Source organism: Theropithecus gelada, chromosome 2 (genome assembly GCF_003255815.1).
Source record: "Theropithecus gelada isolate Dixy chromosome 2, Tgel_1.0, whole genome shotgun sequence".
Taxonomy (NCBI): domain Eukaryota; kingdom Metazoa; phylum Chordata; class Mammalia; order Primates; family Cercopithecidae; genus Theropithecus; species Theropithecus gelada.
In genome coordinates, this window is record NC_037669.1 from 149,318,099 (window position 1) to 149,390,187 (window position 72,089).

Sequence of the window (72,089 nt, forward strand, 5' to 3'; positions counted from 1 at the left end):
TGAATGGGAGTTTTTTTGGTTTTGTTTTGTTTTTTTTTGGAGACATGTGCCTTTATTGGCTCAGCAGGAGGAGTGAGTGGCCGTGATGCCCAGCCAGCTCTACTTCACTGGCTTGTAGGTGATGGAGAGCTTGCTCAGGTAGTGGCGGATCATCCTGGGCTTGATCTCCACCACCTGATTGAAGGTCTTGGGCAGGATGATCATGTCCCACAGGTGCATCTTGATCTTATGATACAATATAGATCATGCATATGAGGTAGATGAACACTTACCTCAGCACTGGTAGACTGGCGCTTCTAAAACAATTGCTGGTTTTGTTTATGCTTTTAATCACTTCTCTGTAAACAGAGAAGCTCAGCACAATTGCCTGGAGGAACCGGTATCCTTGTGTGTGTTACTTTGCACATAGAAGTTAAATTTATATATGTCTATATTTAATTTAGAACCTCTCATTGAGATTGTAAATACGCTTTGCACAGTTGTTGATGAGTGTCAGTATATCATCCTTTGTGAAGTGCAAGGAGATTCCTGTTAGGTTACAGAGGCTAATTTGTACTTACCACAGATGTTATTCCTCAGCTGTAACTTAATTCAGTACATGCATTCAAGGACAACTGTGGAAATCAGGATATTTGCACATGCAAATTTATTTCTATGTGATTGTTTTTTCTAGAGCTCCAAAGAACATTGATTTGGAAGCTAGAGAAACAGGTTGAAGCGTATTATGTACTTTCTTTGTAAAATGGAACCTCAATTTCAAAAGGAGCTTTCAGGAGGAAGACTTCTAGAAAGGATTGGCCGGGTGCGGTGGCTCAAGCCTGTAATCCCAGCACTTTGGGAGGCCAAGGCGGGCGGATCACGAGGTCAGGAGATCGAGACCATCCTGGCTAACACGGTGAAACCCCGTCTCTACTAAAAATACAAAAAGAAATTAGCTGGGCGTGGTGGCGGGCGCCTGTAGTCCCAGCTACTCTGGAGGCTGAGGCAGGAGAATGGCGTGAACCCGGGAGGCGGAGCTTGCAGTGAGCCGAGATCGCGCCACTGCACTCCAGCCTGGGCGACAGTGCCAGACTCCGTCTCAAAAAAAAAAAAAAGAAAGGATTAATGAGTTCGAGAACAATAACTAAAACGCCAAATTTGTCATTTTAATTTTTCGTTGTTCTTCCAGGTCCACAGACAGAATTCTCTTCTTGTCCTGTGTCTTTGACCTTAAGCGAGGCCACTTAAGGATAAAATTATACCCATATCATTTTTCAGGTGATTATGCTGCATGAGTACAGTGAGATGACACACTTTTTGCCATGCAGGTTTCAGCACCCACTATGTCCCAGAGAGAATGAGGACTCACTTTCTTCTTCCCTTTGCCTTTTCCTTCGTCCACTTGTCTTTCCCATTCCATGTTAGATTTTGTCGACCACATATAATAATGACAAGAGGACATTCTAGTAGAAAACTGGTTTGGCTTCACTTCATGTTTGCAAATAGGTACCATATACACTAGTCAAAGCCAGGGATGATTTGTTAAACTATACATTTATTTGCTAAATTTATCAAATTTCTTGATGTTTTAGAAGCAAATGTTTACTTTGAATCTCCCCATTTGCATGGAACTATCCAGGTTTATTACATATTTCAAGGTAATGCAGCAATCAGAATAATATATATTTTAAAATATTTTTCACACTTTCCATTTTGCCACATTAAAATTCAGTTTTACTTTATTGTGTTCAGCTGTTTGAAATGTAGGACAAATTATAAATAAGAATTCACTCCATTATCTATGTACAACCTATTTTGGCAGTAGAATTTTGAGGCATATTATGTAATATGTTTCATTTTTACTTGTTAGTCATGATCTGGATGACATCTCAAAGAGCAGCCATAGAGTCATGCCTGGAAAATGAAGGTGTTTGACTTCAGTGCCTGTCACCCTGTGGGTTGGTCTCTGGGGCTGACTCAGACTGACTTAGTTGGCTAATGGGGTTCCTTTCTTCCCTGCCCTTCTTGCAGCTCAGGTGAAGAGGATGACCTTCCGAGAGAGAGGAAGTGAGTTCTTCGGTCATGTCATGACTGGCTTGTAAAAATAAATGTGAACTTTTCCACTAGCCATACACTTTCTATAAATAGTCCAGGGAGAAAGTATGGGGCTACAGAGCTGGACAGAGTGGCCTTCACATATTTCCATTCATAAATCCAGCTTGTAAGTGCTTGCAGTCAAAAAACCATTTAGCCTAATTTATAGTGATACTTTGTAGGAATCATTTCTAAGAATGCAAAATTTTGGGACAGAGGTGATTTTTATCGTTTTTTCCTGATTTGGTGCCAACTCTGAGGACTAATAGCAATAATAAACAGGGATTTTTATCTTTAAATCTCTTCGTAACTTTAATTAGTTAATCTGCACAAAGCTATAATAGGAGACAGGGTATGGTGGGAGTTATCTCCATTTTGTCTTCTGGTGGAACAGAGAAGCCCCAGAAAGTCTCTCTGGCCAGGAACCAAACTCTGACCTTGGCTGTAGGCAGAATGCTGTAAGTCCCTGAGTTTGGGTCTCTTTTTTTGTTAGCATAAGTGCAATCCATAGAATCTTATTTCTATTCACATGCTGACTTCCTCAGCAATCATTTCTTTCTTTTTTCTTTTTCTGTCTGCTCCCAGGCCTATTGTTAAAAATAACTTGAAAATGTAATGTACAATCCAGGTGAGGGGATAGTCGGCATATGTACAGAATTGAAAAACTTATCACTATTATTATGAAAACACTAATAACAATAACTATTGGAAGATTGGTAGTATTCATACTATCATGAAGAGTGGATCATCCAAAGTGCCTAAATTGTGATGTCTTCAAGTGTCTGAATTTTATAGTGTAATAAAACCAACCAACCAACCACACACATAAGAAGGTAAATGCTTAGATCTCCAAAATTAACTGAGATTAACTAATGCTCTTTAGCCTTTTTCCTCTTTTAGGGTCTTTGTGTTGTAACTTATGAAATATGTCTTAGAAAACATTAATCTGGAGGAAATCATTAAAAAGTGTCAGATGTAAAAAAAAAAAAAAAAAAAAAAGGAAGAACGCACGGGAAGAGGAGAACAAAGAGGCTTAGAGTCAAACAGTCAGAATGGGGCAGCAAGTTCAACTGTGCAGTTAGCCTGAGTTTTAAATTTTGTCCTTAGAAAAGCATGTGAACTCCCAGGGTGTTAGTGTTCAAGTAGACAGGCAAGGAATTCTGTTTGTCAGCTTAACCACATCTTGCAGCATTTGACCTGAGCACGAGTGTCCAGGTATATTTTGAGTGGTACATTTATCTCCTGGCTTAATGTCCTTAATTTGTTTCCATAAAATTAGGACAGAGGCAAAAAGGCATTACAGGATAGCACCAGCCAATTGTAAATCACCTTTTGAATCATTTTCTTGAAGGATTGCCAATATTCTCTGACATATATCACCTGACAAAAAGCGAACAAGCCTAGACAAACTGAAAAAGGAAGCATTCAGTGGTTGAAAGTGAGCGCTACTGTATTCTTTTATGAGAGGCCACACGTTTTCTTATTGAAGATTTGGCTTCTTCAATATTGTGAATAATTATTTCTTAATTGTGAAAATGGGTATCAGTTCTTCTTAATCACTCTTCCAAAAGCGAATACAAATTTCTGTTGTCATTTAAAAAAGGATAACTGTATTGCATTTCTGGTTTGCAGATTTCTAATCAGTTTGTAGGCATTTTTGTTCTAGAATGGCTTCTTAAGAATCTGTGAGCAAGTTGCAGAATTAGAGTGTTTATAGGTCAGGGGCCAAGAATGCTCATTTAGCTGTTAATTATGGCAGGATGTGACTTTTGAAAGCTCTGAACATATACCTATATGCAACAGTATACACACTTATTTACTATTTAGCTCAATGGAAAAACAGCCTGTTCTTTGAGCTTTTGAGAATGTTTCCCAATGTATTGTGCTTCTAAATGTAATGCACTCACTTTAATGCTTTTGTTCTCAATCAATCTCTGGAAGCTATTCCAAACATGGCATTTCTCAAGGAAAATTTCTTGAATGTGCAAAATTATTCTCGAATGTGTAGAAGTGACAGGCCACCTTTCCATCATGCCTTATACCTCCACCCAAAATACACAATAAGCACTCAAGGCAGAATGGGAGGTCTTCAGGTGGTCATTTGGCCATGCTGTAAAGATGGCCCTGCTTCTCCCAGTTCACCATGATGTTGAAGAAGGACACCGTGTAAATAAACCCTTATTTCTAGATAAAGCGTGGGAACACAATGTCATTTCTTCTTAGTTCCATCTCTAGTTGGAAAGCATAATCTGTTTTTACCATGCTGGATGCAAAAAATAAAATTCATGGGAAAATTTTTTAAAGAAGTATTTTAATTTTATATTTGTAAAGTTTCTAATAGACATTTTTTGTAAAAACAGGCCTTAGCACATAGGTGAGAACCAGAGCTTTTTGGAAAGACTCATCTTTATCCGGGGAGTTTAATCACCTTGAGCTCTTACCCAAATGATAAAGACCTAGTAGGTCTTTAAAAATGTAAATAATGTATAGTCTAAAGAAGGATACAAATCATTTTTTAAAAAAGAAGAAAATACGTGAGATAGGTTTGAGGTGTGTCTCATGGCTAAATTTAAAAGTCTTTTTAAAAATGCTGGTTAGAAACTTTATTAAATTCCCTCTCCCAGCAAAACCTAGCACAGAAGGTCTACTTTTTGAACAGGCTAGTTTTCTTTTCTGGAGGCGATGAACAAAATTATTCTAACCAATCAGCTGAGTACCAAGGCAATAAAGAGATGAGGCACCTTTCACTTTGATGAGTTTATAAGCATGGTGAGTAACACAGCCAGTAAAATGTACAACCCTGGAACTCTGTCCCTTGTTTCTTCAGAGTAGAAAGAAGAATAAGCCCCATGCCATCACTATATGGACCAGGAAAAGGCTTTCTGTGTTTCAGGGCTGGGGGAGGATTCTGTGGCTGCCTTTTTTTTTTTAATCTGTATAGAGCATGTGGTTGCTCTGAACTCTCTTCATTTCAGCCATCTTCCAGGCCATTTTCACTACCCTTGAAGCCTTCACTTTCCACATATCCAGCTTGAAGAGAAAAGATTTCTAAAAGGATTCCATGTGTATTTAGGCCTTCTCTAACCATCTGCTTTATGGGGTTCATCCATTTCCAAACTAAGGTTTTAAATACGGTGACTGTCCTTGGATTTGCAAGAATGTACAACCAAGCAAGTCCCCTTTTGCAGTAAAGGGCATTATACTTGAAGGGCCATACTCGTTTTTTCCTCAGGTCAGAGGCAGAGGGAAGAGTTAACAGTGATCAAATAGAGACCTTCATGTGTCTGTTTTTTGTTTTTGTTTTTAAGTTCATTTAAGGCTGATGATGGAGAAAGAAGGGAGTAAAACTGATGCATGCATAAAGAAATTTTTCCTATTGCTTGCCAGATTCATTCTTTTTAGGCTACCCTTACTCCAGTCCTTACCTACATGCTGAAGAACTGTATTTAGCTAGCAAGAGAGGCATTCTCAGGATATGTGAGCTTCCAGGCATGGATTACCATGTGGTTTCAAATCAATAGTATATTCTAACAGAAAAGCATTACTTAATCGTAATTCTCCATTATGTGATAAAATAATCTATAGAAATAGGTATCACTTTGGCCAGTTCTGTGCATGTAGCTAAAACATAATGTGACACATTTCTGTTGTATGATTTGCTATGATTTTGGTTTCCTGAGACATTTGTTCACTACAGTCTTGAATATGAAATTCTGTGTAAATAATATAACTATGCATTTTTGCTGAAAAACAAATGTATGAAATAAGAATAAATTATTTGTAAGCACAGTGTTTAGGATCGTACGCATCTGTGCATGTCCAACAGTTATCTTTCTGCAACAAAGTATTCCTAAATTAACAGTAAAATATTAATAACACTAATAAACAAGAGAAGAAAAAACATTACCCTTTTCATAAAATTCAGCAGGCAGAAGGCAAGAGTATTAGTTTACCCTGAAGAAGCACCCTTAGTATATTACTTTTTTATAATATTAGATAAATTAAGAAGAGAATTCATGTGTTACTTTGAAACCATATCTTCTAAGAAAATACTTACATAACCCAGGTTACGAAATGTTTTCTTGCACCTTTCTGTTTTTCAAAAGCATATAGGGTCCATGGGCTTCTGTGCAACACAACCTTGTCCCAGAACCTTGGTGATATGTGTGAACTTACAGTATCTCTGTCCTAAATAACCCCAGCAAGGGAGATCCAATTTCAACTCTTAAGCTCTGTGGTGATGGCTAAGTCTTTAAATGATGTTGATTATTGTTTCAGAAGTTTTTGGTTATCGGGAACAGAAAACTCTCATGAAGGAAGAAAAGGTTTATAGGAGGAACACTGGGGGGCGCACATAGCTGACCACCCAGGCCTCAGGAAGGAAGGGAGCAGGGCAGTGCTAGAGATTCCGGTGAGTAAATCTTGCCGCTCCAGGGCTCTGCCACCAGATGAACTAGCTTCAGGGTACTGCCACCAGATGAGCCATCGTCAGCTTTTTCCTGGCCCTGTTGTGTCTGTCCCTGATTCAAATTCCCGGAAAAGAGTATCAGATTGGCCTACCTGAGGTCACATGGACTCCTCTAGAGACAAGGTATGGGTGCCTGTGATTTGAGCCCTTTCCGGAACCACATGGAGGTTGGAGGTCAGTTCCCACAGGAAGGAATGATAGGCAGACAAAAGCAACAGCTGTCCGATTCATCCAACCCATTGGCGGTCTGGTCCACAGGCATTCCACTATAATCCCCACTCCTAAGGAGTGTGTGGACAAAGATTATGGGAGACTGACGGTTTGGGCCATGTACACTGTATAAAGTGCTTTCCAAGCCAGGTGTCTTACCAGTGTGGGGTCCCTGTTAAAGCTCTGGAGCATCTGGAGAAGGAGGGAAGAAAACCATGCTAACAGCCCAAAACAATAGCAACCACAGCCCAGCCCCTAGCTGGCTAGCACACACTTTCCTTTTTTATATGTGCTTTCCTTAATGTAACACAACTTGTATTTGTACCATCTAAGCGCTCTTGCCCCCTTTCCCAAAGACAACCCAAAGCTGCCTTCACTTAGAACAGCAGCAAACTTCCAGCACTCAGGTTCTCCATGTGATGGGAATTCCCTTCATTCAGGTCAGGATGTGGCTAAATAAAACATTCAGCCACCCCCAACTCACTGTAGAAAGGCAGAGAATTGGCTAGCTAAGAGGCATACCATTTCTAGTGGCACACTGTGCCACCAATACACAGCAGCCATCATCTCCTGTGGCCTAAGATGGACAAGGCCTCCACAAGCTGATAGTGGTATGAGTTCTTCAGGTTCTGTGTGCTGGGAGAATCTCTGTCTACCTTGCTCCAGGGCCACTCCTAAGAGGGCCACTCCATTTGGGCTGTTTATTATCTCTTGAGCCTGTGCCAAATATCTGCTTGTTTGCTTTTAGATTCAAGTTCCCATACTTCCCTTCGTCTGCTCTGTATTGAAACTGATTCTCAGCTCTCTCGCCCTCTGGCTTTTTATTAGGTCCTGCCAAGGGGACAAATGGTGGAAGATTGCATTGAAACAAAAAGTAGCAGAAGGCAGGTATTTTTTCCTGTCCCTCCCCACCCTTCTTGTTTTTTCCTGGAATCCTCAGCCCTGGCTGCTACTAGCAGTCACAGTGTAATCCTGAGGGAAGACAAGATAAGAAGAAAGCCAGAACATAGAGTGGCGCCAAACAAAGTAACTCACAAAGGAAGCCTTGATCAAACTGTGCTTGAAGCCCACACACCTTTGGACTTTTCCATGTGAGCCAATACATTTCCTTCATCTTACAATTGAGTTTAAGTTATATTTACATCTTGTAATCAGAAGTATCTTAACAGTTCCATAAAATTTGCTCACTTCTCAGCCATATATAACGGGATTTGCACAGCTCCCATCCCACCATGACTGAGCCAGTCTCACATTTTAGAATCTACCTGTTAGATATTTGTGATACTTCATTTTTTAAGTACAGATATGCTGTATTAGGACTCAAAGGTACCCAGTGACCCTGATGTGATGCCTGAACTGCTCTCTCCCATTCTTTATTGCAGATATTTCAAATATCTGACCCTACCACTCCCACCCTCTCCTCAACTCTCTGATCTTACCACTTCCCACCTTTTCAAGAACCATACTCTATCCATTACACATTGTTCTCCTCTATGTTCATCAACTACTTCTACTCAATAGGATTCCTCCTACAAGAATTTAAAAATGTACTACTAGTCTCTCCCACCTTCTAAAATGAGAAAATCACCCTCTCCCCACTATGTCACACTCTAACAACACCCCCCTCTCTTTTTCACAGCCAGGCTTTTTTGAAAGAGTGGTGCACACCGCCTTTGTTTTTGTATCTCCCACACACTCCTTTACCCACTGCATTCTGGCTTCATTAAGTTCACTCGAATGATTCTTCTAAGATTTCCATCGGCCTCCTTGTTGATGGATAGACATTTCTGAGATCCTCTTTCCCATTCTGTTCTCTTTGAAGCACTCTTCCTTTGGCCTCTGTGACGCTTGTACTACTCTTTTACAATCTCCTCTACTGTCTTTCATGCCTGACATCAATCTTCTCAAAGAGTGAACACAGAGCATCTATACTGGTATAGTTAAAGGACTTTTGTCAGTGGCTTCCTGGTTCTGCCACTTTCTGTCAGCTTTCCTGCTCAATTTAGAGACATTCTAATTCTTGTTCAGAAAACCCAACCTTGAGTCTACTCCTGTAATAATTCTAGTGAGTTTGTAAGCCAACAAATGCCTACTAATAAATCCCCTTTAGCACCAACTAGCTTGAGTAGATTCTGTTGTCTGCAATTGACCCCAAACTGATACATCAGGTAAGCAGAAAAGGATGGTGATCAGGAACGCTGTTTTTCCCCAAATCCATCATTGGCAAGTAGTCTACTGGGATTTTTTATCTTTAATTTTCCTTGGCAAAACAAAGCAGGTTCTGAATCAGACAGCTACTTCAGAGAGTTTGATTCTATTTAAAAGCAAAAAAAGAAACACTAGGAAAATAATTACCTAGGAATTTTTTTCCATAATGTTTGCTTAAAATGGGTAAAGGGAGACACAATATGGATATTTAGAATATATGTCAAGTGAAAAAAATCTAAAATAAATCCAGGCTGGGTTTGGTGGTTCATGCCTGTAATCCCAGCACTTTGGGAGGCCGAGCAGAAGGGTCACTTGAGGCTAGGAGTTTGACACCAGCCTGGGCAATACAGCAAGACCCCATCTTTACAAAAAATTAAAAAATAAAAATAAATAAAATAAATCCTATGAACAATAAATGGTATTCTCATGTATCAATGTCATCTATACAATGTTCATGTAAAAATTCAACCCCTAATAACCAAAAATTCACTAAATATAAATAATATTCAGAAGTCTAACATTGGGTGAGAATCCTGTAAGTCTTTGATTTAAAAAATTAACCGTGGTCCTCCATCCCAGTGGAGAATGGCCAGAGTGAGTCAGGATCTCAGCAGTTGCTTGATTTCCTCTTTCCCTGGACAAAGTTGCATCCCTCTGCTTCTGCTAGCAGTGCCCTGAATTTCCTTTGAGGAATAATCCCTCCTACTGAAGCTTGGTGGGACTGCAATCCAAGGCAGCCCTGCAACCCCAGAGTTTCTCTCAATTCTTTATTCTCCATGACTTGCCTGCACAGGTCTTCATGTAATTCTCTGGGCTACCCCATAGCCTTTCAATAAATTATTTCTTTATTTTTTATTCCTTTTTCCCACCTTAAGTTCATCAGAAGTTTCCCATTTCCTGTAATGAAAAAATATTGACTGAGGACTTAGAGTTTCCAGTATGGGACATAAGGAGCTTGGAAGTTGTCACTCCATCCTAACAAGTAAAAAGCTGAACAGAAAAATCAACAATTCTCCTCAGAGACATGAAGTCACAGAGCAAACTGCTGCCCCCAAAATTGGAGAGACAAACAGGTAGATACAGAGAATCACAATTTAACAAAGTAGGAATCCACAAGAAGAAATTTCAGCAAGAACCAGTACCAAGTTCTTTTGTTCCCTATACATCATGACTAGTTTCCAACAAAAAATTACAAGGTTTACCAAAAGGCAAAAAACACAGTTTGAAGAAACAGAGCAAGCATGAGAACAGTCTCAGATATGACAGGGATGTTGGAATTATCAGGTTGGGAATTTAAAATAATTATGCTAAAGGTTCTAATGGAAAAATAAACAACATGCAAGAACCAACAGATAATGTACAAAGAGATGAAAGTTCTGAGAAAGAATCAAGCATAAATGCTAGAAATCAAGAACATTGTGACAGACATGAAGAATGCTTTGATGGACTCATTACTAGGCTAGACACTGCTGAGTAAAGAATCAGTGAGCTTGAGGCTATGTCACTAGAAACTTCTAAAACTGAAAAACAAAGAAAAAAAGACTAGAAAAAAATCAGAAGAGAATATTCAAGAACCGTGGTGCAATTACAAAACGTGTAACCTACACTTAATGGGAATACAAAAAGAAGAAACGGAGAGGGGAACAGAAGGATATTAACAAATAAACACCCACTCAAACACTGCAGCTTGAAAGGAAATGACATTCCACATAGAGACAAGACTTTTGAATTACTTATAATTTCTTTCTCTCTTCTCTTTCTCAGAAGTCCACTATCAGTTTCTGACCTCCAAAAACTTTTTTCTTAAGAGCTGAAAAATTCCTAAAAGAAATGGAAGATTTAAGGAAACTGATTAGCTTTGCAATTTATAAATAAATTTTAAGCCATAGGATTAATAAAAGGTTTCACATCCTGCCTGCTCCCATAATTTCCATTCTCCCTATCTTGATCCTCTGCAGTTGTAAAAATATATGTGGAAAACTGAAAGGTGGGCAGAAGTGAACATTTATTAGTACAAAATGTAATTCTCTAAGAGCTACTTTAGTACCTCACGATGACCTGAGTGAAACTAATGGCCTAGTTTTTACTCCAGCTCTTATTAATTCAGTGGTTGACTGCATTAGTTCATCCCTACCTCACTATCTGTTTTGAGGGTAGGATCTATAAATATCAGTTTAGCGTTCTCTCAAATTCTTTAGTTACACAGAAATGTCATAAAGTACAAAAGGAAACAGGTTTAAGGAAATAAATAATTCTACAGATACATGTAATAAGTCAAAAAAAGAAGATGGTGTCCCAGTTCTCTCCTGTTGTTATCTTTATTTTGGTTTGATTTTTTTCTTTTGATTTGATTTTTTACTTTTGATTTTAGTGTTTTCTTTTTGCCAAGCTCCTAGAGAAAGCATCAAATATAAAAGCTAGCAGATATGAAATCCTATCAGAAGCCCCTCACTTTGATTTCTGGTGTTACCTATGTCTTGCCAAATGTAAAGCTTATTATACGGGTGCCAATTTGTCACATAAACACGTAAGGGGATCCAGGGTCAGTGGTGTAAATCACGGTGCCTTGCCATGAAACCTGGCTACAATGAACTTAAAGAGAACAGCTTAAAAGGAAAAGCTGGGGGGTAGGGGGGTCTTGGCATCAGGTGGCGACTCTACCACCTTCTCTCCATTCAACTGTTTGACAAAGTCATTTTAGTCCCCAGGCCATCATTTGCACTATTGTGGCAGGGGAGCTGTCCTAGAAGTGAGAAGCGACAACATGCTAGCAGCCTGCGGGACTGGCGGGCAGCTCCGCCTGCAGCACCAGTGCGGGATCCACTAAGTGAAGCCAGCTGGGCTCCTGAGTCTAGTGGGGACTTGGAGAACCTTTATGTCTAGCTAAGGGATTGTAAATACACCAATCAGCACCCTGTGTCTAGCTCAAGGTTTGTAAATACACCAATCAGTACTCTGTATCTAGCTAACCTAGTGGTGACTGGGATAACTTTTCTGTCTGGCTCTCTATGTCTAGCCAAAGGATTGTAAACACACCAATCAGTACTCTGTGTTTAGCTCAAGGATTGTAAATGCACCAATCAGCACTCTGTGTCTAGCTCAGGGTTTGTAAACGCACCAATCAGTGCTCTGTGTCTGGTTAATCTGGTGAGGACTTGGAGAACTTTTATGTCTAGCTAGAGGATTGTAAATGCACCAATCAGCATCCTGTCAAAATGGACCAGTCAGCTCTCTGTAAAATGGACCAATGAGCTCTCTGTAAAATAGACTAATCAGCTCTCTGTAAAATGGACTAATCAGCAGGATGTGGGTGGGATCAGATAAGCGAATAAAAGGAGGCTGCTGGAACCAGCAGTGGCAACCTGCTTGGGTCCCCTTCACAATGTAAAAGCTTTGTTCTTTCACTTTTTGCAATAAATCTTGCTGCTGCTCACTCTTTGGGTCCAGGCTACCTTTATGAGCTGTAATATTCACCGTGAAGGTCTGCAGCTTCACTCCTGAAGCCAGGGAGACCACGAACCCACCAGAAGAAAGAAGCTCCAGACACATTTGAACATCTGAAGGAGCAAACTCTGGACACATCATCTTTAAGACCTGTAACACTCACCGCGACGGTCTGCAGCTTCATTCTTGAAGTCAGCAAGACCAAGAACCTACCAATTCCAGACACAGAAGGATAAGTCACAGCCATACTGAGTCAGACTCAAGTAAGGTGAAGATGAGGTTCTCCCCTTGCTCTTGGGCATAACAAAACGGGGCTTGTCATATGAATACCAGAGCACCTTTTTAAAAAAGAAAACCTTTTTCTCCTGGTCCTCGCTGTCCAGTCTGGTAAAGGGTTTTTTGTTTGTTTGTTTTGTTTGTTTGTTTGTTTTGAGACGGAGTCTCGCTCTGTCGCCCAGGCTGGAGTGTAGTGGCCGGATCTCAGCTCACTGCAAGCTCCGCCTCCCGGGTTTACGCCATTCTCCTGCCTCAGCCTCCCAAGTAGCTGGGACTACAGGCGCCCGCCACCTCGCCCAGCTGGGTTTTTTTGTATTTTTTAGTAGAGACGGGGTTTCACCGTGTTAGCCAGGATGGTCTCCATATCCTGACCTCGTGATCCACCCGTCTCGGCCTCCCAAAGTGCTGGAATTACAGGCTTGAGCCACCGCGCCCGGCCCGGTAAATGGTTTTGACAGACATCTGCCAAGCTTCAGTGTCACTGGGCTCCCACTAAAAGCGCTGGTGATTATTCACAACCTCCCTTAAGAAATCTCTAACAGGAAATAAGTGCAATCCTGAAAAATGGGAGGGTGTATCTGGAACAGCTCCCCAGGTGTTCAGAGCATCTTAGGGTCCAACCTGGTCCTTGTGTCTTGGTGCACTGTCTCCACCATCCTTGCAGCAGACACGGAGTTGGATGACTGCCCAGGCAAGCAACCTTGTGGAGGGGCAGTGTGAAGTTCCTTACAGCAGGGAGGAAAAAGCGGGACCTCCAAGGTGGGGATGGGGGATTCTGACACTCCAGTGGTCACACACACACACACACCTCAGAAACACCCTGGTCACTGTGAGACAATCTCCAAGCTGTAAAGTTCCCAGAAAGGACCCTTTGATGAACCATGAGAGAGCAGAGGAGAACTGGGCACGGGCTGTCAGGAGTCGGGGCAGGCAGGAAAATGGCTCTGCCCGATTCCCGCTGGCTGGCCGATGCTGGCTCAGATATGCAGCCTGCCGGATGTGGTGCTTTCCAGGCACGGGAGGCGTGGCAGGAGTGGGCGAGGCTGCATCTCCTGCGGCAGTCCCTGAGCTCCTGGGTCGCAGGCAGGTAGATCCCACACAGGTGGGCGCAGACGGCGGGGTCAGCCTGGGGGTTGGCTTGGGTCTCAGGGAGAGGGGTGGGAGGGGGGAGGCCGGCCTGGCAGGGCGCTGTGGCCTCGGAGGGGCAGCCTGGCAGGCGCTGAGAGGACACGAACTCGAGGCCTCCAGCGGCGCAGAGGAAGAGTGGGGTAGGCACCCCGCTGGGCACGCCAAAGTGCTCTAAACTCCCGCGTGCCCCTTCTTCCTCCTGTGGCTTCTGGTGTCTTGCATGGGCGGATGTGTACTGGGTTCGACTTCTCGCGCTCTTAGTTCATCCTCCTATCACCTCAGGCAACCTACTCTGCCCCTCGGCCTCCCACTTCCTCATCTGTAAAATAGGGCGGGAATTATTTCTTACTTCATAATAGTATTGTCAGAGGCGTTTGAACCAGAGCAACTCCATCTTGAATAGAGGAGGCTGAGTGAAATGAGGCTGAGACCCACCGGGCTGCATTCCCAGGAGGTTAGCCATTCTAAGTCACAGGATACAGGTCATAAAGACCTTGCTGATAAAACAGGTTGCAGTAAAGAAGCCAGCTAAAGCCCACTAAAAACAAGGTGGCAATGGGAGTGACCTCCGGTCGTCCTCCCTGCTACACTCCCACCAGTGCCATGACAGTTTACAAATGCCATGGCAACGTCAGGAAATTACTCTATATGGTCTAAAAAGGGGAGGCATGAATAATCCCCCCCCTTGTTTAGCATATAATCAATAAATAACCATAAAAATGGGCAATCAGCAGCCCTTAGGGCTGCTCTGCCTATGGAGTAGCCATTCTTTTATTCCTCTACTTTCTTAATAAACTTGCTTTCACTTCATTGTATAGACTTGGCCTGAATTCTTTCTTGTATGAGATTCAAGAACCCTCTCTTGGGGTCTGGATAGGGACCCCTTTCTGGTAACAGTATGAGGATACAATGAATTGATGTAAAGCAATTTTACCCCACACCTGGCACACCATAACTGTTCAGCACATTGTAGCTAGTGTTTTTATTAGCTCAAACTCTTTAATTTTTGTAGAAACGGGAATCTCACTTTGTTACCCAGACTGGTCTCAAACTACTGGTCAAACTGATAACACACCCAATCCATGAGGATCCAAGGGATCTGTGTGCGAGAACTGGATAAAGATTTTCTCTCTAGACCAGTGATGTCCAAAGAAATATAATGTAAACCATAGATGTATTTCTTTAATTTTCTAAAACCACATTAAAAGTGTAAAAACAATCGGATGAATTGAATTAGTGGAATTATAGGTGTTAACCGTGTTGATTTGTTGCAAGCGTGAGATAGTGACAGGGTTGTGGTGCTTATACTTAGATTGAGTGCTAAAAATGTTGGTAATGAGGAATCCAGCAAAGATACTGCCAATTGTTAGGCATTTAATTGATTTTAGTAATATGTTTTCTTTAAACAACTATATCCAAAATATCACTTCAACATGTGACACTAGCCACATTTAAAGAGCTTCAATTTCCCCTGTGCTAGACAGCACAGCTGTAGATACTTCTTCCCTAAGATCTCTGTGATATGGCCAAGAGACAGGGAGATACTGGGTAGAATAGAATGGTTCCCCAGCAAAGGCCCCACCCTTAAGCCTGGAGACTCTCAGCCCTAAGTAGGAACAGGCATTTCTGTTTTCGTGCCCCAAAAGTTACCTTTTGGCCTACCATGCTACCCAGGCCTGTACCCACAGAAACCCCAAACCCTAGGCTCCAGAAGCAGATCAGCCAACAAGGAGATGGGGGGACACACAGATGAATGGCGTGGCAGACAAAAAGAAGAGGAGGGACATCTGAATGCCAAGAGTTCAGCTGGGAGTGGTCAGAGAGGAGTTTGGCTGCTGAACAGCCAAACTCCAGGGGACGATCATCCTCCCACTCCATCCCCCTTCCACCTCCCCATCCATCCTACTGAGAGCCAACTCCACCACTCAATAACACCCTATATTCATCCTTCAAGCCCGTGTGTTACTGGATTCTTTTGGAATGCTGGGCAACAGCTTGGGATCTAGAAAGCTGTCACCCTGGCCCTTTGCCCTTGCAAAAAGGCAGAGGGTCCATTGAGCTGGTTAACACTTAAGCTGTTCATGGACAGCAAGGCTGAAAGAGCATCGTAACAATGGGAGCACAGGCACCCACCCCTAGACACTACCACAGGGCCAGAGCCCAAAGCACTTCCCCTGGCTCCTGCACTTGCCCATCTGCATGCTCCCACTCCTGTCAGGGGTTTGAGCAGTGGCAGTGACCAAATAGGTGAGCCACAACCCTGCTGCACATCCTGCAGGGGGATCAGAGAACTCTCCCATTTCATATGAATGCCCAGCTCCTTTCCACCATTTGGATCTCAACTCAAATGTCACCACCACCTTTGACCATTTATCTAAAGTAGGTTCCTCTTCTCCAGGAGCTGTGGCTCCTGCCTGTAGTCCCAGCTACTAGAGGCTTTGAGACCAGTCTGGGGATATAGTGAGACCCCTATCTCTAAAACAGAAAGAAGAAAAAAAGTAGCTGCAGTTGCCCCTGCCCCCTTCATGCCCACATACACATACATTCACCTAGCTTCACATGTTTTACTTTCAACACACCATGTATCACCATGTGAAATTCCCTTGTTTATTGTTTCCCTCTCCTCATTAGAACCTACGTTCTCAGGCTGCAGAGTTAGATCCTCAGCACCCAGCACAGAATGTGGCACATTATAGGCACTTACTTAATATTTGCATGAATTAATGAATGAGCAAATGAATAAATTATTAGATGTGGGAGTCCTTGTTGGAGGAAACAAGTTTGATATAATATTGTCCTAGTTTCTAAAAATGAAACCTCCAAACAATGGAAAAAGCAGCTTCATTTTCTATTTATGTCAATACTGCCCCAGTAACAGTTAAAATCAATGCGTCAGGAAGTACGCTTTACTGTCTGTTTGTGCTTCTGAGTCAGGAAAATAAGTAGTTTTGCCTTCCAATAGGTGAACAAAATGAGAAGAATTGATATTTGCATGTTTTCTGGGATATGAAATTCTCAAGTCCTTATTTAAAAAAGGTAATTTGAAAAAGTTGGGACAGGTTTTTCTCAACCCTTAAAATGAAACTTTCGGTTGACACTAGAGCTTTATTGCTGGCAATGACAAGGCATTTGTTTACTAAAAGTAACACTGTTTCATATTTACCTTACCAAAAATAAATGCTACCTACTCTATAGACAGAACTACTCAATTTTGAACAAGAAGATATCTCAGTATCATGGGAATAATATTAAATTTGAACAATACAAAGGTTGCAGAATACTCACGGGGATATGAAAAGAGTCTTCTATACATTTGATGACTAATCAGGCAATAACAAATGACTCAACTGCTACCTTTATGTCTAGGTTTATAAGCTTGACTCTCCCAGCTGTGGTAACATAAGTGTCAGATGTTCTTCAACAGTCATTTATTTACTTTATAGATTGTCTGAATTATATGCCAACTCAAACATTTAAGATTTTTAAAAATTACCAATAGTTTTTAAAATAAAATTTAATACATAAAAATATTAAACTGAGCCCAAATGGTGAAGAGCCAGCTTATATATGTGTTGACTCTTACTAAAAAGAAAGGGGATAGATGGCCTAGTGTAAGGTATCTATATATTCTGTGTTGAGCTCATTGAACAATAGGGTATTCTTGATAAGTAAACATTTGGGCTATGGGTCAATAACAACAGTTAAAACCTGTTTCTGGGTAAGCAACACAATTAAGGCAATAAGTGTGTTTGGGATACCAGTTCAAATGAATTTGTTTGATGTTATAAAATGGTTACTAAAATACTGGTTGCCAAGCCTGGGTTCGCAGTACAATTACCTAGGGAGCTTTACAAGACAGCTGATTGCCAGTTTCTATCCTCAGAGATTCTAATTCAGGCAGCCTGTTGGGGCTTTGGAACCTGTAGTAAGAAAATCTCTCTTGGTGACTCCAATGATCAGCCAGTTCAGGGAACCCTTGCAGCAGAATTGTCCAAGTGTTACTAGAAGTAGATTCACCAGGATGCCAAAGAGGCTCAATTTTCAGGGCCTCTCATTTGCATGGGTCTTTTCTAAAGCACCGTATCTAATTTTATATTTGTAATTTTGTGTTTTTTTTTTTTTTTTTAATGAGACGGAGTCTCGCTCTATCACCCAGGCTGGAGTGCCGTGGCACAATCTCCACTAATTGCAAGCTCTGCCTCCTGGGTTCAAGCCATTCTCCTGGCTCAGCCTCCCCAGGAGCTGGGACTACAGGCGCCCGTCAATACACCCATAGTAGAGACAGGATTTCGCCGTGTTAGCCAGGATGGTCTCGATCTCCTGACCTCATGATCTGCCTGCCTCAGCCTCCCAAAGTGCTAGGATTACAGGCTCGAGCCACCGCGCCCCTCCTTGTATTCCTTTTCTTAAAGAGGGCCCCCTAATTGTAAAGAGCTCAGTCCCTACAAAACCTGAATCTGCTCCTGGCCATAAACTATACTGTAGTCAGAAAACTATAACTCCCAGGCAAATCTGGCCCTCTGCCGGCTTTTGTACAGCCCACACGCTAAGAATAATTTTTACATTTTTAAATGGTAAAAAAAAAGAGTAATACTTTATGACACATGAAGATTACTTGACATTCAAATTTCAGCATTCATAAATAAAGTTATATTGGCTCACAGCCATGCTCACTCATTTATGTATTGTCTATAGTTGCTTTAGTGCTACAATGGCAGAACTGAGTAATTGCAACAGAGACTGGATGGCCTGAAAAGCTTAAAATATTTACTATCTAGGTCTTAACAGAAAAAGTTTGTAGACCCTTGATCCATGCCATGAAATAATAACATCATAGACATGACAGAAAATTGATTTGAAGGGGTTGATTTATTTAATGTGAAAAGCATAATAGAGGAACTGTTTAAGATAAACAACTTACAAATACTCCCAATTGTAGAAGTGAAAGATTGATTCTATGAAAATCTACAAGTGATTGATTAAATTTAGACATGAATATCAAAGACTTTATAGAGTCATAGCATCTTATCAAAGATCATTTAGCCGAAGTTATGCTTAGTCTGTAGGTTAGAAGCAATGAAGTGAGACAGATTGGTTTGTGGGATGACTCAGAATAGGATGATAATCAGTAAAAACCTTCCCAGGTAGAAATTACAAGGAAAAGAATAGAGGATAGTTGCAAAAGATTTATGGAATTAGATTAACCACTTAGCATAAAATATTACTGCTCTGGATTGTGAAAAAGTATAGTAAAATGTTGCTAAAGTTATATTTCAAAGTGTAGCTCCCAGAGATGGAACCAGTTAAAGCAATTCTACAAACAAAGCTAAAAAACATTTTAACAATAATGATTGGGTGTATTAGGCAAGAACTGTGACAGATCATCAAATTCTGGCAGCAAAGCACATTAAAAATATTGATTTAGCTGTCTCTCTTGACAGAAGTATGACGGAAACTTAGGCAGAGCCGTGAGGGTCACTCTGAAGGTCTGGGACCTCAGAGAGGCAGCAAGGAGGAAAGTCCATCGAAAGACAGTCAGTGTAGCACTGGGGTTAGTGGGAATGCTAACTGGTCATGTTCTGTAGCAGATTTCTCAATCAGGCAAATAGTAGAGGAACATTATATCCAAAAGACAAATTGACTAGGAAGTTGGCCAGTGAACTTATTATTAGGATTGGAAGGTCAATGATGAAAGCAGAAGCTCTTAGTTCACTTCGCAGCTCTCATGATAGGATTGTACAAAAGAGAAGAAACGATCTTCCTTAATTGACTCAGGGCCAGGTACTTCGAAGATCCAAGTAGTCTGCTACTCCGGCTTCTGCTGGAATCTTGGCTGTTTGGAGGCAATTTGTTCTGTGTCTTTTGGAGAAATCCCCTGTGTTCCAAAGAACATCTGGGAATAATATCTCAACTGTAGTTCAACTTTTCCATTTTCACAAGAGAAGGGACTTGAGAGCTGGACGGTAATAGAGAGTCGTTGAGTCCATCTGAAGGATGGGTGATTTACCAGGCAAACGTAAGGGAAAGAGGAAGGAAAGCATCATTTTGAAGCATCTACTATGAACTAGGCACTCTGAATATGCTACTTCATTATTTCACATCTCCTCAGTGTAATTATTATTGATTCCACTTAAGATCTGGGGAAGCAGGGAGCATAAGCTTCACGCTCACACTCATCCAGTCTCTGACTGAACTGCTGAACTACTGAATTCATAAACGTGAATGCTGAAATGTGAATGCACGTCTGTCTGGCTGCCTGGCCCCAAGTTCTTACTCCTTTCAACTTACCTGGCTGCTCCAGGCAGGCTCTCCAAGCAGATAAAGCAGCAAGTAGAAAAACATGGCATCATAAATATGTTTTCTACTTTTAAGGACCACAAAGACATTTCTTAAATTTATTGGAGTTATAAAAACAAAACTAAATGAATACCCTTCATTAATGAATAATACTATCTCTAAGGTGGACGGTCACATTACCTATCGCGGTCTTCCTTAAAGTGTCAAATTTGGAATCTAGTAAATGTCCTGTATTAGGTCCCTTTGAGACTTTACACAATTTACCCCAAACTCACTGTAAAAAAATGGTCTCTTTATATGTAAAGTTAAAGTTTTGCCAACTACAGATTGCTCAGGACAGGCAAGCAGCTCTCCTGGCCCCTAGTTTCAGCGATGACTAGTTTCTTTTTCACCACAGTCCAGTTAGAAATGAGGTTATAGTTGTAAGTCTTCCTTCCCTGAGTTTTTTTTTTTTTTTTTTTTTAATGCAGGCCGTTATAGTAACGAGTCACATGGTCACATGGTCTTCCCTTAGGTGATGGTCAGTGGTTAAAAACAGCCAGTAGATCTTCAGAGGAATTATTACAAGTTAAAAAAAAAAAATCATTTAAAGAACATATGCCACCATTTTGAAGTTCCCTAGTAAATTATTTGATCAATTTACCTTCTATTTCCTCCAAAACTGTGTCCTCACAGTTTTCAGAGCCTAAAATAGTCACTTTTTTATCCCTTAATCACAAACCACTCAGAAGAGGCTATAAGAAGAAAATACCATCAAGCAATGCTGCCTTAAGGAATTCTGTTTACTCTAAATTTAGTAGATTTCTTTTGTAAACCTAGGCCTAATCTCAGATTAAACAAAACAAATGGTAGCTAAATAGATGGCCTCTTCAACTCTGTTTGCTCTACCACAGACAAACAAGTCAAGGCCTTCCTAATTTGCAGTTCAGAAAGCTCTCTTCCCAATCCAGAAGAGGGAAAATGAAGACCAAGCACCAATCTAAACAGACATTCCGTAATTATAGGATTTTAGGTTTGGAGTCACTTCACTTAATCTTTGCATGACCCAGAATTCAACTCAGAAGATTAAAAGAACAGCATTTTCAGTTCTATTCATGAAAATTAAGGACTTGACTGGAGTTAATAAAGCCGAGAAAAAAGTATAAGCTGTTAGTCAAAGCAACGTAATCCTTACTGCAATGCAAAGTGGAAAAAAATGTAGTTGTATGTTATTTCCATTACAATAAGTAATACATTTGTTTACATATTTGGAAAAGAGGACATAATATTCCGAAGGTGAATTATTCTGTGTGGGAGAACCATATTAAGATTCCACTGTTGGAGCAACTCCAGAAGCTTATCAGATCTAAATAAAAGATTGATGATGATTCTGAGTTTAAAATTTAATGTCTAAGCTACCTGCTAAATTTTACATTACAAGAACGTTGACTGTACTGTAAATCAATAAAATCAATTATGCTCTCTTATGGAATGGATGTTATAAGATAAAAATTATTTACATATTACTGTGCCTTTTCAGGGTGTGTTGTTTACTTCTTTCACTCACTATCATTTGTCAAATTTTTCATTTTGAAGGATTTAATGGATAATATTTAATACACAGTACATTAAAAATGGTATTCTGCTAGAATACCTTTTTTCTATAAATTACACAAAGACATGATCATTTCTACCTATAAACATGGATTTACAAAAACAAAATCTAACAATCTGATATACCCAGATTTAAGGAAATAATTTCCAAGTTGTAATTATATTGAAACTGATCCTTTTTCTGTTAAAAGGAACTTCAAGGCAGCTATTATGTGCTATGAATAAATGATCATACAATAATCATAGTTATGAGATCTGTAAGTAAATGGTTAGCATCTGTTTATCCAACACCTTAGTTACTGTGTAAGTCTTTCCCCAAAGCCAGTCTACCAATTCACAGGGGCTTTATCTTTGTCTAAGCCCATCTCTCAAGTGAATTAAAGGCTTGTGAGAGAAGACAAATGACCTTTTATGGGTTTGGAGTATACTGTGAGGTTAAGACTGCGAATGCCAGTCCAAGGCAAGAGTTGGCAGTGTGTGTTTTCGCCTGCACTCGTCACCAGTGTTCCCATTAATCTCATTCCCCAGCCTCCAGCAGGGGAAAAGCCCATCTTACTAAATAATGCAAATGTAAATATTGTACACCTATGTATCTAAATTATGTTTTCATAAAATTATGAGATAAAGATTTTTGATCATTTAAGCAGTTCAGACACTTGGTTACATTCATAATCAAGAAACGAAAGATATCTCCGGGAAAAAAGTGTCCAACGTTGTAATAAGTAATTATTTAAAACATATTGCAAAACAGATTGTGATAAGAACTTATAATTTGTTTTTTAACTCAGAATTAGAATTTGATAAAGACAAATTTCCAAGTCCATGAAATAACTTAATACTTTGCTTTCTTTCTTTCTTTCTTTCTTTTTTTGGGGGGGATGGAGTTTTGCTCTCTTTGCCCAGGCTGGAGTGCAATGGCACAGTCTCGGCTCACTGCAACCTCTGCCTCTGGGGTTCAAGCGATTCTCCTGCCTAGGCCTCTCAAGTAGCTGGAATTACAGGCGCCCAGCACCATGCTGGGCTAGTTTTGTATTTTTAGTAGAGATGGGATTTCACCATATTGGACAGGCTGGTCTTGGTGATCCTGACCTCAGGTGATCCGCTGGCCTCGGCCTACCAAAGTGCTGGGATTACAGGCGTGAGCCACCGCACCCAGCCAATACTTTGTTTTCTTAATATGAATGGGGATATACTTGAATCATTCAGGAAAGCCCCCTGTATCTTATTCCTAAGTCTATTGGATTAATGTCATATGTACATCAGGTTAGCTAGAAAAAAGGACATTTTAAAGGGCATTAATCATTTATGTTCAAAGGTAAGATATTAAGAGCAATATAAATTATAACTTATTTCTGAAATCAAGAATTTACTCAGAAAATCTTTTCTAGTTTTTCATCAGCTAACAATTATGATTACTTTGTTCAAAATTTTTTCTAGTTTCAAATTTAAGCTCCCCCCACTGTCCCCGGGTCACTTACACCATTCTCTTCTTTATAAAATCTTATATTTGGAAAAACACAAAGTATATGCAATAGTCATTTAAAATTTTGTAGGATTTAAACAATTACAAAAGATACAAGCACTTGCAGGTCAAACATTGCATAGGTGACAAAGATATATATATATATTTTTTGAGATGGAGTTTCGCTCTTGTTGCCCAGGCTGGAGTGCAATGGTGCGATCTCAGCTCACTGCGACCTCTGCCTCCCAGGTTCAAGTGATTCTCCTGTCTCAGCCTCCCGAGTAGCTGGGATTATGGGCGCCTGCCACCGCATCCAGCTAATTTTTGTATGTTTTAGTAGAGATGGGGTTTCTCCATGCTGGTCAGGCTGGTCTTGAACTCCCGACCTCAGGTGATCCGCCCGCCTCCACCTTCAAAATGCTGGGATTACAGGTGTGAGCCACTGCACCCTGCCAGAAAAAGAGATTAATGTCTCCTTCATCCCTTCCAGCTCATCCTCCGCAGAAACCTGATGTTAACATTTCAGTGTACATCCTCCATCCCAAACAAATATTTATACATGTATTTATCCAAGCATAATGTATAATTGTAAAAGTTCTTTTTTATAAAGTCAGAATAAAAATCAGAATAAAAATATAAATTCACATTATTCTATGTATTAATCAGAACTATTTTGGTTGTAAGTAATGGAAACAGAAAATAGTTTAAGTAAAAAAAGTATTTAAGTATTATTGGTTTGTGTAACTGAGAAGGCTTCAAGAATAGCTGGATCTAGGAAATTAAATCAGCAGTTAGCCTTGGTTTGTCTTAGCTCTGTTTTTCTCTATGTTGGTTCATTCTTGGGCAAAACTTTTCTTGTAGTGGCAGGATGGGTGTTTTCGATATTGGACATATCACATACAAAATGCAAAATACTATGTTTAACAATTTTAGAGAAATATCGAACAACCTTGAAAATATAGGCAGGAAATGAGAAATTATCTTAAAATGTCAAAGAGATTTGAAGAACCAATTAAATGAAGAATTAAATAAGAATGAAAAATAAGAATGATGAAATTTAAAAAACAATAGAAGATTGCCATTTCTGATTTCTGACAATATGGCAACCAAGATATTTTGGACCATTCTCCCACTGAAAATAACAAAAGATGCGGCTAAATCAGAAAAAAAAACAACAACGGCTGGGCGCAGTGGCTCATGCCTGTAATCCCAACACTTTGGGAGGCCGAAGCAGGCGAATCACCTGAGGTCAGGAGTTCGAGACCAGCCTGGCCAACATGATGAAACCCTGTCTCTACTAAATATACAAAAATTAGTCTGGCATGGTTGTGGGCACCTGTAATCCCAGCTACTCGGGAGGCTGAGGCAGGAGAATCACTTGAACCCTGGAGGCGGAGGCTGCAGTGAGCTGAGATTGTGACACTGCACTCCAGCCTGGGTGACAGAGTGAGACTCCATCTCAAAAAAAAAGAAAACAAGAAAAGAAAACAAGAATATCAAAAATAAAAACAAAACTAGAGGCATCAAAAAGCTAACAAGATAGTAACAAATAACCAAGCCAAAATATGAGAGCAAGTAGAAACACAGAAATAAGCATAGTGATAAAGCCAGTATTATTTATTCAAGAGAATTTCTAAATGTACTCTTACCTTGTGTGGTGCTTCTGCCTCATATCCTCCTGTCTTGATGACCTTATGAACAAAGCCGCAACCCCAAATGATTGTCCCTGTGCCCTGGGGATACTCAGCAAGTAAACTAGTCTGGATAAGGGCCAACTGGGAGCACACTTTCCTGAGCATCTCAGAATCAGATATGTTCCTTGACAGTCTAGACCACAGACAGCTGGACTCGCACAAGTGTGGGTTTGTGAAGCCTTAGGTGACAATATTGAAGTAGGATTGGGTGGGGTATGGAGAGCACACAACAGTTAGAAAGGGTAAGGCAATCTGTCATTCTTCCTACCTGCCTTTTCCACAACAAAGAGGGAGATGGAGCCGGCATGATGCTCACCCTCAGCTCCCGGAGAAGCCAGACTACTAAGCTCAGGTCTGCCCTGCAGTCCTCTCTGTTACTGAAGCCACCACGTGCCTATTTCCTGCTACCATCTCCTTGCCAGTGGATGCACTGAGCTCAGTTCACCTGTGCACCCACCCTGCCCCAACAATCTTTAATCACTCAGTGCACTGAAAACGCTTACTGCCCATACTCTTACATCAGTTAGGGCAGTTGTCCCAACCTTTTTGGCACCAGGGACTGGTTTCATGGAAGACAATTTTTCCATGGACAGGATAAGGGTGGGGGATGGTTTGGGGATGATTCAAGCACATCATATTTATTATGCACTTTATTCCTATTATTATTACATTGTAATATACAATGAAATAATTATACAACTCACCATAATGTAGAATCAGTGGGAGCCCTGAGCTTGTTCTCCTGCAACGAGACGGTCCCATCTGTGGGTGATGGGAGACAGTGACAGATCATCAGGTATTGATTCTCATGAGGAGCACACAACCTAGATCCTTCACATGCACAGTTCACAATAGGGTTCCCACTCCTATGAGAATGTAATGCCACTGCTGATCTGAAGGAAGCAGAGCTCAGGCGGTGATGCAAGTGATGGGAAGTGACTATAAATACAGATGAAGCCTCCCCTGCTTGCCAGCCCACTGTTCACCTCCTGCTGTGTGGCCTGGGAGTTGAAGACCCTGAGTTAGGGAGCTTCTGTCTTCAAGTGACAAAAAGTTCAGCTCAAATGGACTTAGACAACAAAAGGGGACATTGTGGCTAGTAGTTCTTCTGGGGGTTCTCAGTTTACACACTAAAAGTTGATTCTGACTGATTTAGGAAATGACAAATTTGTTGAAAGGCTATTAGGTAGCCCAAAGGCTAGATAGGAAGAACCACTTCCAAAATTAGGTCCTAGTACCAGTCCGGTAAAGGCAGTGCTGCTGGTGGTCTTACATTCTGTCTTTGGAGGCAGGATACCAACTGCTACTCCTGAAACTGTTGCCATAAGCACTACTGCTGCCACTACAGCTGCGCCCACCAGTGAATTCTCCACTGTCTTGGTGACTTCATTTCTCCAGCTTGGGATTCACAGGTTGGTCTGATGGTCAAATAGAGAAGAAATGCCTGTGCTTTAGCTGTGAAGCTGCCTGGGGTTGTGACTATATGGTCCTGGCTGTTTCTACATTGGAAGGCATCTCTGCCCCTCAGTGGTATGCATGTGGTGAGATATCCCCAAACCCAGAAAGGTGTTCAGATAAGGTCCTTGCTCATGTGGCATTTACGGTCTTACAGTGAGGGAGACAGACAATAAGCAAGTAAACCAATAAAGAAAGATGATAATTCCAGGTAGTGATTAGCATTATGAAGACTATAAGGACCTCCACAAATTCCAACCCTGATGTTGCCCCAGAAGCAAGAGAGGGGTGTACCGATCTGCAAGTCGATGTAAATCTAGGTAAAAACCATAAGAAACCCCTGGGCAGAGAGAAAGGGTGGCTGTGACCTGCTGTGGGTAAACCATAGGCTGAGCAGAGAAAGTCACTGTTAGGACATGGTGCAGGCAGAGTTGCAGGCTGTTTCCTCTCTCCAACCGCTGTTCTTGGCAGATAATCGCCTGGCCTGGCACCACCTTGAGACAAAATATCTGCTACGCGGAGGTGATAGGATAATATCAGGGCAGTGCCACAGCCTGGCCAGGGTGAGGAACAGATAACAATGGCAGCATCTGGCCTCTGAGCAATTCTACCCCCTGTCAGAAGGAGGTTACTTACAGAGGAGTTGTTTACAGAATTTGGGAGCTGACTGTATCCAGAGCAGGGATGAATGCACACTGCAGGATACCAAGGATCAGTTAGAAGCAATGAACCAAGTGTGCATACATATATAACAGATACAGATGGGTCTTTAGAACACACTGGTGAATACAAAACATAATACCTACAACAAGGTCTATTGCACAATACTATTTGTGAAACATATAGTACGCCAAATAATAACTTACATTTGACAATATTACATTTTTAGACAAGGATATACATGTAATGCCTTATAGTGAATGAATATATGAAAGGAGAGGTAATGGAAATGGAAACCAGGGATTAATGGGGAAAATATCCATGAAAGAAATGTAATAATAGTATACCATGAACTGAAGTATGTGATTGACTTGATACTTTTCACATGAGGCATAAAAATTAAAGAAAGAATGGAGGAGTAGGAGGGAATTTATTAGCTGGCATCTCGGCTGCAGGTGGAGTGATCAACATTAAATAGGGTGGTCAGAGAAGGCTTCTATAAAGAGGTGACATCTAGGCTAAAGTCTCAGCAATGTGGCCAGTCATGTGATGGTCTGGGGCTGCGCACTCCAGGCAGAAGGAATAGCATATGCTAAGACCCTGTAACAGAAACATGACATCGTTGAGGAACAAGGAAAAAGACAGGTGTGTTTGGAGCACAGCGAGTACATCAAAGTTGAGGTTTAATTTTAAAAGATGATCTGGCAAAGTCTTTCTTCGTTGATAAGTCTATACATACAGTTTGGAGTAATCAGTTTCACAGAATTGGTAATTGCTAGGGAGAAGTGAAGTCCTCTCTGGTTTTATGAAGACCCGGCTTGACAGGGAAGTGAGGCGTGAGCACCAGGCAATCAGACAGTGGCAGAACCAAATTTGCACTTACAAGTGCAGAAGGAGCCGATTCTCACCACTGCGAAGACAGAAATTTTAGCAGGTGCAGCCTGCCATGCTGAGACCCCCATGCTGAAGGCTGGACAGCCCGTGTAAAGGACTGACTCGGCAGGGCTTTTGACACTAGCTGTCTCCACTGCGATCCTGCTTACAGCTTGTGCCCTCAACATTTCCGGGGCAACAGCTCCTAACTAGGACCACTTTCCACATCTTTGCCCTCTGGTGCTTGGGCTCTGGTCTCCTTCTGTCCTCTTTCCATATCTTGCCAGGAACTTGACATTTTTTGGTTTTCTTCAAAAGAGCACTTTGTGTATCAAAAATACAAACCTTAGGTTTTCACTCTGTCCTGGGGTGTCGACCTCTTGTCTCCCTGTCAAGTGCTGAACTGCTCCTTTTGCAAAAGAAAACAAAGAACAATAATAAGCTGTTTTTCATGAACAGAAAATCCTTGAGGACAGGGACCTACTCTACCTTGACTTCCATCTAACCTTGTGCCTAGAAAAATTGTTGGGCCCAAGGTAGGTGCTCCATAAAATGGATTGAATGAGTTCACACACACACACACACACACACACACACACACACACCCCACATTCCTAAAATGGTGAAAAAATCACATCCTGCTTTCTATTGCAAAAGTTCCAACTAGAATTCATCTTTCCCAAGATAACTAGCATTAATACAGCTTTGCTCAACACCAATTATTGCTCACAAAGAATTAGTTTCCCTCACTGGAACTATTATGGGTCATAATAATAATGTTTATTGAGCACTGTGGGCCACATACTAAATTATCTCGCTTAAAACCTATAATAACCCTATGACTTATGTACTATCCCATCTTTATCTAAAAGAGGAGAAAAACTGAAGCTTAAAGAGACTTGGTAACTTCTACGTGATGGCTACAGCTGGGCTTTTCATCCCAGGTCAACCTGACTCCAGAACTCTTAGCCGACCTTCTGAAACTCAAGCCAATTCTATATAATGAAATATATTAAAGTTACATCTGAAGCAACTACTACTCTTCTGAATATTACTTTTTCTTTTGTAGACTAATCATTGGCATCCATATATTTAAGCATTTCTTAAGGAGCTCAATTTTTTCATAATATTGTACATTTAAAATATAATGTGTACAAGACAGCTTGAAAATAAGCAACAGAGAAAGAATAGAAGTGAAATCTATTCTTTGCACTGAGCCTGTGTTTGCTTTAATTCCAGTTTCTGGTTTTGAAAATACTTTTTTGTCTATTTTTTCTTCTTTTTCTTTGTACTGATAGTTTAATTACTTATTTTGTGATCATAAAACAATGAGCATTGTGACAATTTTACTGCAGTAAACATTCTTTGTCTGAGTCTAGGTTTCCTAGAAATTATAGGCTGAGGCAAAATTTACATTCTAAAGCTTCACTAGAGGGGTGCAAACCCAAGGGAGCAGGAGTGAACGGGGGCAGGCCAATAATACAGGAAGGCAGGAAAGCAAAGAGAAGATTATTAGGCTGGCCTTGCTTCACTAGAAAGCACTATTGGTTGTTCTGTCACCTGGAAGTTTCCAGAGAGGCCCACATGGAAACATTTCTCAGAAGAATCCTTTGGAAGAGAAGAAGAGGAAGAATTTGTCTATGGGTTATTGCCTATCATCTGCCTCTTAGTACTTCAAATTTGCTTCACTGGGGCTCAGCACGGTGGCTGACGCCTGTAATCCCAGCACTTTGGGAGGCCAAGGTGGGCGGATCACTTGAGGCCAGGAGTTCGAGACCAGCCTGGCTAACATGGCAAAACCCCATCTCTACTAAAAACACAAAAATTAGCTGGGCGTGATGGTGGCGCCTGTAACCCCAGCTGCTTGGGATGCCAAGGCACAAGAATCTGAACCTGGGAGACAGAGGTTGCAGTAAGCGGAGATCCTGCCTCCGCACTCCAGACTGGGTGACAGAGTGAGATTCTGTTGCAAAAAAAAAAAAAAAGCAAAAAAATAAAAATTGTTTTGTTTCACTGGGCATCAGCTTCTAGCATTGTTACATCGCCCCTTATATGAGTCTCAGAACACAAGTCAGCAAGCAGGCACAAGCCAGGGACACTTCCTTTCTGCCTGCAGCCTGGGGTCTCCAGGCCCTATCAAGGCAGTGTGCCCCCAGTGGTCCTGTTGTGTCTTGCACCTGGTGACAAGGAGGGCCCAGGGTAGGAGGGAGGAGGCCGGTGGTGTGAGGTGTGAGGTAGTGTGATCCTGAGCTGTGCCATGGAAGACCTGGGACACCTGGAGCAGCGGGCAGTAGACCCAGCTGGCTAAGCAGGAGGAACACTGCAACAACATGGTTTCTGCAGTGAGAGAGTTCCAAGAGCTTCTCCACAATAATGACCAAAACCACCTCTCTGCACTCAAAAGAAGGTGATCTTTTTGGAGGGTCATTAGTAGCATTGAGCAGAAAACCATAGCTGAGGATCAATAACCTCAAACTGTCAGAACATTTTCATAACATGTCTCCTGGTGCACATGCAGGAGATTTTTCTTCAGTGAATATCTGTACGTACGGTCTCTGTAAGTGAACACTTTTAAATAATAGCTTTAAATGGTTGCTTGTCACTAAGTTTGGTTCTTTTCTTATACATACGTCCAAAACTCATCTATCGATCCATAAATTCATCCTGGGGGAAAGTACCATTGAGTATCCCTATCACAATTGCCTCCTTGTTGAACTGGTAATAGACATCTCAGCAAACTCACAGGGAAACTAACAGTAAGAATTAAATGCTTTGAGGTATTTTAAACTTGGAGAGGCTATTTAAATCCATGTTACTTTTAAACCCAAAATTTCCCATTGTTTCCAGGAGAGGGCACAAATTCATCTTATGCTTATTCTTAGTGCTTTTCACCACCTTTCTTGACTTTACCCCATGTATACACATGCACACTCCCACACATAAACATGTGCACCCTAACTCTTATTTTATAAAATGTCTGGTTATCTATTAATCAGCTTATGCAGCCATTTCAGAACCTATGCAAAGCAACTTTGAACAGACTCTTCACCCTGCTGCAAGATCCGGAGTGTCAACTGGGGCTTCATGAGGTTCCCATGTAGAGCTGGTTCCACTACTGCTAAATACATATGGCTTTAATTTACAGTCCAGTCCCTGTATCATTGTTTCCAATTGCCGATGGCATTGGTAGACCAACAGTGGTAATAGGAGTAGTCTCAGGTAATAAGGAGACACATTTTCTATAGAGAATTTTAAAACAATAATTAAATGGACTAAAAGCTGATTTGCTTTTACTATATTCACACATTGGCGATTCTACACAATAGTCAAATGCTGTCCTCCTCCCCACTAAATCTTTTGTTGATCTGCAGTCTAAAAAATTTCTGTGGTTATCATTCAATTTCATAATAAATAAAATCAGCAATGTTACTGCTTATCTCTTAAGAAACACATTTTCTCCTTTAGTAATAACTCCTACGTGGGAGTTAACTCAGAGAAGACGACATAAATGGACTTATCTACACGCTCCTGTTTGAGAGTTAAGTTCCTGATGGTTCAGAATCATTCACATTTGTGCTTGCTTTGGGTACACGTCATGCTCCAACCAATGTGGGACTATCTGCTTCTGCATTTAAACACTAGATTTGGAATAAACATTGGCAGTACAGCGATTGTGATGGGACTTGGGCTACCTCAATTCTCTCTCATCCGATTTAGCACTCTCATGAAAACTCACTTGGAGTTTTTATATACAATTAAAATTTAAAATAATAAAGCAGTGTAAACCACTTCTTTTGGTAACTGCAAGTTTATTTCACATGTGCAGTATTTCACACTTTGAATAATATCTTTAAAAATTGAAGTTGATGTCTTTTTTATTGTTCTTTTTCTTATGTAATTACTATTGCACAATAATGTTATTCATTTTTATGGCAGTCTAGTATGTAGGTGTATGTATTTTCTCTTTTGTTTGAAAAACATTAATGTAATTAAAAATATTAGTCCACTACTTTCCCCTTTTTTGATACTATAAAATGTATTTTATTATTTTATTTTTCATTTTTATTGGAATGATTACATATACAAAGTTCAATAAAATAAAAATCTCACCATGTTTCTTTTCAGTCCATTTTTCTTTTTATTCATCTTATTATTATTACCAAAAATAATGCTGTAAGGAGTAGTGGGGTGTTAAAAAATGATCTGCTGGATAACACCAGTCACACAAGGCACACTCTGCTTCCTTGCAGATCCTCTGGAGAGCTGCCCTGCCTGAGAACACTGCTCCCTGCTGCTCGGTGTGAATTCACCCTTGAGGCTTATACACAGAGAATTAACCCTCACTCTTCCTTAAACTTATTCTTGTATTCAGAGAGATATATCTAACTACAGTGTCAACTTTGTCTTGGTTCACACAGATCCCCAGGAACAGAGTGAGCAATCAGCACATTTTTGTTGAGTGAAAGAAGGAATGTGATGTTACTTTGCACGTATTGGAGAGTGCATGCGCATGTGTTAATATGTCTGAGTATTGTGTGCAAGTGTGGGTGTTCACAGCACAAAATCGGTTTGTCAAGAGTGAACATCGTATATTTTACTTTTCTTGTACCCACCCACCCCACATCCCCCACCACTTCCCAGCCGTGCCAGAGGCACTACAGTTGCAGACTAACAAATTGACTTAGAAGGTCAGGACCCAAAATGCTATTCCAAAAATATTAAGAATGGCTAAGAAGTTAAAATCCAATCAAATAAAATTCCATTTTTTAATTCTTTTATAAGCACACTAGTTTTTTGTATGGGGGAGGAGAGGTTACTCATTAGTAAATAAAATTCTCAATTTATCACAAGATACTACAACTGATACTAATCTTTGCCAACTGTTAATAATTTATTTCTCATTCTTGTAACTGATACCCAGGGATGCATCTAATATATATTATAATTCAACACATTTTAATTACCATTATATTTAAAGTAAGAAAGGAGGGGGAAATGTAGCTTTTAAAGACTCTGCGCAGCTCACCTAAGATGACCTTTCAAAGATAAATGATATAAAACATTAAAGAACCTAAAACTTACATAGTCCAGCCTTGACGTGTAAATAAACGAGGCAGAGAGTATAGACTTGTCCAGAGTCTACAGTGTGAGGGTATAGCCAGGACCAGAAGCTTGCAATCCCTACTTCCACCCCAGTCTCTCATCCAACACAGCACAGCTTCCAATATAGAAGAAAATGACTCTGTTTTTGTTTGTTGTATCAAATTGTTTAAAGTATTTAAGATACGTGCTTCAGATATCATCACACTGTCAGATAACAATATACAGAGTAATAAGAATTTGCAGATAACTTTGAGAATCACCTATTATAACACATACATTAACAAGAGAGAATGAATAAATATTTACTAAGTATCTACCACGTCCATGGCACGTGGCTCTTCCCTATAGAGACTACTGAATGAATAAATGATAGCATGAACCTACATAACACTCACCATAAGCCAGTCTGGTCTAAGTGCTTTACATTTATTAAGACATTTAATCTTCACAACTCTGTGAATATCTGTTATCACCATCCCCAGTTTGCAGATAAGGAAATTGAGGCACAGAGAACTTCACCAAAGATCAGGCAGCCAGCAAACAGAACTTTACTACTTTGGTCATCTGACTCCATGGGTCATGCAAACTATGATCTACCTCTCATCTTAAGGAACAGAAACATAGGAAAAGGTTAATGGTAAGGCAGATTTAAATAACAGTTAATGATGACTATAATGGACAAAAGGCAATATCCAAGAGGCAAGTGAATAGTATAAGTCAGAGCTCTCTGTGAGTGCAAGCAACAGAAACTAAATATGAAATTGCTTAAATTATCTCAATATTTGCTGGCAATAGTAGAAGGCATTATAGAATGAATTTTGTCCCCCCAAAATTCATGTGTTGAAGTCCTAACTCCCAGTACCTCCAAATATAACCATATTTGACATAGGACCTTTAAAGAGCTAATTAAGGTAAATTGAGGCCATTCTGATGGATCCCAATCTAATCTAACTGGTGTCCCTATAAGAAAGTGAGATTAGGACAAACACACGCAGAGGGAAGGCCATGTGAAGATGCAGAGAGGAGGGCTATATGCAAGCAAGAAGAGAGTTCCCAGAGTGCAACCAACCCCCATGACACCTGGATCTCAGATTTCTAGTCTCCAAAGGCACAAGAAATTAAATTCCCATTTTCAGCCACCCAATCTGTGATACTTTGTTAATGCAGCCCAAGCATAGAAAAATAGAAGAATACTGGGCATTTCATAGAATTAAAGAGTTACAGGAAACAGTCACAGCCAGGAATCTCAAGGACTAGAACAAGGACCTCAACAACTGCAGGATACGCACACTATCCTCCCCACACTTCCAGCTTCAGAATTTAAAAATGCCAAGGATGGCCTCAACTGATCCAGTTGAGGTCGCATTCCCAACCCTAAGCCAATCACTTAATTCTCCTATTTCAGTGACGCATCTCTACCATCCTTGGCTGGTCTGTGTCCCCAGATCCTCTTGTGGTTTGGTTTCCCAAGAGAGTAAACCTGGTTTCTGCCAGGACAGGAGAGAGGCTGCTAAGAGATGAGGAAGGAATCCAGAGGTCTGAGTACTTTCTCTAAAGACTTTCCATAAACCTCCCATTTTCGGCTCCACCTCTTACCTTTTCTTTCAGAAGAATCTGGTGCCTCCAATTCTGGGGACTTTCTGCTGTGCTTTACCATGAACTAACTTCCTTCTGAAGCTCCCCATCTGCTGATACTGCAGTTCCAGCCCCTGTCCATGTCCATCTCCAAAAATGAGATGACATGGACTTTTCATCTATTCTTTCTGTCTTGTGGACTTGGGCCTTTTTGGCTTCTTTGCTGTCATTTTAGTAGCATTTTGAAAGGATCAAAGAAAAACACAGGTTTTTAAACTGCAATGTTTAACCAGAAGTCTATTTTGGGGACTTTCAAATAATCCCCTGTGAGGTGCCACAGTGGCTTCCTTCTGGCTTGGGAAGGTGGCAGTAGCACAAAGGACAGACAATAGCACAGAGAACAGACTAGGAAAAGAAGAGTAGGCAGGCTCTGGCCTCCACCCCTACATCAAGCAGAAAATCTCTGCTTTTTATGTTTTATATATTGGCCTTCTAAGATTTCATTTGAAGAAAGAGACTTTAACTAAAAATAGAAACTCTTAAAACCACTGTGCAATACCAGGCTGCCTCCTACATATTTTAAAGAGTTTAAATCATGGTGTACATACATGTATTGTGGTTTTCTTTTTCATTAAATTATGTTATAAACATGTATCCATATTTCTGTGGCTTTTTCATCATCCGTTTCTTAACCTAGTGCCTGGAACGTGATAGGCCCTTAGTAAATAGTGATTGATTGAGTGAATGGATTATATTTAACAGCTGCTTCTAATTTATTTGTAATTATAGAGAATAACCTGTTTCATTCATTCATTTATTCACCCAACACATATTTATTCAATACCTATTATATGCCAGGCACTGATGGATGGTGCTGAGAATACAGGAATGAATAAGGCAGACCGTCCTTTCCACACAGAGTCAACAGTCTGAGGGGGGAATCTGACAGGTGAATTGACAATCACAATACGTAAGTGTAAAAGCTATGGGAAACAAAAAGCATCTACAGGACCACATCATAGGGGTCCCTAATGCAGACCTGAAAGTTGGGGAAGGCTCCCTGGAGGAAAAGACTTAAGGTGAATCCTAAAAAACTAACAAAACAGTTTCTGGTTCAGCATGTAAGAAATTTGGAAGTTGCCACTCTTTCCTAACAAGTAAAAAGCTGAACAAACTGAAAAATCAAATTAGCCAGGCATGGTGGTGCACACCTGTGGTCCCAACTACTTGGGAGGCTGAGGCATGAGAATCACTTGAGCCTGGGAGGTGGAGGTTGTAGTGAGCCGAGATCGCACCATTGCACTCCAGCCTGGGTGACAGAGTGAGACTCTTGTTCTCAAAAACAAAAAACAAAACAAAACAAAAAACAGTGAAAAATCAACAACCCTTCTTAGCTCTATAAGAGAAGTGATGGCACAGGGCAAATTGCTTCCCCCAGAATTGGGGAGACCAACAGGCAAATGCAGAGAATCACAACTTCCAGAGCAAAACCCCCGTGGGAACCAGTGGAGCCAGTTCTGAGACAAGTATGAACAAGTCTGAGAGAGAAAAACTCCAGGGGAACTGAATCATAAGGAGGTCCTCACACTTTTGTGAGTTTTACCTCCAGGAGCACTACCAGGTCTCATAGTGAATATTAGGGGAAAAATCCCCTCCTGCTTCCAGCAGAGGGAGGGGAAGAGGAGCCATTTTGAAAAATACTAGAGCAGTATGTTCTTAACAAGGTCTATCCTCAGGAGAAACTATGTAACCAGAGCCTGACCTGCTAGGGTTTCATCAGAGCATAACTGACATAAGGCAAGGGAAATATCCAACTCAAGTCCATTCCAGCCATCCTGTCCCACCTAAGGTGAGGTGGGGGAAGGGACCTAGAGGCCTGTGAAGTTCACAATCCAGAGTAACAGGCTCACTGAAAGACTGAGGAGAACACTTCCCCTCCTAGCACATCTTACCACCACATTACTAAAGGCCTATTGACAGCAGTTCCTTTTACCCAGGACACCTATTGTATCCTGTTATCCAAAACAAAAAACAAAAAAACCCAAAAAATACAAGACATACAAAAAAGCAAAAAACCCCACAGTCTGAAGAGACAGAACAAGTATCAGAATCAGACTCAGATATGGCAGAGATGTTGAAATTATCAAACCAGAAACTTAAAACCAGTGTGATTGATGTACTCAGGCTTTAATGCATAAAGAGGACAACATGCAAGAACAGATGGGCAAGGTAAGCAGAGAAATGGAAATTCTAAGAAAGAACCAAAAAGAAATGCTACAGATCAAAAACATTGCAATAGAAATGAAAAATGTAGGCTGGGCATGGTGGCTCATGCCTGTAATCCCAGCACTTTGGGAGGCCAAAGCAGGCAGATCACATGAGTCCAGGAGTTCAAGACTAGTTTGGACAACATGGCAAAACCTCATCTCTACAAAAAATACAAAAATTAGCAGGGCATGGTGGCATGCCTGTAGTCTGAGCTAGTTGAGAGGCTAAGGCAGGAGGATCACTTGAAGCTGGGAAGTCGAGGTTGCAGTGAGCCATGTTTGCCCCACTGCACTCTAGCCTGGGTGACAAAGCAAGACCGTATCTCAAATAATAATAATAATAAAGAAAAGAAAAATGCCATTGATGGGCTTATTAGTAGAATGAACCTGGCTGAGAAAAGAATCTCTGAGCATAAGGATATCTCAGTAAAAACCTCCCAAACTGATAAGCACAGAGAAAAAAAGACTAAAAAAAAAAAAAAAAAAAAAAACCCAGAATCTCTAAGAACTCTGAAACAATTACAAATGGTATAACATATGTGTAATGGGACTATCAGAAGGAAAAGAAACAGAGAAAGGAACAGAAGAAATATTTGATATGATAAGGACTAAGAATTTCCAAAAATTAATATCAGACACCAAACCACAAATCCAGGCATCTTAGAGAACACTAAGCATGATAAATGCCAGAAAAACTACACCTAGGTATACCACTTTCAAAGTACAGAAAATCAATATAAGGAGAAAATTCTACAAGAAGCCAGAGAAAAAACACCTTTCCTATAGAAAAGCAAAGATAAGAATTACATCTGACTTCTCCTCAGAAATCATGTAAGTAAGAAGAAAGTGGAATTAAATATATAAATTGTTGAGAGAAAAAAAATGCACCAACCTAGCATTCTGTACTATGCAAAATTATCCTCCAAAAATAAGGAGAAACAAACGCTTTCTCAGACAAACATTGAGGAAATGTGTTGTCAAAGAAGTCTTTAGAGGGAAAGAAAATGATATAGTCAGAAACTCAAATCTACATAAAGAAAGGAAGAACATTAAAGGAGGAATTAGTAAAGGTAAAGTTAAAACTTTTATTTTCTTTATTTTTAATTGATCTAACAAATAATGGCTTACTCAAAATAATAATAGCCACACTGTATTAGATTATGTATGCTTACCTATGCATATTTTTTCATATATATTTTCTTATATATGCTTATATATAACTGAAATGAATGACAACAATGATACAAGGGATATGAGGGAAGAATTGGGGTTATTTTGTTATAAGTCATCATACCATCTGTGCAGCAGTATAATACTGTTTGTAAGTAGACTTGCATTATTTCTAAATGGGTATTGCAAACTCTAGGGCAACCACTAAAAGAGGTTTTTAAAAGTACAACTAATTTGCTAAGGAGAAAAAAATGAAATCATAAAATTCTCAATTAAACCACAAGAGTCAGAATAAGAGTGGAAAACAAACATAGGAACAAAGAACAAGGGCAACAAATGAAAAAAACACTAACATCATAGATATTAATCTAACTACATCAATAATCACTTTGAACATCAATGGCCTAATCACACCATTTAAAAGACAGAGAGGAAGGGCATAATGGCTCATGCCTAGAATCCAAGAACTTTGGGAGGCTGAGGCAGGAGGATTGCTTGAGACCAAGAGTTTGAGATCAGCCTAGACAACATAGTGAGATCCCATCTGTACAATTTTTTTTTTTAATTAGCCAAGCATCATGGTACATGCCTGTAGTCCTAGTTATTCAGGAGAATGAGGCAGAAGGATCACTTGAGCTCAGGTGTTTGAGGATGCAGTGAGCTGTAATTGTGCCAGTGCAACCCAGACTGGGCAACGGAATGAGGCCCTATCTCTTAAATAACTACATAAATTAAAAAATAAAAATAAAAACAGACATTATCAGAATGAACCAAAAAAACAAGACCAAACTATATGTTATCTACAATAAACTCACTTTAAATAAAATACACATATACATTAAAAGTAAATAGATGGAGAATAATGTATTATCTAATCAAAAGAAAGCAGAAGCAGCTATATTAATTTTAGACAAAGCAGACTTCTGAGCAAGGTAAGTTGTCAGGGATAAAGAGAGGCATTACAGACCAGGCATGGTGGCTCACACCTGTAATCCCAGCACTTTGGGAGGCTGAGGTGAGTCGATCACTTGAGCTCAGGAGTAAGAGACCAGTCTGGGCAACATGGTGAAACCCCATCTCTACTAAAAAATACAAAAAAATTAGCTGGGCATGGTGATGTGCACCTGTGGTCACAGCCACTCAGGAGGCTGAGGTGGGAGGATCACTTGAGCCCGAGGGGGCAGAGGTTGCAGTGATCTGTGATCATGCCACTGCACTCCAGCCTGGATGACAGAGCAAGACCCTGTCTCAAAAAAAAAAAAAAAAAAAGGCGGGGGAGAGAGAGAGAGACATTACATAATGATAAAGAGGTCAATTCTCCAAGAAGATAGAATAATCTTTAATGTATATACACCTAACAACAGAGCATTAAAATCCATGAGGCAAAAACTGATAGAACTGCAAGGAGTAATAGGAGAATCCACTATTATAATTGGAGACTTTAACACCCTTTTATAGGAAATGGGCAGATCCAGGAGGCAGCAAATCAGTACAGACATAATTGAACTCAACAACACTATCAATCAACTAGATATAATGAACATTTAGAGACTACTTCATCCAGCAGTAGAAGAACACACAATCTTCTCAAGCTCCCATGGAACATTCACATGGATAGACCACACTCTGGGCCATAAAACACACCACAACAAATTTAAAAGAATAGAAATCATAAGGCTGGGCACAGCGGCTCACGCCTGTAATCGCAACACTTTGGGAGGCCGAGGGAGGCAGATCACTTGAGGTCAGGAGTTCGAGACTAGCCTGGCCAACATGGTGAAACCCCGTCTCTACTAAAAATACAAAAGGAGCTGGGCGTGGTGGCAGGCACTTATAGTCCCAGTTACTCGGGAGGCTGAGGCAGGAGAATCGCTTGAACCCAGGAGGTAGAGGTTGCAGTGAACCAAGATTGCGCCACTGCACTCCAGCCCCTGGGCAATGGAGTGAGACTCTGTCTCAAAAAAAAAAAAAAGAATAGAAGTCATACAATGTCTGTTCTCAGGTCACCACAGAATTAACCTGTAAAACAGAAAGATAGCTGTAAAGTCCCAAAATACTTGGGAGATTAAACAACATATTTGTAAATAACACATGAATTAAAAAAAGAATTCTTGGGCTGGGTGCAGTGGCTCATGCCTGTAATACCAGCACTTTGGGAGGCCAAGGCAGGTGGATCAACTGAAGTCAGGAGTTCAAGACCAGCATGGCCAACATGGCAAAACCTCATCTCTACTAAAAATACAAAAATTAGCCAGGCTTGGTAGTGCACGCCTGTAATCCCAGCTACTCGGGAGGCTGAGGCAGGAGAACCACTTGAACCCAAGAGGGTACTGTGCCATTGCACCCCAGCCTGGATGACAAGAGTGAAAAAAAAAAGGAAAAAGAAATCTCATGAGACATTTTAAAATATTTTGAAATAAATGAAAATGAAAATAGAACTCATCAAAATCAAAATTTGTGAGAAGTTGCAAAGGCAGTGACTAAGAGAACTTTATTGCATTGGATACTTACATTAGAAAAGAAGAAAGACTTGAAAGCAATCATCTTAGCTTCTACCTTAGGGAACTAAAAAGGGGGAATAAATAAAATTCAAAATAAGCAGAAGAAAAAGAATAATAAAAAACTAGAGAAGAGCAGGGCGCAGTGGCTCACGCCTATAATCCCAGCACTTTGGGAAGCCAAGGTGGGCAGATTACTTGAGGTCAGGAGATTGAGACCATCCTGGCTAACATGGTGAAACCCCATCTCTACTAAAAATACAAAAGTTAGCTGGGTGTAGTGGCTTCCTCCTGTAGTCCCAGCTACTCAGGAGACTGAGGCAGGAGAATGCCGTGAACACGGGAGGCAGAGCTTACAGTGAGCCGAGATCGTGCCACTGCACCTCAGCCTTGGCTACAGAGCAAGACTCCATCTCAAAAAAAATTGGAGAAGAAATCAATGAAATTGAAAGTAGGAAATCAGTAGAGAAAATCAACAAAACTAAAAGCCAATTCTATGCAAAGATCAATAAAATTGTTAAGTCTCTAACCAGGCTAAGAGAAAGAGAAAGAGGACACAAATTACTAATGTCAGAAATTAAAAGGGGGCATCACTACGGCTTCCATGGACATTAGAAGAATTTAAAAAAATACTATGAACAACTCTATGTTTATAAATTTGATAACCTACATGAGATGAACCAATTCCTTGAAAGACACAATATGCCAAAAGTCACACAAGAAGAAATACACAATCTGAATAGAACTATATCTATTAAGAAATTAAAGCAAAAATTAGTAAACTTCCAAAACCATCAGGAAAACTTCCAGAAACCATCAGGCCTAGATGGGTTTACTGGTGAATTCTATCAAACACTTAAGGAACAAATCACACTAATTCTTTTAAATTTCTTTCAGGAGACAGAGCAGAGGGAATACTTGTGAACTTATTCTATGAGGCCAACATTATCCTAATACCAAAACCAGACAAAGGTATCATAAGAAATGAAAACTATAGGACGGGCATGGTGGCTCATGCCTGTAATTCCAGCACTTTGGGAGGCCGAGGCTGGTGGATCACCTGAGGTCAGGAGTTCAAGACCAGCCTGGCTAACATGGAGAAACCCTGTCTCTACTAAAAATACAAAAATTAGCTGGGCATGGTAGCGTGCGCCTGTAATCCCAGCTACTTGGGAGGCCGAGAGGAGAATCGCTTGAACCCGGGAGGCAGAGGTTGCAGTGAGCCGGGATCGTGCCAGTGCTCTCCAGCCTGGGTGACAGAGCAAGACTCCATCTCAGAAAAAAAAAAAAAAAAAGAAATGAAAACTGTAGACCAATATCTCTCATAAACATAGTTGCAAAAAATCCTCAACAAAATATTAGCAAATTGAATCCAACAACATATAAAAAGACTTATACACCACAACCAAGTGGAATTTATCCAGGTAGGCAAGGCTGGTTCATTTGAAAATCAATTAACCCATTTATACCTGAGGTTACAATTTTTTTAATTTTGCAATCAGACCTTGGAGATGACCTTGAGCAGTAAGATAAAAATTACTCCCACATGCTTAACGTTCCAATAATGGAACACTAGGCACAAATGGGATTGTAATCCATCACATCAACAGGCCAAATTTAGAAATTACAAAATCATATACATTGATGCATAAAAGCATTTAACAAAATCTAACACTCACTTATGGTAAAGGCTTTCAGCAAACTAGGACTAGAAAGGGAATTTCCTCAACTTAATAAAGATTGTCTACAAAAACCACACAGCTAACATCATACTTAATTGTGAGGAACTTGATACATTCTTACTAAGTTCAGGAAGTAGGCAAGAATATCCCCTCTCATGTCTGTGCTTAACATTATACTGGAAAGTCCTAGCTAATGCAATAAGATAAGAATATGATATAAAATGTATACAGATTAGGAAGGAGGAAATAAAACTGTGACAGATAACATGATTGCCTGTGTAGAAATTTCAAAAGAACTGACAAAGAAAACCCTCCTAGAACTAGTAAGGGATTATAGAAAGGTTTTAGGGTACAAAGTTAATATACAAAAGTCAATCACTTTCCTATGTAAACAACAAACAAGTAAAATTTGAAACTGAAAACACAATACCATTTACATTAGTGCTCCCAAATATGAAATACTTAGGTATAAATCTAACAAAATGAGAAAAACTACAAAACTCTGATTAAAGAAGTAAAACAACTAAATAAATGGAGAGATATTTCATGTTTATAAATAGAATGACTCAATATTGTCAAGATATCAGTTCTTCCCAATTTGATTTATAGATTTAACGCAATGACAATCAAAATTCCAGCAAAGTATTTTGTGGATATCAACAAACTGATTCTAAAGGCAAAAGACACAAAATAGCCAACCCAGTATTAAAGGAAAAGAATAAAATTGGAGGACTGACCCTATTCAACTTTAAGACTTACTACAAAGCTACAGTAATCAAGACAATGTGTGTTGGTGAAAGAACAGACAAATAGACCAGTGGAGTAGAATAGAGAGCCCACAAGTTGACTCACATAAGTATAGTCAACTGATCTTTGACAAAGGAGCAAAGGCAATACAATAGACAAAGATAGTCTTTTCAAGAAATGTTGCTGGAACAACTGGACATTAACATGCCAGAAAGTGAATCTAGACACAGAGCTTATACCCTTCATGAAAATAAACTCAAAATGGATCACAGATCTAAATGTAAAACACAAAACTTTAAAACTCCTAGAATAAAATGTAAGAGAAAATTTGAATGACCTTGGGTTTGGCACTGACTTTTTAGATGTGAAACAAAAGGCAACATCTATGACAGAAACAACCGATAAGCTGGACTTCATTAAAATAAAATTTTCCTGCTCTCCAAAAGACAACGACAAGAGAATAAGACAAGTGACACACTGGAAGAAAATGTTTCCAAAAGACATCTCTGATAAAGGACTGTTATCCAAATTGTACAAAAAGCTCTTAAAACTCAACAATAAGAAAATTAAAAACCCAGTTAAAAAAATGAACCAAAGACCTTAACATATGCCTTACCAAAGAAGTCATGTGGATGGCACGTAAGAATACAAAAAGATACTCCACATCATATGTCATCAAGGAAATGAAAATCAAAACCATGAGACACCACCACACACCTGTTAGAATAGCCAAAATCCAAACACTCACAACATCAAATGCTGGAAAGGATGTGAGGTAACAGGAACTCTCACTCATTGCTGGTGGGAATAAAATTGGAAGGCAATTTGTCAGTTTCTTACAAAACTAACCATACCCTTTGATCCAGCCATAACACTCCTTGGTATTTACCCAAAGGAGTTGAAAACTTATGTCCCCACAAAAACCTGTACGTGAAGATTTATGGGAGCTTTATTCATAATTGCCAAAACTTGGAAGCTCCAAGATGACCTTCAGTAAGTGAATGGATAGGTAAACTGTGGTACTTCCAGATAACAAAATATTATTTAGCACCAAAAAGAAATGAGCTATCAAACCATGAAAATACATGAAGGAAACTAAGTGATAAAAGTCAATCTGAAAAGGCTGCTCTGGCCGGGCATGGTGGCTCATGCCTGTAATCCTAGCACTTTGGAGGCTGAGGCGGGTGGATCGCCTGAGGTCAGGAGTTTGAGACTAACCTGGCCAACATGGCGGAACCCCATCTCTACTAAAACATACAAAAGTTAGCTAGGCGTGGTGGCAGGCGCCTGTAATCCCAGCTACTCGGGAGGCTGAGGCAGGAAAATTACTTGAACCTGGGAGGTGGAGGTTGCAGTGAGCCTAGACTGGGCCATTGCACTCCAGCCTGGGAGACAGAGTAAGACACCATCTCAAAATAAATAAATTAAATTAAATGTGTAAATAAACAGGACATATCACTTGTGGAAGGGAAGACAAATGCCCCATACAGAGGGAGCAGAGGGAGTAGCATGTGCATGGGCTGGGGACAGAGGAGGCTGTGTGGCACATTTGAGGACCTGGAAGAGATTCAGGCTGACTAGAGGGCAGAGTGCACATGGGTGAGAATCCAGATGTGAACTGGATAAGCATTCCAGGTAGGAGCCAAGGAATGAAAGGTCTTGTGAGCCCCTATGTTTGGCCTCCATCCTGAGGGAATAGGAAACTGCTAAGCAATCTTAGGATAAAACTTGCTTGTCATTTCAGGGCTGGATCCTGTAGAGCCTGTAAGTCATGATGGGTCTGCAACTCACCCCTATGAGTAATGGGGACTACGGAAGGTTTTAAGTAAGGAGATGATATGACCATATTTGCATTTAAAAACAACAACACTGGCTGGGTAACAGTGTAAGAATAGATGGAGAGGAAAAGGCAAGACTTCCTGTAAAGAAGACCACTTAGGGTTAGTAGAGAATATAAGACAGTGACAATGAGGATGAAGAGAGGTAGATGATTTTAAGAAACAGACACAGGCAATAAGCCTTGGTGGCTGGGAATGAGGGAGAATAGAGGCTTGAATGACGTTTGATTTCTCGCTTAGACAATGGCTGGCAATTTATTAAGATAGAGACCACAGGATGGGGGCCCATAATGAGTTCAGTTGTACACACTGGGGTTCAGGTGCCTGGGAACATCCAAGCAGAGGTGGAAATATGGCTCAGAAGCCCAGGAGAGAGGACGGGGCTGCACATGAGGATCTGGGTGTCCTCAGCACAGAAGTGGTGATATAGAGCTGAAGAGGAGCCACTAGATCCTTCAGGGAGAGATGGGGAGAAGGGAGGAGGAATGTGGTTAGATCCCCAAGGCATGTTGATAGTTAAGGATGGGCAGAGGAAGACAAGCCTGCCAAGGAATGAGAAAGAGCAGCCAGAGGTGTTGGATGAAATAAGGAGAGAAAGTCAATGTGTCAACATGGTATGGGCTGCAAAGTGGCTATAAGATCATTGGTGGGCTTGATGAGCCAGTCCCAAGTAGAACGATGGAATGGAAGCCAGGTTGCTGTGGATGTAGAAGCATCTGAATTTCAGAAAAAAACATTTAGGTAAGATTTCAAGAAGTATAGCTGAAAGGAGAACAGAAAGGTAGAAGCAGCTGGCGGGGAGCAGGCAGCAGGCAAAAGAGACATGAGATCATTTGGATGCTACCAGTGGCTCCATAGCACCACATATATAAAAACAAAGCAGGCCAGGTGATATGGTTTGGCTGTATCCCCACCCAAATCTCATCTTGAATTGTAATCCCCATAATCCCTACGTGTTGTGGGAGGGACCTGGTGGGAGGTAATTGAATCATGGGGGTGGTTTCCCCCATGCTGATCTTGTGATAGTGAGTGAGTTCTCATGAGAGCTGATGGTTTCATAAGTGTCTGACATTTCCCCTGCTGGCGCTCATTTTCTCTCCTGCCGCCCTATGAAGAGGTGCCTTCCTCCAAGATTTTAAGTTTCCTGAGGCCTCCCCAACTATGCGTAACTGTGAGTCAGTTAAACCTCTTTTCTTTATAAACTATCCAGTCTTGGGTATTCCTTCATAGCAGCATGAGAACGGACTAATACACAAGGCATGGTGACTCACACCTACAATATCAGTACTTTGGGAGGTCAAAGCAGGTAGATCATTTGAGCCCAGGAGTTTGAGAACAGCCTGGGCAACATGGTGAAACTGCATGTCTACAAAAAAATATGAAAAATTAGCCAGATGTAGTGGTGCCTGCCTGTAGTCCCAGTTAATCGGGAGGCTGAGGTGGGAGAATCACTTGAGACGAGGAGGTTGAGGCTGCAGTGAGCTGTGATTCCACCACTGCCCTTCAGCCTGGGCAACTGAGTGAGACCTTGTCTCAAAAATAAAAATTAAAAACAAAACAAAAACACACAAAAAAAACAAAAGCAAAGCCAACAAAACTCTCCAGTCTATTGCTATTCAAGGCCCTCCAAAGTTTAAGTCTAACCAGCTTCATTTCCGCCTTTGTCTGAATGTTTGTGTTCCCCCCAAAATTCCCATGTCGAAATCCTAATCCCCAAAATGGTAATATTAGGACCTAGGGTCTTTGGAAAGTAATTAGGTCACGAGGGTACAGCCCTCATGAATGGGATTAGTGCCCTTATAAAAGAAGTCCCTTTTGCCCCTTCCACCCTGTGAGGACACAGTGAGAAAACATCTGTGAACCAGTATGTGGGTCCTCACCAGACACTGAGCCTTCCAGCACCTTGATGCTGAACTTCCCTGCCTCTAGAACTGGCAGAAATCAGTTTCTGTTGTTTATAGTCTATCCAGTCTGTGGTATTTTGTTACAGCAGTCCAAATGAACTAAGACAATTTCCTTCTATTCTCCACTCCCCTGACCCCATGCTTCAGCCAAACAGGTTAATCACTGTTCCCCACATAAACTACAGACTTAACTATCTCCATTTCTGGGTTGATGTTGTTTCCTCCACCTGAAATGGCCATTGCTAAGCCCTGGTATAACCCTCCCACCTGCACTGATCTTCTCTGGCTTTAGGAACCTCACAACTCTCCATACTGAGAACGTTAGCACTCATTGTTTGTCTCACTCTAATGACCCTCCTTATCTTCTGTATCTAAGATACTTGGATCTTACTCACATGCCCTTATTTCACTTTAAATTTCTTGGGGATGTGGGTTGTAGCTTACCTAACATTTTGTAAGCTCTTCTTATGCAGTAAGCGTTCAATAAATGTGAATAAATAAGTGAATGAACGAAAGCGTCAATTTAAAAAGTCAATATTTAGGGTATAATAAAATCTATTTTTTAAAAAATTCAAATACACAGAGATACAAGGGAGGGCTAAGGGCTGAGGGAGGAGGCAATTGGGGATTTCTATCCTTTGATCTAGGTCAAAGGATAGAAAGTAGAAGATATGTAGGCTGAACAAGTCTAGGGATGTAATATGCAAGTGAGGACTATAGTTAATAATATTGTATTGTATTTAAATTTTTTGCTAAAAGAGCAAATGTAGTTGATCTTGCCACACACATAAAAATGGGTAATTACGTGAGATGATGGATGTGTTTATATTCTTGACTATAGTAACAATTTCACGATGTATATGCATAGCAAAACATCACGTAGTACACCTTAAATAAATACAATGAAATTTTTAAAGTATCAATTATCATGGATCATGTGTGTTTCTTTATCATACACAGTTGATGCCTTAGCAAGAGGTAACCCTCACTCCAATCCTGTTCTGGGCCCCTGCATTCTTATTAAATAGTAACTCCCCCATGGAATGACACACACATTGTGTACCAAGTAGATAATTTGTGTACCAAGTAGATAATTTGATTCACTCTTCAGTCCAATGAGGTGGCTACTTTCATTACCCCATTTTATAGATGAGGAAATTAAGGCTCAGAGAAGTTAAGTAATCTCCCCAAGGTCATGCAGCTAGTGAGTGGTTGAACCAAGTTTCCAAACACCCATATGTGGGCCATTGAAGACTGTGATCTTATCCAGGACCCCACACTGCCATGGCTTCCATTGCTGACTTGAAGAATGAAAAAAACAATAATAATTTTAGGAAATACTCTAACAGTGCTCTTAGTAATAGTCATACAAAAGCTTGTAAAATATGCTACTTTAGGAAGCTGTCAGATGGGCAGAAAAATCAGTGGATTTTGTCATTTTTCTTTCTTTACATTCAGTAATGAGTAAACAGCATAAACAACAGGAACCTCCTAGAAATAGCCAGGTAGAATATAGTCGATGAAAACATGAAATGTTGGAATACTAGACAGAAGCAGCTAGAGAGGGGAAACATTTACCTTTCTTGGCTTTTACTTGGCAACACTTAATATTTAATAAATTCTGAATGTTCAAGTCTCTGGCATTATTCTGAGAATCGATTTCTTACAAAAATTATATTTATGAGTGATTTTCCTAGGAACGTTCTTTCTTGATAACACAAAATTAGTTCTTCAAATTTATAAAAATGACTTTTTTTTAACTTTATTTTGTTTTTCCCAGCAGAAAAATATCAAGCATTGCAACTTATCACAGCCTGGAATGAGAACTCTGCCCTCATTCCTAGGTAATGATCCAGGACTTGGACTGTATTTTCTGTTTTCATAAACAGAACGGCCTTTTTCCATTTGTCTAATAACATTACTCATTATTTCTAGACAATGATTATTTGACAACTCACTTGTTTTTCTTTGGGATACTATTTCTAATTAAGTTAAATTAAAATATAAATCAATTTCTGTTAATGGACTGTGGTGCTCTTCATATTAGAAAAAAATTATATCTCTATGGCTTTATAAAGACATTCAGTTCCAGGAATATTCTGAACAAAGTCAGAAACATCCAGTAATAGTCCCTGCTTTGGCCAGATTCCCAGTAATGTCATTGTGCCTTTCCCCAACTAGTCTATTAGAATGCCGGCTTCTCGTCTTTAAAAGATCAGTAGTCCATCCTTGCTTGATATGAAAGATTTCTCTTCTGGCCTGACTCCCTTTCTTCTCTCTGACCACCTGTCTTCCATCAGAAAGTACTCCATGAAACTTCTTTTAAAATAAAAGTGAAGTCAAAATAGCAGTGTTTTGAGGGTTTTTCTTCTCTTCACAGAATTCTAGGTCAGGACTAGGGAATCTGTTTCTGTCAAGAAAATTTTATAACCCTTAGTGAATCCTCTTCTATTCACTAGCATCTGAGACTTTCATAACTGATTTATGATTAATTCCTTTTTACTTAATGAACATTTCAAAAGTTGGTTAGAATCATTTTCTTAAATAGAGGATCTTAGAGAGGAAGCTATCTTCAGAGGCAGGGGCATTCAATGCCACATTTTCAACCATGCAGCAGCTGTGCTTCATCCGTAGTTCCAGGTCCAGGGTAGAGAGTGGAGAACGTCCTCACCTATTCCACTGGGTGAGGCCAAAGAAGGAATGAAAAAGTAACAGTGTCCTGGAGCGAGAGCAACATGGCTTATCTCAGCTGTGTTCTACAGTATAAAAGGCCCCAGTTCTGGCATCAGGTAGACCTCCATTCAAATCCTAAAGAGCTCCCTCCCAACTCTGTGACCTTGGGGAATTCATTAACCAACATGAGCCTTTGTTTCCTCATTCATAAAATAGAAAAACTATGCTTTATTCATCAGAGTCCCATCAGGAGACAGAAGCCACACCAGTTGTTCACTAGGTAACTGAAAAGATAATAAGAGAAACAGCTACCATTCCTAAAGATGGGGGGGAGGGGGAACAAGCTGGAAGAGCGACATAGGACATTTGGGGCACAACAGGTTAGAGCTGACATTTCTGGGGGTTGTGGTGGGGGCTGGGGGTGGTGTGCAATGAGACTGGTCCTGCAAGTGAGGGAAAAACTGCAAACTGGATCCAGAAGCTGCTGATGTGACGCTCATGGGAATAGGAAGTAGCTACACGTCCACGGGGAAGAGCAAGTCCCCTTCCCCTCCTCCAGCCTCACAGCCTCCCTCTGGTTTCCCTATTAACAAAGCTCGACAGGGAACAGCTGGTAAAATAGAATGGGATCTGCAGAGTCCCAGTTCACAAAGCTTAGAAGGGTGGGTTTGGAACTAAGAAACCAAAGTCTGATAACTGGCACAAATGCAACTTATGGCATATTCACCCCATGCTGGGCACAATGCCAAGGGCTTTGTGTGCATTCCCTTACTGAATTATCCTAACCAATTAACGAAGCAGCCCCGCTTCATAGATGACGAAGTAAAGAAGCCAGGTTCATCAAGTTGATGAGAAGATGTTGTCTGAGACTTGTCTCTGTAAACAGATGTGGTCTCCTCCTACACCTCTCCTCCTCCCTGGCTTCAACAAATTCAATACTATTTGCAGAGCTTGGTGGTTCTTAGAGAGAGATAAGGGGAGTGGAGAGTCAGGAAAATTTACGAAGGAGCAGAGGGGAGGAAGTAGACCCATTTTGTGGTTCACAAGTGTACAGAATGTGGCCCGACAACAGGCAGATGGGAAGAGAGAACAAGAGAGCTCTGAGGAAATTCACCTCACAGGTAGGCAAAGACTGAACCAACGGCCAGGGTGCCATTACTTCACTGGGGGAACACTGGTACTGGTCACTGAAGCCTTGGCCACTGGCAAGGCCTGAGAGTGTTGCTGGGGGAGGGCATATAGAAGTGCCACAAAGCGGGGATGGAGTTTCTGAGAGAGTTCCATGGGAGAGAAGCATCATTCTGTGTGTCTTGACCTATCGCTGTGGCCTAGGCAGGGATCTGCACTGGGGCATGATGGCGAGAGCCATTCCCAGCTGCAGGGCTGAACAAGGAGTCCAGCCATAGTGAAAACAGCAGGGGTAAGAGGTGGCATCTTCTTGAACTTCCTGGTCAGAGAAGACAGCATAGGTTTTCACAACAGTGTATTTGGGAGCAAGCAGCTGCCATGTTGCCTTAAATGGCTTCAGAGAAAGAGCCAGTCTATAGAGAGCATTATTGAGGTGGGAGCCACAAGGCTGTGTGAATAACACATTCCAACTGCCTTGGGTCAGTTTCCCTGGAAACGACTCTGAGATGGAGACTCACGGGCAAGTAGTTCACGGACGGGTGTAGTCAGTAATGACACCCATAAAGAAGCGAGGGAAGCAGGGCCAGGCAGAGGGAGAGGCTGAACTGCCAATGCAGATGCAACAGATGCCTCTACTGATGATTCCATCCTCAGCTGGAACTGGGGTGGCCTTTTCAGTCCTCCAAAATTGGGACGTATCCTTTATCTCCAGCATAGATCAGTCATTGGGTGTTGTCCTTGGGAAAGGGTTGTAAACTTGTTCTGTGGGAAATTCCTGGACAGATGCCAGGTAAGAGCCTTTGGCAGCTGAGGGAATGAGTGCCTTGGTCCTGAATGCAAGATCAGGGAGGCCCACCACAGGACCCACTCAACCTTCCATCAGTTCAATAAACATTTACTGAATAACTGCTATAAGTTAGGCACCGAGGTCAGGTGCGGTCGTTCATGCCTATAATCCCAGCACTCTAGGAGGCTGAGATGAAAGGATGGGTTGAGGCCAGGAGTTCAAGACCACCCTGGGCAACAGGGTGAGATTCTGTCTCTGTAAAATAAAATAAAATAACATATAAAAAGTCAGGCACTAAAAATACATCAGTGTTGAGCACTGGAAATATATCAGTGATTGAGACAGACAAATACCTGACAAGGTATAGTGACATTCACTAAACCTTTCTTTGCCTCAGTGACCTCATCTCTAAACTATGGCTAATAATAGCTCCTAACTCACAGTAAAGAGAGAATGAGACAATACATGTATAGTCCTTAAAATTCTGCCTGCCACATAGCAAGCTCTCAGTTGATATTAGCATTTATAACGCCCATTCTTCAGTGTTTGAAGACTGCCTGGAGGATCAGCAGGGTGGTCAGCTTCACTGCTACCACCCTTCCCAGGCAAGTATTTTCATGAAGAAGAAAGGAGCCCCTGGGAAATGCCCACCTAGGGGAGAAAGAGTTGGGACACTGGGCCTGGTCCAAGGACAATAAAATCTACCACTGAAGGTCTATTATGTTCTCAGTAGTCTATCACGTTGACTCATGGCCAGCCCAGCCTCTGGAACTCATTGTGCAAGAGGGCAGCAAGAAAAAGTAGATAACAACTCACAGGCCTGTTTTTAACTAAAATCTCTGTGGCCAAGTAAGTAAGCATAGCCCCTCTTGGAATACCAGCCTATACCAGAAGCTGTGGGAGAGAAGCTGTGTGATACTAATCAGGCAATCAACTCAAGCTCAAGTCCATCTCTCCAGCTTGGTGCTCCTCAAACATCTGCTCCCCTCATTCACTTCCTGTACTTGGGCTCTGAGCTGGGGTTTGAGTAGGGCACTACATCCAGGAATTGCCCTTGGCTCTATGGCTCCATATCCTTGATTTTACAATCACAAATAATGGTCTCCTAGCCCCATCTCTTGGCTTACCCGTTGGCTGGGCACACAACTCCTGGCCCCCATCTATCAAGTAAGAGGGAGTGGGTGGCAGAAATGAGAGTGAGGGTACTGTCCTCAAGGCACTTGGAGAAGAGGGAAGAGACACCATTTTTCGAAGGGTTTGTTCCTTTCAACAGTATACACAGTGTCTGCTGCTTCTGGAACATTTAGACAGCAGCAGCAGCACCGGTACTGTGAGCATCTTGGTCTTGGCAGCCACAGAAACATCGCAGGAGACCACAGCAAAGGAAGAGAGAGGTTACAGGTGCTGAGTGTTATCCCAAAGAACTATTTTATAAGTGCACATGAAACTGCTCGTTAGGAGAGCCTCTGGGAACACCCAGGACAATTTGGGAGGAAGCTAAGAGGCTGGGGTTTCCACACGGCAGGTGGGGATAAAGCCAGAAGAATTCTAGTTTGTATGCTCTTGTAAACCTGTTTGTCCCTCCCATCTGCCTCCTGCCACTACCACTCCCCTGCCCCCCGCTTGGGCCCTGAGGTATTAGGAGCTGCATCTGGGTAATGGGCATCTGTTGTCACTCAGCCTCCATTCATTCACGTGGTAACTGTAGCATGAGTCTCCTCAGGAGGATCAGAAGCTCTACCTGTCTCAGTTCATACAATCATGGTGCGGCTGACTCCACCCTTGACTTGATGTATGACATGTGATACAAGCCTAGCCAATTAGAAAGAGTATCTTTTCGTTTGGTCAGGGATGGGTACACCATCCAAACAAAGCCAATAAAACTCAATGTGGTTTTGCTGGGAATTCTAGGAAAAGGATAATTACTTCCTTGATAATAGATTCAAATGAGGTCTGCTGCTGCTGCAGGCATCTTGTAATCTCGTGGGGCAGTAATGTTTGCAAATTGAGCCAGCATGGAGAACAGAGGTGAGACAGAGAATGGCTGGATTCCAGTGATACCATTTGAGTCTAGATCTGCCTTTAGATTTTTCAGTTATGAGAGCCAATGCATCTTGTATTATTTTTCTCTGTCACTCTCAACCAAGAATATCCTGACAGATGCAATCTATGAAACAAGCAGAAAAATTCTGGGAACGTGAAGGCATGCAAGCTAATTTTCATTTCCCTTTTCTCCTTTCATTTACTCCCATTATAACTATAAGATGTAAGTAGGGGCGATGGTTTTATTGTCTCACTGAAGAAGTGCTAAAATTGTAACCTCGTTATGTTGAATGACTTGCCCAGTCTTCTAGCTAACAGATGATAGAGCTTGGAGTTGGCCACCTTCAAATTTGGGAAACAGGGAAAGCCAACAAGATCAGTGAGGCAGGAGAATAGGGTCTGGAGGCAGGGAACCTAAGGCTGATTCACCCTGACTTCCTAGAACTAAATCGAAAGGAAAACCCCAACTTTCCACATCTAAGTACCAAAAGAACCAGCGGCTACTCCCTTTGCAAAACCCCACCTTTCCTGGCAGCAGATGGAAAATTGAAAACGTTTGCATAGGAGTGTAACTTTTTTTTTTTTTTTTTTTTTTTTTTTTGAGACGGAGTCTCGCTCTGTCGCTCAGGCTGGAGTGCAATGGTGCGATCTCGGCTCATCACAACCTCCGCCTCCTGAGTTCAAGCAATTCTCCCGCCTCAGCCTCCCCAGTAGCTGGGATTACAGGCATGCACCACCACGCCTGGCCAATGTCTTTGTATTTTTAGTAGAGATGGGGTTTCTCCATGTTGGTCAGGCTAGTCTCGAACTCCCAACTTCAGGTGATCCACCCGCCTTGGCCTCCCAAAGTGCTGGGATTACAGGCGTGAGCCACCATGCCTGGCCAGGAGTGTAACTTTGTAACTTCTCTTCAGCCTCTGATTGGTTACTGTCCAATCAGACTGATTGCAGGTCAAGTCTTGGTTTGCACAGAAGTGCAACTTTGTAGCTTCACTTTAGCCTCTGATTGGTTGCTTTCCAGAATGATTGCGGGCTACAAATTCATTTACATGAGGTGAACACCAAGCGGCCAATGGAAAACCTCTAGGGGGTATTTGGACCCCAAAAGATTCTGTATCTGGGGCCCTTGAGCTGCTTCTCAGGCCCACTCCCACAGTGTGGAGTACACTTTCATTTGCAATAACTCTCTGCTTTCGTTGCCTCATTGTTTCCTTGCTTTGCCGTGCATTTTGTCCAATTCTTTCTTCAAAACACCAAGAACCTGGACAACTTGCAGTTAAGACCAGTAACATCTTAACTGCACTCCAGCCACTGCACTCCAGCCTGGGCGACTAAGCGAGACTCTGTCTCAAAAAAAAAAAAAAAAAAAAAAAGACCAGTAACATCAGTACACCAAAACATGACAGTTAAGAAGGCCTATTTACGAGGATTGTCTTAAAGATAATTTTAGAAAATTATGTGACGCTTCAAACATTTTCTGTCTACATCTATTAATCTAATTTTATTCAGGCAGCAAATCCCTAACTGTACAGGTCTGCAGCAACCTCAATTCTTGCCTCCTCAGAAGAAAGAATTCGACTGAGGGGCATAAGGTGGAAGGAGAGACAGAGGCAAGTTTTAGAGCAGGAGTGAAAGTTTATTAAAACGCTTTAGAGCAGGAATGGAAGGAAGAAAAGTCCGCCTGGAAGAGGCCAAGCGGGCGACTTGAGAGACAAGTGCACAGTTTGACTTTTCGATTTGGGGTTTTATGTGTCGGCATACTTCTGGGGTCTTGCCTTACTTCTCCCGAGTCTTCCCTTGGGGTGGGCAGCCCGCACGCTTGGGAGGGGCACGCTTGGGAGGGGCCACACGCAGTGTGTTTACTGGAGTTATATGCATGCTTACTTGAGGAGCTCTCCCCTTAACAGTCTAGCATTCCTAGAGAAAGGTCATATGCCAGCTAAACTTTGCCATTTTGCCTCCTAATGCGCATGCCTGAGCCCCCTCGCTCCACTCCGGAGATCTCATCGGGAAGCTGCTGATCACCAGTTTCAGGTGTTTTCTATCAGGAGACTGCCTTCTCCTGGCACTGGCTGTGACCAATTATTATTTTAGAGAGACAGTTAACAGAACTGCCTGCCTATCACCTGGTGGTCACCTGACATTCCTGGTGTGTGTGTGGGGAACCCTCTCCTGCCCTGCTCACGCCTGACCAGCGGTCTGCTGTAACACTATTGGTCATATTTACAACCCCACAAAGTTTCTCATATTAATGGAGAGAAAAAAATGCCTATAAGAAACAAATTCAAATGATCAAAAAGAATGTATTAAATGCTTAGAAACTGCTTCATCAGCTCCCATTTCATTTCCTCAGTTCTATGCCTCCAGTTCTCCAGAGCTGCCTACTGAACTCCCCACCTGGAAGCAGTTTGGCAATAGTTGCTACAAAAATCAGTGCTGGGTATAGGTAGCATTTAAACAGCTCTGAACTTTCTGCTCCTAAGCATGAGTCATTCTCTTGGCCTGGAAGTCCTGTTGTTAAGTGATGCCCAAGGACATTGAGACATACCAACTGACAAGTAGATTAGTTCCTTCCATTATCCATTCCAAGTTATTCAAGGCCTCACTGTGTCTACCTGCTGAGATGTGAATATCTTTTATTAGAAAAAACTTAGAGGCAGGCTCTTGCCTCATTCATTCATCATTCATGCAACAAATGCTAGTCATAAACCTATCATGTGTCAGACACTGGGCTAGACTCTGAAGACACAAAGCCCACAAATAGCCCCTACCTTCAACAGATTTACAACCTTATAGAGAGGGACCCATACCCTTAGAAACAAGGGGTTTCAAATAATTTAGGTGCTATGATAAAAGTGTGTACAGAGTACAATGGGGGATTATAAAGGAGGAATCAGTTCCATGAGAGGCAGCGGAAAGGAAAGGCATACAGGTGGTCAGTGCTTAACATGAGTCTTGAAAGAGATGAAGGTCTTTGCCAGTAGATGGGGATGTGACCACATAGGGGAATTCCAGATAGAGGCAGTAACAGGAACTTGCCAACTCCAGCCTCATGTAACAGAAAACCGGACCCCACTCAATGGGTTTAAGCAACAAATAAACTTGTTGGGGAATTGAGTGAGGAAAAAAAAAAAAAAAAAAAACCCAAGAGTAGACCTGTCAGGCTGGCTGGATCCAGGGCCCATGCACTGTCTTCAATACTTGATTTCTCTCTGTCTCTCATTCATTTCCTCTGAGGTGGCTCCAGTGCTCTTAAGATGGTGACAGCAGATTTGACCCTATATTGTCTCAGGTCTTGACTTTAGAGGAAAGAATACTACCATGTGCCACTGTTTCTGAAAATGTCTCACAGAATCCCAGTGGCTCTGGGGAGGTGGCAGTCATATGCCCCTGAAGAAATCCCTGTGGCTAGGCAAGGTGAAGCTCTGATTAACTGTGGCCTGTGTCATCACTCCCACGTAGAGACGGGTGGAGCTATCCTCATCAGGACAACTTGCTCTAAGATTCCAAAAGGACAATCTGGGCACTGTTCTTCCAAGAAGGGAGCGTTGACCACAAACCTTCGTCTCAGCACCAGTCTTGCTGTCACCAGGAATCTGGAGCAACTCAACACCACAGGGCTCCATGTGACCAGCACCAAGTCAGATTCTCCAGAAGGATCGATTTCTATCATCTCACTTGTAAGCAGCCATCTTCTCTGGAGTCCACACTTTGGGAACATTTTCACTTCCTTCCCACTGAAAAGCCTCAGCCTCTGAAGGAAGCCAGCAAGTGCTGCAGTCTTGAGAGGCTCCCTGACTCTCAGGGAGCCCTGGCTTACCCACAGACCCAGACATAGTCCCTGCCTCCTTCTCTCTTCTCCTGCTCTACCACCAACTCACCGCTCTGTCCCAGTGTTTACCAAGGCCAGGCCACAGGTAAGGCCACCTCAGTTATATATGTGTGTGTGTGTGTGTGTATATATATATATATGTTTGCTTATTGTTGTTGTTGTTTTTAAGTTGGGGATCCTGCTCTGTCGCACAGGCTTGAGTGCAGTGCCACGATCTCAGCTCACTGCAACATCCGCCTCCCGGGTTCAAGCAATTCTCCTGCCTCAGCTTCCCAAGTAGCTGGGATTACAGGTGCAGCCACCATGTCTGGCTAATTTTTGTATTTTCACTAGAGATGGGGTTTCACCATGTTGGCGAGGTTGGTCTCAAACTCCCAGCCTCAAGTGATCCACCAGCCTCGGCCTCCCAAAGTGCTGGGATCACAGGCGTGAGCCACCTAGCCCAGCCAGCGTAATGTCTTCCATTGTATACATATACCACAGCTTGTTTATCTATTCTATTGATAAACACCTGGGCTATTTCAGCTTTTAGCTGTTATGAATAAAGCTACAATCAGTATTTGTGTACAAGTCTTTGTGTGGACATGTGTTTTTATTTCTCTTGGGCAAATACCTAGGAGTGGGATCTCCAAGTCAAAAGTATATGTTTAACTTTGTAAGAAAGTAGGCAGATGCATATTTACTAGAATAACAGAATATTCATGTATGTCAATACTCTGGGCCATGGCTTTCTCATTAGTAAAATAGGAATACAGCAATATTTACCCTGTCTAATTCTTGCCACCTTTGTGATGATCAGAATGGATGATGTACATCAACACATCATAAGGTGCCAAATTGTGCAGTGTGAAGAGAGAGCTATAGAGATTCTGAGGGAAGAGAGATAAATGAGGGCTGAAGAGATCACAGAAGACTGACTGGAAAAGGAGCCCACCTTTGGATGCTCAATTAAATCTGCCCAACAGGTGGATGAACAGACAGATGGACGAATGGAATGGATAGATGACACATCCTCAAGGAATAAAAATTTTTTTAAGAATATAAAGAATATGGCTGGGCGCGGTGGCTCAAGCCTGTAATCCCAGCACTTTGGGAAGCCGAGGCGGGCAGATCACGAGGTCAGGAGATCGAGACCATCCTGGCTAACACAGTGAAACCCCGTCTCTACTAAAAAATACAAAAAACTAGCTGGGCCTGATGGTGGGTGCCTGTAGTCCCAGCTACTAGGGAGGCTGAGGCAGGAGAATGGCATGAACCCGGGAGGTGGAGCTTGCAGTGAGCCGAGGCAGCGCCACTGCACTCCAGCCTGGGCGACAGAGCGAGACTCCGTCTCAAAAAAAAAAAAAAAAAAAAAAAGAAAAGAAAAGAATATAAAGAATATATTAGTTCATTCATTTGTGACACATGTTTTTAAAAATCACATTAACATAAAGGAGGTCCCAAACAACTCTGTGATATGTGTTGTCTTTTTAGGTGCTCAATTGAGGCAAGAAAGACAATGCTCCCGTCAAAGAAAAAGGGTCCTCTTGTGTCTTCTTCAAATTATGCTATCATCAAGCTCTATTTAGACTGTCCTACTACCCTTTTTATTTTCTACTAAAAACCAAAAATAAGCAAGGTGAGGAATGGAAAATAAAAGGTAAGAAATGCACAAGTTTATCAAAGAGTTTTTATTTTTGTATAATATAACTCTAAGATAATGTTGAATTTTTTTTTTTCCTAGAATTTTCTAGTTTCCCAGGTCCCTGTTTTATTGACGCAGCCTCATGCTTTGCTCAGGGTCAGGGAGGAGAGGCAGCGTCCCTTTTGTTGGTGGTTGGAGACCTTGCAAGCCTTCAGAAGTCTTCAGAAACCTTTTACAAACCAAGCTCTTTCTCACGGTGGACTTGAGTCTTTTTGCTTGCTGTTCCCTTCACCTGAAGGGCTCTTTTCCCTTTCTAATTCTTTTATTGTTCAGCTCTCAGTCTAAATACTACCACAGTAAGGACTCCCTGCTCACCCAGGCCTCTTTATCACACCACATTGTTTTAATTCTCTACAGAGTTTTCATCACTGAAGATATTTTTCATGTATTTGTTTGCTTCCTTATTGTCCATCTTCCCATTGGAACATATGCTCCTCAAGAGTAAGAATTTTTCTTCTTTACTTCTATACCCCCCACGACTATAGTTCCTGGTGCATAAGAGGAGCTCAATAAATATTTGATGAATGAATAAATGAGATTGCCCCTTGGAGAAGGGGAAGAGAAGGGAAGTGTACCAACCCAGGATATGACTGAATTGCCTGAGTTATTATCCAAAATAAACTGCGAAGAATCTGGAAATGATTCAGTTTAGAGTCAATTGGCAAGAATAGGTTTTCTGCTATCTGGGGCTTGAGAGATGGTTTAGTTTCAGTTATAGAGGAATAAAGAAAGTTCCATTTCTGAGACATCTTGATCTATAATTGTTAAGATTCACACATGCTGCACAATCGATAAACTGAAATTTTTTTTTTTTTTTTTTTTTTTTTGAGGCGGAGTCTCGCTCTGTCGCCCAGGCTGGAGTGCAGTGGCGCGATCTCGGCTCACTGCAAGCTCTGCCTCCCGGGTTCACGCCATTCTCCTGCCTCAGCCTCCCGAGTAGCTGGGACTACAGGCACCCGCCACCTCGCCCGGCTAATTTTTTGTATTTTTTTAGTAGAGACGGGGTTTCACTGTGTTAGCCAGGATGGTCTCGATCTCCTGACCTCGTGATCCGCCCGTCTCGGCCTCCCAAAGTGCTGGGATTACAGGCTTGAGCCACCGCGCCCAGCCTTTTTTTTTTTTTTTTTAAAGACAGAGTCTTGCTCTGTCGCCCAGGCTGGAGTGCAGTGGGGTGATTGATCTCTGCTCACTGCAACCTCCATCTCCCGGGTTCACACCATTCTCCTGCCTCAGCCTCCCTAGTAGCTGGGACTACAGGCTCCCGCCACCACGTCCGGCTAATTTTTTGTATTTTTAGTAGAGACGGGGTTTCACCGTGTTAGCCAGGATGGTCTCGATCTCCTGACCTCGTGATCTGCCCGCCTCAGCCTCCCAAAGTGCTGGGATTACAGGCATGAGCCACCACACCCGGCAGTGAATGAATGTTTTTACTCATGTGAAGATTATTTGATTAACATTAGTATTTGGTGTGATGGGTAAAATTATATTACTATGCATCAGTGTCACTAGTATATATGACATCTGATCATACTAAATATAAAAATATTTCTGACATTTTTAAAATGATCATTTTTTTACATATTGTAAAATTTTCGGAATATGTCTTTAGGAAAAAGTAATTGATTTTTTTTGTTTTGTTTTGTTTTCGAGACGGAGTCTCGCTCTGTTGCCAGGCTGCAGTGCAGTGGCATGATCTCGGCTCACTACGATCTCTGCCTCCTGGGTTCAAGTGATTCCCCTGCCTCAGCCTCCTGAGTAGCTGGGACTCCTCTGAAAATATAATTAAAGCTATTTTTCTTAACTTTCATATATATTTTTCATGTTTTATAACTCTAAGGTCTTTTTTTTTACTTGGATAGAGAAAATATAGAATTAAGATAATATGATCTTGTTTAATTCTAAAGCATTAGATTTAACCTAGGTGAAAGCTCATTTCCAAGAGGAACAGTATGGATCCCCTGCTGATTACTATTTCTTTTTCTTTTGGCTTTTTTTTTTTTTTTTTTTGAGACCAAGTCTGGCTCTGTCGCCCAGGCTGGAGTGCAGTGGCACATTCTCAGCTCACTGCAAGCTCCGCCTCCTGGCCTCAAGTGATTCTTGTGTCTCAGCTTCCCAAGTAGCTGGGATTACAGGCGCCTGCCACCATGCCCAGCTAATTTGCGTATTTTTATTAGAGACAAGGTTTCGCCATGTTGGCCAGGCTGGTCTCGAACTCCTGGCCTCAAACAATCCACCTGCCTCAGCCTCCCAAAGTGCTGGGACTACAGATATGAGCCACCATGCCCGGCCACCATCTTGAAATTTTAACTGATCTGTCTTTTCCTTTGGGCTTTAAACCCCAAATGTGGGAGGGGAAGGCTAATCCTGTTCTGAATGTTTAGGAGTTTTTTTTGTTTTCGCACCAGACAACAAAAGAATAAACCAAGAAAGGGAAGGAAGGACCAAGGGAAAAAGGAAAGGGGGAAAGGAGTTCTCATAGCAAAGAGAGAAGTTAAAACCATTTGCTAAGGTCAAACTCATTGTTTAACCATTTATAAGTGAGAAGCTGTTTGACTCTCCAGTATACCAGCTAATTTAGCTTAAAAGTCCAATCCTTCATCTAGACCAGCATTGTCTAGGACCTGTAGCTCTTGGGACATTTGAAATGTGACTAATACAACTGAGGAACTAATTTTTTAAAAACCTTATTTTAATTAATGTAAGTTTAAATCGAATAGCCACTTGCAGCTAAGAAACAGTAAATTCCAACACTTAGTATAACACAGCTAATTATCTAGACGCTGTAGCTACTGTATTGGACAGCATCTAGATAATTAGCTGTGTTATACTTAAGTGTTGGAATTTACTGTTTCTTAGAACAATATTAAAGTAATCATCATTATGTTTCAAAATGAACGTAATGGAGCTAGTATTTTGGATAAGTGGAGATTTGACTTCAAGAAAAAAACAATTTAGGAAGATCTGATCATCTTCTTGGCTACTTATTGTGTCTAATGTTCTCATAGTTCCTTTTTTGGAAGCCAAGAAAAAAGTTTATTTTGTTACTGTAGTGCTTTTTTGCAGAGATTAAAAAAATAAAACGTCCAACTACCAGATCTTTATCCGAAATACTGCCCACCTGAACATTTACTGATTCCTTCATTTTCCTTATGCCCTGAAGAGTTCAGTTAATTGTTGGTTTTGCTATTACAAAATTTGTTTGCTGCTAATAATTTGGAAGGTAGAGAGTTATTTACCCGGTATGTTTCTGGTTAAGATACTTTGAACTACTTAAGTTTTCAGATCTGCAAGAGCTATCTTTGATGAGATGACAACTTGGAGAAGGGTTCAGTCAAGTGCAGTTGGGTAATTACTCTGGAGATAATCACATGGTTTTGTAGTTTCTCTTTTTAAATTCGTTTTGCCTGCTTGGTGCTGAGGTCTGAATGTTTATGTCCACCCAAAATTCACATGTGAAAATCCTAATCCTCAGGATAAGAGGAGGTGGGTCCTGTAGGTGATTAGGGAATGACGGTGGAGCCCTCATGAATAGAATTAGTGTCCTTATAAAAGAAGCCCCAGGCCAGGCACAATGGCTCTTGCCTGTAATTCCAGAACTTTGGGAAGCCAAGGCAGGGGTATCGCTTTAGCTCAGGAGTTCGAGACCAGCGTGGGCAACATGACAAAACCCTGTCTCTACAAAAAATACAAAAAAAAAAAAAACCTTGCCAGGAGTAGTGGTGTGTGCCTGTAGTTCTAGCTAACTACTTGTGGGGCTGTGGTGGGAGGATTGCTTGGGCCTGGGAGGTTGAGGCTGCAGTGAGCAGTGTTCACAACACTATACTCCAGGCTGGGTGACAAAGTGAGACCCTGTCTCAAAAACATAATAATAAATAGGGTCCCCAGAGAGCTGCCTTACCTCCACTATGTGCGGACTCGGTGAGAAGGGGCTGTCTATGAGAAACAGGCCCTCACCAGACAAAGAATCTGCCAGTACCTTGATCTGGAACTTCCCAGCCTCTAGAACTATGAGAAAGAGATGTGTATTGTTTCTAAGACACTCAGTATATGGTATTTTTGTTATAGCAGCCCAAACAGACTAAGACAACTTGATCTTTATTTTCCTCTGCTACAAGTCTTTTGTTGTTAATCATATTGTAAGGGGTTTTGTTTTGCTTTAAGAAAAGGAGAAATGCAGTCCGAAGATATCCCTAGATTCGTGATACCAGGAAGGACCATGACATCCAACATATGCTTTCAATATAGTATTGAAATAACCAAACATAGTGACCTCCCTCGTAAAACCGAGACGCACTCAAGTATAAACTTGTGTGAGTGTCACAAAGTTCAATTCTTGATAGCTGTAGTCTTTACATGGGGGCAGGACTCCCACTCTACTTCCATCTATACCGAGAACTTGAAAATAAAGTTGCCTCTGAGAATAAAACCCTAAAATCCACCCATGTGACTGCCATGGGAGTGTACCACATATATCTCCTCCAAGACAGAATCTGCCAAAGGACTGTCATTAGCTGGCAGCTTCCATCTGCCACACTCTTGGGATCTGCTGCATCACACATGCCAAGCCATACTCTAGCCAGGCTGCCCAGCCAACGACTGAACAAGGCAGGGGTACCAGAGCCAGGTGGCTCTTCCCCAACACAGGTCCTCTAGCAGGCCATCTTTGCTAGAGCTCCTCATTGCCCTGGCCAGTATTTTACTCAGGTCTGCACTATGATCTGAAGCACTTCCAGCCCAAACCCCCTTCTCTCCCTAACTCCTCTCACAGGTGTCAGACCTGCATTGCAGTTCGAGGCTCCCCACCTACTCATAGTCCTTCTTCCCTTTGTCCTCCATAGACCTTTCCCCTGATACCTCTCTTGTACATTGATCTCTTGCAGAATAGAATTTTCTAATGGTGTCTCCTTCTCAGAAGACCCAAACAAACACAATATAAAATGAATGAGACTCATTGAAGAAATAACCTTAAAGAGCATTCTCAACAGTAAGGGCAAGAACCAGGTCTCTTCTATCCAACACTGTTATCTACAGTGCCTAGTGCAGCACTTGGCATAGCGTAGGCTCTTGATAACTTGCAAAAGGAAGGGAGGGAGGGAGTAACGGAAGGAGGGAAAAGGAATGATTTTTGGATTAGCTGGGACTTAAAAATCTAATGAAGCCTTAGTGAATGTTTAAAAAAAAAAAAAAAGCCATAGCATTAGAAGGAACATATGTAGGGAGAAAAGGGTGGTCAGTCTGGAATTTAGAGAAAGGAGCTTCAAAGAGTGAAAATTTGCGTGTGTCTCCAGCATTGTCTTACAGATGCACACACAGATGCATACACACATTTATATATGTATCCATATCTAATATGCATAAATTCTAATACATGGGAAGTAATGTGTATGTGTATATTATACATATATTTATATGCCTGTTATTTTGCTCAGTATATATACCCAGAATACCCAGTACATATAAATAATACCTAAAGATACCTCCAAGGTAAAAGGAAAATGAAACAAACAAAAAATTCTCTAGATACTGCCAATGGAAACATTACCAATTGAGAAAACAGAGACAACTGCCAGCTCCAGGCAGAGACAGTGTTTCTGTTGCTCCAACTTCCCATTTGTACAATTAGTCCTACACAGTGGGCCAGGATACTCCTGTCATTAGCATCTGGCAAATATATCCCTGTTAAGAAGCATCAATTCCAGTGTCCCTGAGAAAAAGCTCTAGTCTCAATGAAGAGCTATAATCCTATCAAATTCAATCAAATGGGTAAGTCTCTTGCCGTTTTTAAAAATTAATAACCATTTAATACCCACAATAAATATAATTTGATATTCAAGCATTTTGACTTCACTTAGAATTTACTTAGAATGATCCTTTCCCATATAGATCTTTTGCAATTATCTTAGCAGGAAAAAAAATACATATTCAGGGTTCTACTTATTTCTTAGGAAAATAAAGCTTATGTTGGGATTATTTTTAAAGCAGTTACAGGACTTAAAATGTTTTCAGAATTCTGAGGATAAGACTCAAGGCACATACATTATTAATATAATGGTTTTATTAATATAATATAATTTATTATATTATGTAATGGTTTTATTAATATAATGGTTTTAGGACTGTGTTCATAGCCATGATTATGTGTATACATGTGTGTATACATACAAACATGTAAAAATACACACGTGTGTGTATGTGCACATATGTTAATTTTGCAGTTAGTTCTCTGTTACGCTCACAACTTTAAAGAATCTGTAAATTACACAATCTCATAGTTCTAAAGACTTTGTTTGCATGTAACATTTATTTGGATAATGCCTTTTAGGTAGTTAGCTTCCTTTTTCAGAAGTACAACCCTTAAGCAATCTTGTAACCCGTAACAAACGTGGGAAATACAGACTCTTTAATTCCAGTTGTTTAGCGAGTAATGAATGTAAACCTTTTCCTTGAGGAACAAATAAACAGCAATTTGAATTGAGGTAGATTGTTATCTCTGCCTGTGATTAGAATGGTGTTCTCCAAATGGCAGTTTAGAAGACAGTGAGTAAACAGGAAGTTACTTGTGAAGGGAGCTAAGACAGAAAAAGATCCACTATCATTCCTCTCATTCTAAGCCAGTCTCTTATTAGGGTAATGTTGACACTAAAATCATTATCATTGATTTTTTTAATTGGTGGCTTTTCCAAAAGCAAAGACCCAGAAGAACTTGGAACTAAAACAAACTCTTCAAATCCCTGGATAATACTTTTATCATAGAAAAGACAGTGGAAAGAAAGGGGACTGCAGTGGCACTAGTATTGTCTTTGGGTGGCAAAGTTAAGGGTCATTTTCTAATTTCTCTTTTTTAAATAGTTTCCAGATTTTATATAAGGAGCAGGTATTTCCTTTATACTTGAGGACATTTTTACTTGAAAACAAAAAGAAGAAGAGATGTTTAATGACAATGGAAGACCATAGAGCAAAACTGGAGAGAGCTTCAGTTTCATTTCTTGGCGTGGGTTAGGGTTCAGGCACTGATGCCAAGTTCTTGCCCCAAGCTTTGAGAATCAGTGAGTGAGGAGAGCACAGGGACCCCAAGATAGTCTGGGAAAAAGGGGATCTGGGCTGATATCCTGTGGTGTTTTCGGTATTTCTTGCTCCAGAGTCCTGGCCCCTTGTTAGCAGCCAGTCTTGGTGACATTCTCCTCATTTGTAATGTCCCAGCACTTCCTTAATGGCCCTATAGCATTGCCTGCATTGCAGACAACTACCATCTTAGCTTAACTCATGATTATCAGTAACATTGAGTCCTGGTGAGAAAGTCAGATGAATTAGCTACAAAAGCATCCAGCTGGCTAAAGGGGTCAATCTGTTGGATGAGGTTCTTTAAATATGATGAGTACACCTAACAAAAAGATATCTATTACCTACAGTTGATACAAATCACTTTTATAGGCAAAGGTTCATCCCCAAAAGTCAACATAATAAAACAATTCCAAGAAGTTTTGGTTTGATTTGGTATTGTTGTTAGTAGTTTGTGGTTTTTTTTTTGTTTTTGTTTTTTTTTTTGAGATGGAGTCTCGCCTGTGGCCCAGGCTGGAGTGCAGTGGCGTGATCTCGGCTCACTACAAGCTCTGCCTCCCGGGTTCACGCCATTCTCCTGTCTCAGCCTCCCGAGTAGCTGGGACTACAGGCGCCCGCCACCTCGCCCGGCTAATTTTTTGAATTTTTTAGTAGAGACGGGGTTTCACTGTGTTAGCCAGGATGGTCTTAATCTCCTGACCTCGTGATCCACCTGCCTCGGCCTCTCAAAGTGCTGGGATTACAGGTGTGAGCCACCGTGCCCCACCTGTTGTTAGTAGTAATTCTTACTCCATGGTCCTCATTACCATCAAAGGCCACACATTGAGATTTTTTTTTTTTTTTAGTGTCAAGGTTATAGATATATATTTTTTCTTTTCTTTTCTTTTTCTTTTTTTTTTTTTTGGAGACGGAGTTTCACTCTTGTTGCCCAGGCTGGAGTGCAATGGCACGATCTCAGCTCACGGCAACCTCTGCCTCCTGGGTTGAAGCGATTCTCCTGCCTCAACCTCCTGAGTAGCTGGGATTACAGTCATGCACTGCCATGCCCAGCTAATTTTGTATTTTTAGTAGAGATGGAGTTTCTCCATGTTGGGTCAGGCTGGTCTCGAACCCCTGACCTCAGGAGATCTGCTGTCCTCGGCCTCCCAAAGTGCTGGGATTACAGGCCTGAGCCACCACGCCCAGCCAAGGTAATATTTTTTTTTTTTAGCACTTGTCCTTACAGTTCTTCTCACACTCAAGTTGTCTCCGTATGACATGGTAGAACCCTGGGTTCTCTCAACAGTCTTTTCCAAATTCTTGAAGGCTTATTGCCATGTGGAAGTGGGGTGACCTGTTGTTCTGAAGCAGTCACCTCAGGCTTGGTCCTGCTTTCCCAGGAAAATATTTGCTTACATGCTGCTTCCAGAAGAAAGAAAAGGAAAGAACCTCTTAGGCAGCATCTCCAGAGTAGTAGGAAGAGCTCTCTGATTGGACAACCCTTGGTCGCATGTCCCACTGGGGCTGGAGCAGCAGTGAATGGAATCAGTGCTCACAGAAGCTCATGGCATAGGGAAGGGTGGCTCCCCAAGGAAGGGATCCTGAGTAGATAAACAGCATAGGTCTGTTCACGCTGTCTCCATGTGTACTGAGTATTCCTGAATTCCCAGAAAGGCTCTGATGGATTTGCATGCAATATTGATGAAAACCTTGAGTTTTCCAGTTAGCCTGGGTTCAGATCTCAGCTTTTCTTTTTCTTTTTTTGAGACAGGATCTTGCTCTGTCACTCAGGCTGAGTTGCAGTGGCAGGACTGTAATTCACTGCAGCCTTGACCTCCTGGGCTCAGGTGATCTTCCCATCTCAGCCTCCCAAGTATCTGGGACTACAGGTGCACACCACCATGCCCTGCTAATTACAAATTTTTTTTTCCAGTAGAGACAGGGTGTCACTGTGTTGCCCAGGCTGGCATTGAACTCCTAGGCTCAAGTGATCCTTCCACCTCTGCCTCCCAAAGTGATGGGATTGCAGGCATAAGCCACTGTGCCCAACCCCCAGCTTTTTTTTCCCCCAGCTTTTTATTTATATATTGTAGGCCTTAAGACCAGGCATGTTGGCTCACACCTGTAATCCCAGCACTTTCAGAAGCCGAGTCAGGAGGATCAATTGAGCCCAGGAGTTCAGGACCAGCCTGTGCAACATAGTGAGACTCTGTCTCTACAAAAATCATGATAATAAAAAAAATTAGCCCAGGCTGGACACTGTGGCTCATGCCCGTCATCCCAGCACTTTGGGAGGCCGAGGCAGGTGGATTACTTGAGGTTAGGAGTTTGAGACCAGCCTGGCCAACTTGGTGAAACCCCATCTCTACTGAAAATACAAAAATTAGCTGGGCATGGTGGCAGGTGCCTGTAATCCCAGCTACTCAGGAGGCTGAGGCAGGAGAATCATTTGAACCTGGGAGGCAGAGGATGCAGTGAGCTGAGATTGCACCATTGCACTCCAGCCTGGGCGACAGAGACTCCCTCTCAAAAAAAAAAAAAAAAAAATTAGCCTGGTGTGGTGGCACATGCCTATAGTCCCAGCTACTCAGGAGGCTGAGGTGGGAGGATTGCTTGAGCCCAGGAGGTCCCAGCTGCAGTGAACCATGATCACACTAGTGCACTCCAGCCTGGGCGATAGAGCAAGATCCTGTCTCGAAAGAAAAAAAAAAAGATTTTAGATTATAAATCTCAGAATCTTCACCTGTAAATGATGCTCGTTCTTACCCCATAAGTTTGTTAAGAGAATTATACAAAATATTGTTTGCAAAGCACTTAGCACAGTTCCAGGTGTATAATAAATGCTCAGTAAAAGTCTGAGATAATGATGATAATGACAGTTCATTATGGAGGGACTCCACTAAACAAAGTTTCATTCCACACCAACAAGAAGCAGCTGATTCCCTTGTGTTCAGCTTGGCCGGCTTTCACATGGTTGCCTTTGACTCAAACAATGCCTGACCCAGTCCAAGGTGGACAGGTGAGTGGAACTAGTTTCATTCAACACATCCTATTAACTCTGCAACTTCATATATCAAGACTCCTTGGGGTTGCTTTCCTCAGCAGAGGGATGCAGGGAGACAGGCTAATTGAACTTTGTAGATCCCTATCATGGACATTAATCATACTTGGCCTGCCCATTTTGTTTTAGTAGCCTTTTAATATTTGGAGGTATTTCTACATTATGTAACCTCACCTCCTAATAGTGTTGAATTTCTAGCCTCCCTTGTGGCTGAGACACTGCAAGTCATGTCACATGGACAGTACCAATCATATAGGCTTGCATGAGAGTTTGATCAAGAGATCACCGTGAGCAAAGAGGTTCTGTGATTCTCTTATTCTGTAGGAGGCAACAGGCTGTCTGGTCTTTGGGGCAGGACTGTGGCAAGGTTGAATTTCCCAAGGCAGAAATGTATCTGAAGTGCTCACAACAGTGGCGACTGCATTCAGTTCAAGTACCTGCATTTAGTGCTTAGTCTTGGTGGCAATAATGACAATAGAGTTCTCACTGGCCATTTCTGAGGCGAGGTTTTGGCTATTATTCCAGGAAAATGAGCTTTGAGACTGTTTCTATGACTCTCTTGATGGTAATGTGAACTTTCTGCTTTTACTGCTTGAACCAGAAGAGGGGACTCATTCTGAGTGGACTCAGTTGTTTGTAGCTAAGAAACCTGACCAGTATAATTCCTCCCTAATATCTTATCCTTGGCAGAGAGGTGTGTTGGGGTGGGGCAGGGGAAAGAGGAAGGTCTACATTTGTTCCTAACGTATGTTTACAGACATCAAAAAACACTGAACTTTTTTTTTAAGACGGAATCCCACTCTGTCGCCCAGGCTGGAGTGCAGTGCTGCGATCTCGGCTCACTGCAACCTCTGCCTCTCGGGTTCAAGTGATTCTGTGCCTCAGCCTCCTGAGTAGCTGGGATTACAGGTGCCCATCACCACACCCAATTAATGTTTGTATTTTTGGTAGAGACAGTGTTTCACCAGGTTAGTCTTGAACTCCTGGGCTCAAGTGACCCACCTACCTCTGCCTCCCAAAGTGCTGCAATTACAGGCCTGAGCCACCATACCCAGTGTGAACTAACTTATGAAAATTCTGGAATTTTTACAAGATGAGTACCACATTATGGAATGAATGTGCGCTGGATTTACGTGACATTTTCAGATGTTTACAAGGTTGATGAGTGAATCAGAGATTAACTGACAATGATGTTGACATACTGGGCCCAGCTAGATGCTAGTATTATGTAGTAAGGAACGTTTGAGTGGGGCCTAGTTTTATAAGTGGTCAGTTCATTGGTGAATATTTTCATATTCCCATGATGTTGATGCTCTGTGCAACCTGGTAACTGCAGAGGCTGGATAATAAGGATCAGTTCACCCAGCACTCCACTTTTTGTTTTAAAGAATCTACCCACAGGGCTTTTGTTCTTTCTCTCTCTTCACTTTTCTACTGCCTGTGTGGGTAGCTCCCTGTCCATTATACTAATTCTGTTATCACAAATGTCCCAAAACTGGTCTCACAGAGCTGGACCTCACATATACCTTCAAAGTGCACTTGAGTCTTGATATGGTTTGGCTCTGTGTCCCCATCCAAATCTCACCTTGAATAATCCCCAGGTGTCAAGGGTGGGACCAGGTGGAGATAACTGAATCATGGGAGCGGTTTCCCCCATGCTGTTCTCCTGATTGTGAGTGAGTGCTCATGAGAGCTGATGGTTTTATAAGGGGCTTTCTGCCTTCTCCTATCACCCCACGAGGAGGTGCCTTCTGCCATGATTATAAGTTTCCTGAGGACTCCCCAGCCATGTGGAACTGTGAGTCAATTAAACTTCTTTTCTTTATAAATTACCCAGTCTCAGATATTTCTTCATAGCGGTGTGAGAACAAACTAATACAAGTCTCTCTCAATTTTAACACATCAACTTCTCAGGACATTTAAGGTTTATAATTTTGGTCAGAACTGTAGTTCCAAGTCAAATATGTGTTTTTAAGAGCAAATAAGATGGGTCTTAGTAAACTCTAAAATCACAAGGTAAAATCAATGTCCTTCTTATGAGTGTCAACAACAACAGAATGATTGGTGTTAAAATCCTAACTCTTTAGTAAGCATACGAACACAGTCATCAATCTATAAATTAAGAAATGGTTGTGTATTTTAGTTCAAATAGTTTCCTGTCTATTTAGGCACATTTAATATTTGTTTTTTATTTTAAATTTTGAAAACTTTGCTTAGTCCTGAATGAAGTATTTTCTGGCTTACGAGGACTGCAAATCATTACCAGAAAGTGAATTGAGCAATATTTTCACTTTATAATTTAAAACTATGACTTTCAAATAAACAATCATGTAAAAACACTTATGCTATTAGATAGCATATTCTTGAAATGCATGCAAAATAAACCATTTATTCTCCTCTTCGCTGTTTTAAAGACATTTTTATTGGGTTGAGGGTGTTTCAGGATATAAAGCAGTTTGCCAAATTCTGTCATTCTTTTTTTTTTTTTTTTTTTTAACGTCATAAAGGGTGTGGTGCCTGTAGAGAATTTTTGAAAGTTGTACTTTATGATGTTTTTGCCTTCACTTTTTAAAAAAATGGTAAGACAATCTAAGTCCTGTGGGTATATTCTGGTTCCTAGTATAAGCTTCAGGGTTCCCTCACTATGAAAAGTCAGAATATTTCCTGTAGTCAGTTTTACTTACTTCCTTGCCAGGAGTGTTTTCTTTTTTCTTTTTCTTTTTTTTTTTTTTTGTGAGACAGTCTCACACTGTCACCCAGGGTTGGAGTGCAATGGCATGATCTCGGCTCACTGCAACCTCCATCTCCCGGGTTCACGCAATTCTCCTGCCTCAGCCTCCCGAGTATCTGAGATTACAGACGCACACCACAACACCTGGCTAATTTTTTGTATTTTTAGTTGAGGCGGGCGTTTCACCATGTTGGCCAGACTGGTTTCGAACTCCTGACCTCGTAATCTGCCTGCCTGGGCCTCCAAAAGTGCTGGGATTACAGGCGTGAGCCATCGCGCCCACCCGTGTTTAGATTCTTAACAGCTCATTAGAAATAAAGTCTTGATAAGAACTACTTTAATACTTACTTGTTTAGAAAGGTGAAAACAATTTAGAAGGAACAACACGAGGCACCAAAGTTAAGTTGTATCTACCACAGCTGGTGATAATTTAAAATCTCAATGAATCTAGTCTGTTCTGTTATTCTTTTATTAATCCCTGGTTATT

At 41.3% G+C, this 72,089-nt stretch overlaps 1 protein-coding gene and 1 long non-coding RNA gene across 2 annotated transcripts in view; one reads left to right on the forward strand and one right to left on the reverse strand.

Annotated features, from left to right (window-relative positions):
- The window catches only part of PAQR9 (progestin and adipoQ receptor family member 9), a 14,622-nt gene extending 3,385 nt beyond the window's left edge, over positions 1 to 11,237 (forward strand). The window contains exons 2-3 of the mRNA XM_025376758.1: positions 7,580 to 7,639; positions 9,835 to 11,237. Of these exons, the coding sequence (XP_025232543.1) occupies positions 7,580 to 7,639; positions 9,835 to 9,862 (88 nt within the window). The 3' untranslated portion in view covers positions 9,863 to 11,237. The remainder of the gene's footprint in view (positions 1 to 7,579; positions 7,640 to 9,834) is intronic.
- Positions 11,238 to 18,657: 7,420 nt separating this feature from the next.
- On the reverse strand, positions 18,658 to 34,763 carry LOC112619567. Its single transcript, XR_003118251.1, has 5 exons — positions 34,541 to 34,763; positions 28,187 to 28,250; positions 24,809 to 25,032; positions 22,787 to 22,965; positions 18,658 to 19,794 (listed from the first exon to the last, which is right to left on the reverse strand). It is a non-coding gene; the product is annotated as an uncharacterized LOC112619567 (long non-coding RNA).
- Positions 34,764 to 72,089: the final 37,326 nt, after the last annotated feature.